Here is a 62,884-nt window from a genome sequence, read left to right on the forward strand (position 1 = left end):
TTCCCGATGTAATTGGCTATATTCAATTCACGTTTGTGTAACTTTTTCCATGACAAAATGGCCGAATCGTCAAGGTGCTTATATAGTGTAAACCCTGACTGGTCTATGGCATCGGTGCCAGTACGAGAACCTGTTCGTGTTTTTATTTTTGGAACTTCGTATGTCAAAAGACTACACAAATTTCTCGAAAAAGTAAATAGTCCAAATTTAGGACTAAATCATGGTTTATGTTATATTAGAATTCATGGGTACGGTGGATTGCGACTCATCTCCGACCCGCATGACCGTATATCCATCATTTGATAAGTTTGCCGCGGTCGATTTGGTTTACCTCCATTTGGGGTCTAATGATTTGGCGGATGTTCATTGTACCCCTCATGACTTCGTTCGTGAGATGTTTTCGTTTACTGACGCAATTTTTCATCATTGGGGACCGCAATATATTATAATATGTAAAACTGTGCGGTTTGCAGAGTATAACTCAAAAATTGTGGAAACGAATTTATTGCTCGCTGTCGAGTGTCAACATCAATCTTCTGTGAATTTCTGGAAGCATCGAGTGGGTTTATTTAATCCAGTTACAGACCCTTATAGTTCAGATGGGGTTCATTTATCGGATGCCCTCGGCTATCCCTTATTTTTAAAGTCGGTGCGGGATGCCATTTTGCCCCATATTAATTGGTATTTTGTATGATAATTTTTGGGTTGTAAAAAGCAGCCACCTTTGTGTTTCACGCATGCGCAGGGAATCACGCATGCGTAGTTAACTTTGAAGTTTCCTTTTAGAAAAACTTTCAGATTTGTTGAAATATTAGTGAATCTATAGAATTTGGGATTTGGTGTCTCCTGTTGTTTTGGTTTCGGTTTTTCCTGTCGTTGGTATAGCTGCTAGGTACGTATTCTTAGTGTTGGTATAGTTGCTAGGTATGTATTCTTAGCGTTGGGCTAGATATTAACTTTGGTAGCTGGCTGTAAGCTAAGATGTTTTTGTCCCCGCACGTGGCACCTGTATTGTGTTGGGTACGGGCACTTGGTTGTCCGTTTGTTGGGTACGGGCACTTGGTTGTCCTTTGTTACTTCTGATTAGCAATAATTTCGCGGTCGTTGGATCTTTGGGTGTCCAGTAAAGGGCTTTCTGCTCCTCAATTCTGTTTGAATTGGTCGGTTCCTTGGTGGAACGTCACTTGGGAATCAACAGTGGTTTTGATTGTGTTGTGCTTACAAGGGTGTTAAGCCTCTTAGTTTTAACTTATGTGACTATGTGAGTTTACATATTGTTGTTACTTTCATTTCAGTATGCCAAAAATAACACATAATAGGGATGTTTCAGAGGAAGATGTGGGCCTGATTCCAACAACAGCTGAAGACCGTCTTACTAACATCTTAATAGACAAATTGATTAAAAGGCGTCTAGTGTTACCCTCAGCTTCAGGTGCAGATGCTAATACAACGGTTTCAGGTCCATCTTCTAGTACGTTGAATAGCCCATTACCTTCAGTTGCTGCTATCCCGACAACTTCAGTTGTTGCTACCATCCCTATCACGACATTACAGATTCCACCAGCGTGCTAGTATGTTCAGCTACAACCTTTGTAACTGCTTCCATTACCAGCGATTCTGTGCCAACCACAGCTATAACTGCATGTCCAAGTGTATTGTCCTTTGATGCGAATTTAAATGATGGAGTTCATATCTCCATTCACGTTGCGGAAAAAATGAAACAAGATATTTGGAGTAATCGTTTTATTGATATGTCTGCTCTGCTGCCAGGTACTTCAAAAAGTCACCTGTCCATTGACCTTTTAGATACAGACGACTCTGTCATAAAGCTGTCTTCCACTCCTCAAAAAGCAAAGCAAATACCTTATTCAGTCTGGCGCAAGGTCTTTGATATTTTTATGGATGTTTATGTTCAAATATTCCCTATGGAAATTTCAAAACTCTTGGCCTGTTCATCTTTAATACAGATATGGCACAAAATTATGGCAATAATGCCTTTAATTACTATGATTCGCAATTTAGATCGCTACGTCAGTCCAAGCACTTACCTTGTAACCATATTCATCCAGAATTGTGGCTCCAGGCAGCCACTATCCATGGCACAAAAATGTCGCAAGTAAATAAAACTCAGATGAATTCTTCTGGAAACCGCATTAATCGACTTCAACCGCGTAGTCGTACTTGTTACGATTTTAATTCACCCCAAGGTTGTAGTTGGCCAAACTGTAGGTTTTTGCATGAATGCACTCGTTGTGGCTTTAATCACTCTGTCACAAAATGTTATGCACGCCGTACCCGTGCGATAGCTGATAATCAGACTGCTGCTTCAGCTATTCCGACTCCTCAACTCCCTAATAACAATCTTTCCCAAGCAGGACAAGTTCCTATTCCAGCCCAGACAGTAGCTTCACGGTATTCCTTTCGTCGTACCAGTGCACCCACAAAAACGAGTTCCAACTCCAGTCAGTCCAAGTAGGCTGAGACAATGTTTAGTAGGGTACGATCCTCATGAATCTCAGTATCTATGTGATGGGTTTTCCCACGGATTTCACATTCCATACAATGGCGATTGCAAATTTTCCATTTAAAAAAATCACAATTCTTGTTCGGACAATTTAGATATTTTGTTTAAAAAAATTAACCATGAACTTTCTCATGGTCGCGTTATGGGTCCTTTTGACACGTTTAATTACATTTTTAGGCCTTGAGTCCAGTCGTTACAAATTACATTCTTTTAGAATTAGGGTTCATTAGGGTTCATCCAACACTCACACCAAGTTTCGTCAAAATCCTTAAAAAATGATGCCTTTTAGAGCATTTACATGTTAGTAATTGAACAAGGGCAATAATAAAAAAAAATGTTAAATACTTTTCGATTTTTCAAGAATTGTGCCTTCTAGAGTGTTTACGAGTGTGGACGGACGGACCAGCAGACCGACGGGCTAACATGGGTGACGCCAATAAACGCCCCCATTTAATGTTTGTACTAGTTTTCATCTAATTATTTAGAACGTGTGTTGTATTTTTTGATTATTTCAATTTTATTCGAAAACAATATTTACATCTGGTTTCCAAACATCAGGGCGTCGTTGCGCTTCTAAAACCTCGTATCTCGATTTTGGTCAAAATCATTTTATGTTATTGTTTACATCTAATACCGTTAATACACCTTGTGTAAAAACGTCGCAACTCTAGTCCAATTAGAATTAATAATATTAGCATGTGACAAATACTCGAAATTTTAATTTTCTTAAAAAACTACAGTTAAAACCTCGTAACTCGACCACATGTTTTAAGCAGACAACAGACATTTGTTTACACTAAAGAAGTAAGTATTCCTATAAAACTTCCATACATTTTTATTCATTTGAGACCTCAAACGTATCTAACATGACTTACAATAACCTGCACAGTCACGAAATATCTTTGAACTCGTCACTGTTATCAAAAGTTAATAAAATCAGTGTTGTCGTATTTATATATACAAATAAGTGTATTCGAATGATAATATCACATTTATATCAATATACTTAACTTTAAATATTCAATAATCATAAAAATAAAGAACTCTATCGGTATTATTCTTCATTTTATTACGAGATACGATATTTTTATGGGGATTGATATTTATTTAAGATAGGACTTTTTGCCATTTGATAAAAATCAGTTATGGTACTGTATACTTTCCTCTTTGTTTCCAGATTAAGCAATCGGTCTGAAGACTCTGAATTAAAACAACCATCGCAAACTCATGACTTACATCCCATTAATTATATTCATGCCACTCCATCATCTGATGATAAAAACGTATCACAAATTCCTGTAGATCATAATCTGCAAAATTCCAGCAAAATTCCAGCATTACCTTTTAAAAATTATAATCCTTCACAAAGCGATCAATTCAAAAGCATCGAACACTCTTCCCTTCCGATTATTGAAAAACCACAAAGATCGATATCACCAGTAGTTGAAATTCTACAAAATCATGGTGTTATTCCAAATGTTGATAAAGCATTTAACGTCAGAATGTATAATTGGCGAACAAGATTGCGCGGAAGAAATTGACATTGATAATTTATTAGAAAATTTGATTGATTTAGAAAATTGTAAATTAGAGTCCAATAAGAATAATTGTTCAACTGTCCGTTGTTCAGATGAAGATGCTTTTAGACCTAATTCACCAGAAATTGACTTGGATGACGAAGTTCGTGATTCGGACCATGTTCCAGTGGAAGATGATGCTCAAAGTGACGCTCAAAGTGATAACCAAACGGAACCAGTAGGTCGGATAAAACGCAAAAATGGGTCCTCAAAATTGGAGTAGACAACACAATAAACGTTTAAGGATGGAAGGCAAACCATATAAAGGTGTCAAGAAAATTGATGGTCATTTTACTTACAGTTCAGATAAAGGTAGCAGAAAACTAAAAGAAAGAAAATGTACCAAAACGTGCGATAAAAGAAATCGTTGTCGTAACTTAACGGATGATGATCGACAGAAAATTTGTACTGGATTATGGGAAAATATGGACTGGAAAGAGAAGAAAATTTTTGTGAATAGTTTGGTAGATAGAGAGAGTGTAAAGGAAAGAACTGTTGCCAAAGATGATGCAGAATACAGACAAAATGGTTCAAATAAGTATTTCTTGAAGAAAGATAATGAGAAATTACAAGTCTGCAAATCATTGTTTCTGTCTGTTTCTGTCTAGGAGAAAAGACAGTTTATGCATGGATAGCCAATACAGATGATACCGGTATACCAACTAAATCACCGGGCAAACGTCGTTCTACAGGCGATACCATCAAATCAGGTAGTGCTAAAGCTTTTTTGCAAAATCTGCCAAAACTACCGTCACACTATTGTAGATCAAGCAGTACGAAAAATTACCTCGAACCCGTGTTTGGTACTTCGGCAGAATTATATAAGGTGTATAAGTCAGATTGTTTAGACAATGGGAAGGTTTTATGTGGACGAAAACTGTTTTTTTTGGTGTTTTGAGGTTTTAAATCTCCTGAATTTGGCTCTGTTTTCACCAAAAAAAGACAGATGTGACACATGTTGTTCTTACGAAGCTAAAAACCTCGATGAAGCAGTTTATATCCAACATATCAAAGCAAAGGAGGAAGCACGAGCTGAGAGGAATCGCGATAAACAGCGAGCAACAGATGATCCATCAATTGTTGTTTTTACAGTGCAATGCCAGTGCTCTTTACTATAAAACAAAGTTAGGATGCCACAATTTTACAATTTACGACATTGTTAGCAAAGATGTCCAGTGCTACTTTTGGTATGAGAGCCAGGGTGACCTCTGTGCAAGCTCTTTTGCTTCATGTGTGGATCATTACCTACAAAACAGAATAAACGACTCAGTTAAGGAGATAATTATTTATTCAGATGGTTGGTTTAAACAATATTTTATTTCTATATTGATTGAAATTTTTTAAAGAAAATAAGTAAGGTTTCGGAAACAAGCCGAAGCTTATGCTAATCCGGCACCTAATACAATGAAAAGACACAATACAGAAAATATGATATTCGTAAATAAATAAATGGTTATCAATATTTAATAATTTGATAATAGAAAACAATTAATTATATATGTTTGAATATATAAATAAAAACGTGCGAAAGTGCATAGGTGTCCACACCAGACAGGGGTCGTCATCCCCAAGAATTTAGTCCGCCCACGAAGCTGCAGACAAAGATAGTCGGGCTAATCAATTGGAGACAGGGTACATATACAGAATCAGTAACTAGGATAAGAATTTCAAGATCCACCACTGCTGTAAGTATATCAGCAAATAGAATAGGAATACTACTAAGTATACAGTACCAGTAGGGGTAAGTAACAAAGATCAACAACTACAGTATGCAGCACTATCCACCTCTAGGGTAAATCGGAGACATCCACAAATATTGTGGGTATATAACGTCAGCAGCTGTGGTAAGTAATGAATGATCACAAATATGGTAAGTTACAAGGACAGCATCTAGGGCAAGAAGCAAGATCAGCAATTAGATTATTTATAGAAGTATATGTATGTATACTTCAAGGTTACTAGTAGGTAAGTACTAGTAGGTATACAAGATCAACAGTGGGGTTAGTAAGCAAGATCAGCAACTAAAGTATGTGAACAACTAGGGGAGATATACAAGATCCACCACAAAGGTAGGTAAGAGATATTTACAAATGTGATATATATATATATATATGTGGTTGAGATTAGATAACAAAGATCAAGATTTTAAAATATCACTTAAAGGGCAAATACGATATGGTTAAATAGCGAATCTATTTGATAGTCTTATAAAATCATGTACTGTTTGGAATATATGTGCATTTTCAACTTCACTGAGGTGATTTGAACCATGCAATAGAGTATTTTCATCTAGATGGTGCTGTGGTAGTGTGAGTAATGTATCTCTTCTCTGGGCCTGATATTTCGGACAGAAAAGCAAAAAATGTCCCGAGTCTTCAATGGGGTCTCCACATGTACAGGGTGCGAAGTCACCAATGTGTCTTAAGAACGTGTGTAGGTTCAGGTCACCCATTCTATTTCGGAGTCTGCAGTGCACTATTTGGACCGATCTTTTGTCAAGGAAATAATACGATGGTGGAGACGCAATGGATTTTATCAGTAGTTTGAATTCTTTTATACTACATAATGAAGATATGTTTTCGGGTAATGCGTTCCAATCACGGATAGCGGGTGGTAGACCTAGCAAAAAGTGTTCGTAGCTTGTGGCCATGACGTGTATTGTAGTCATAGGAAGATCCCATATGATGTGGGACAAGTGTGCTCAGGTACTGAGGAACCATGTTATGGATCATCTTATAAAAGAGAATAAGGCGATGTTCATACCGTCTTTGTTTAAGTGAACAGAAACCTGATTCCGAATAAAGCAACGAGTGTGACGTACCACAGACTAAGCCGGTTGTTGATCTGAGGCAGTCAAGATGAAGATTTTCTAGTCGACATGAGTCTGTTTCTGTGCAGTTATCTTTTAATACATCACCATAGTCAAACAGGGATAGGATATAAGATTTGTAAATATATTCAAGAGATTTCCTGGAAAGTCTATATTTCATAGAACGAAAACAATTTACTGACTTACTGATTTTACGTATGAGGCTGACAATGTGTTCATCCCATTTACAATTCCGGCTGAATGTAATACCAAGGTGCTTGTGATGCTCAGAATCTTCTAATACGTTATTGTCGAAAGAGAGTAAAAATGAAGAAGGAGAAAGAGAAAGTCATACTGACCGTTTTTTCTGGGCAAAAGACAACATTCCAAGAGCTGGCCCAATTGCTGTTGGTTTTAAGGTCATTGTTTAGAAGGGTTTGGCATTCTGCCGGGTCATTTATGGCCATGAACAGTGACGTGTCATCTGCAAACAGAGGGATGTTAGATTTGATGTCACTGGTGATATCATTTATATATATCAAGAATAAAAGTAGTCCAAGCACCGACCCTTGTTGGACTCCATTTTGAACAGATGACGAGCTTGAGGTTGAGCCTCTTATAACCACAGATTGTGCCCTTTCAGAGAGATAATCTTTGAGAAGCAAAAGCATTTTACCTCTTATGCCTACTGACTGGAGCTTGTAAATGAGGCCTGCATGCCATACGCGGTCAAAAGCTTTGCTTATATCAAAAAATACAGCTTTAGTTTCGAGACCTTCATCAAGGCTACTGCATATATCGTTGTATATATTGATAAGCTGGTATGTGCAAGAGCCATTTTCTGTAAACACTGATTGTGAGACAGAAAGTATTTGCTGTTGTCGGAGAAAATTGTTTAGATATTTATGGATGCATTTTTCAAATACCTTTCCTAGAGTGCCGAGGAGAGAAATCGGGCGATAATTTGAGCAGATGCTAGCATGACCTTTCTTATATATTGGAATGATGTTGGCTTGCTTCCATATGGTGGGAAAGCAGCTTTGTCCTGCAAGAAGTTAAAGAGAGAACACAAAGGAATTGTAATAGATGGACTACAACATTTAAGAATCTTATTTGTTATGTTATCTTTTCTACAGGCCTTTTTTGTCTTCAGAGAATTAAGCATAGCTTTCACATCTTGGGGAGTATAAACGGGAAGTGGAATACAGAGGTCAGATTGAGGTAAGTTTGGAAATGGTTGAGTGGGATTAGGTAGCGTTGATTGGTTGATGAAAAATTGGTTTAGATATTCAGCTTTGACAGCATCTTCTTGGACAATTTGGTTGTTGATTAGGAGTGGAGGAAATGTTTTGATGAACTATTCCTAAAGACTACGTTTTCGACAAGCTTCCACCAATCTTTTTCTTGGAAATGGCCCAGACTTATCTTACCATCGAGATTGTCAAAGAAGTCCTGTTTTACTCTTCGGACCTCTGCAATGACAAAGTTCCTAAAAGAGCGGAAATATTTCCAGTGGTTTGGTGAACCTGTCTGCTTTGCTTTATTGTGAAGTCTGTTCCTATTGCGAATTATCCGCCTGGTGTAGCCATTCATCCACACAGTATCGCGCTCACGGATTACTACATCCTTGTGGGGAACAAATAAGACAACTGCTTCTAGAAGCTTCAGAGAATCGTTTCGCAAGTACATTTGGATCTTGGTGGCTTTCAAAGAGTTTCGCCCAGTCTGTTGCAGAAAGGAAGTTATTGACTGCATCTACATCGAGTTCATTATAATTCCATATGGTAGGCTTGAAACTTGTATTTTCTGGTCGAGGAAGATTTAATACAAGTTCTATCGGACAGTGATCACTAATACCAGCTTTATGTACAATGGTCTCCGAAACTAGATTAGTGTCGGTTACCAATGCAACATCTAGAAGAGTTGGTGAGTGCTCTGTACAACGTGTTGGTTCAGCTACAGTTTGTGTGAATCCGAAGTGTTGGATAATGTTTGTTATTTTATTTGATCTACCAGGAAGCTAATTTTCATTAAAGTCACCTAGAATGAACAGAGGTTTACAATCGTCTTTTGCTTTAGAAATGCTTTCCTGAACAAGTTCCCAATAGTTATCAGAAGATCTAGGTGGAACGTAGAAGGACCCTATCAATAAACGTTTTTTACGATGAATTACTTCAATCCAAACTGCTTCTAAATGAGGAAGACGAAGGTCGTGTCGTTCTTTAGAAAATATATTATTTTTCACGTAGATTGCTACACCAACTCCTACACAAGATGAGCGATTACAGAGCGCTGGAGATTTAAAGTTTTAAAGAATATCTTGGTCTTGGTGAGATTCATTAAGCCATGTCTCAGAAAAGGTGAGTATATCATGGTCTGATAATTCAGCCAGGATATTGGGTTTTTTCCCTAGTAGACTACGAACATTTAGATATAGTACACTTAATCCTGGCCCTGGATTTGGGTGGATATCACCAGAGATAAGTAATAATAGAAAAAACCAAAACGTGGTATAAAGAAAGATGAGTCTTATGGGTATCCAACTGATCAGCCAAAAACTATCAAGATCTACAACGGCGATGCCGATTGCCGACGAACAGAATGCATGGGAGAAGACGAATCATATCTGGCGTGTACGTGAAAAGTATACATATAAGGGGAAAATAATATAGTAGAAATATATATGAAACATAAAATAAGAAAAGGGTATATACATGTTGAGGAGATATGAGCTTATAATTAAGAAAGGTGCTCATATCACGATTGATGAGGCTTATTTTTAAGTTTGAAGGATTTTGGTTAATTGCAATGAATTCATTTAAACATAAACATGTAAAATATAGGCTATTTACTGGTTGAGCTCACTTAAATATTTACAATTCGTAATCATATTTCATAGAAATGATTTCAAAGATTTTTCACTGTTACCTGTATACAATATAAAATAATTACAGGTAAATAACACTTTGATATTGCATGAGAGGCACCTTAAGAAAATCGAAAAAAATAAAATAACTCTTATGTTAGAAATACAAACTAATATACTAACACTTTTACGTGTTAATATCAAATAATTACAGGTAAGCTTCACTTTAATATAATATTTATAATTCATATTTCCAATAGAAATACAAACTAATATACTAACACTTTTACCTGTATAGTAATATTCAGATGGTTGCACATATCAGAACAGAAATATTGTAATGGCGAACATGTTGTTGTTGCTATCTAATAAATACGGAATCAAAATAACTCAGAAGTATTTAGAACGTGGTCACACTCAAATGGAATGCGATTCTATACACGCTGTGATCGAGGGAACCGTTGGCCCATTTATGTGCCACAAAACTATGTTGACAAGATGTGCGAGGCTAGGGTGAAACCGTTTGCTTATAGAGTAGAACTTGTAAATTATGCCTTCTTCAACGATTATTCATCTCTTGGATATTATAGTTCAATTCGTCCAGGAATCAAGGTTGGTGATCCCGTGGTAACAAATTTGCGAGTACTCGAATATTCAGGAGCGTTGATTCGATATAAGAACGGCTACTCGAATGATTTACATGATTTGCCCCGTCGATCAAAACAGAAGAATCCAGATCTGTCAGTTGAACCACTAATTCTCCACAATTCTGCTATTCCGATCAAGAGAAAGAAATTTGATCATTTGCAAGATTTGAAACCCGTAATACCCAACGATTACCATTATTTTTATGATAATCTCCCCCACGAGTGATATTACTGAACACACCCATGTTAACAGTTAATTAGTTCTAATTTCTTATTATCGTTTATAATCGTTTGATTTCAGTGTTCAGCTCTAATTTGCCATGTTGGATAAACAATCCAATTTCAGTTTTCATTGGTTTCATATTGCGCTAAATAAAGTTATTACTGTTGATATAATTAAAACAAAACATAATATGTTTACGCTTCGAAATGCATGCCGAGCTGAAAAACTCAATCGCAGTGTGACATTCGGTGTTGGCATTCCCTGCATGTTCCAGGTGGGGTTTCATAAGAGATGATATAAAAATGTCACCATCGTATAAAACTACGATTTCAACTAATATCCATTTTATCTCGATTGTGCACATCTTCAATCAGTCACATTTTTCATTTCCTAACTTAATAAGTTCATTTTGTAGTAATGGTGGTGTTGATAAAATATCGTATCTCCCTAAACTCAGCTCTATGTTGGGTGTTGAATAATCGTAGATAAATATATCGTATCTCGATTCAACTAATATGACTTAACATCGTATCTCGTATCGTGATTTCTATTGTTTTTTCAATTCCATGGAACTAAATTCAGCAAATATGCATTTCTTTTCGTTGTTGATGTTTCAAATATGGGATCAATAAGATAAAAACTGACAGAAAAAAACAGTTTTTTTCTTCTCCTGAAAACCTTTAAATTCTGAGATACGAGGCTATTGAACCGCAACGACGAGGGAGAAATTTCAATCTCACTTGTTTTAACTATTTCTTGTTCACCTGTTTACAAAACAGTAAGGGCTTTGTGACACTTCGACCTCTTATTATCGGGGAGAGAAGCACTTGGGACGTTGACAGAGGAAAAGATGTTAAATGTTGGGATATGGAACATTTTTTGTTCAGCTGTTTAAAAAAAAAAGGTAAGGCTTTTGGGCTGTCGCTCTCTATAATCATTGGGGCGAGAGGCACTTAAGGCGTTGAAGGATGCAATTTCATATTCAAAATAAGGAAAGTGGTTGCTTTTGAAGTCAGTATTAATTGATATTCATTTACTTATCTAATCTAGCATGATCGAAGCTGTACAGCTGGGATTCAATATAATTCCCATTATCTATTGCATTTACCAGACTAAGATATGGATCAAACAACTATAACGAATCGAAGCGGGACGATATAAACCAAGATTGTGTGTATTAAGGCCCAAGTAAGAACATCTGACCAGTTTCTACAGAAAAGGTTAAATATGGGAATATGCATGTAAACCTCAACAAGTCCAAAATATTTAAGAATGGGGGCATCCTAAAGAAAAACGGTATTTTGATAATAGAGCGGTAACAGTAAATCAATACAAATATTTATATAGGTGTGATACTTATTACAACGAATGCTTTAGATCTGAGTGTGGTATATATAAACTTGTGTAAACCTATTAAATATTTTATAAAATTATAAATAATCAATGATAATAGACGGCTTAAAATTCTGTACAATTAAAGGGACAGATGCGCCATTCTTTTTACCAACCATTTTAGTCTCAGAAAGGGAATTTTTCAGGCTTAACAAATCAGTAATGGTGTTCACAGTTAACCTCCGAAATTTGAGAGATTTATACCCATGTGTGTGCAGAATAATCCGTGTTTGAATGTTAAAATGACGATATTTTGTGATATATAGAAAATACATAAACATGTATAGATATAGTGAGTAACATTCCTAGTTTGAAGTATTTTTAAAGGAATTTTAGTGCTACTGAATAATTAATTAAATATATTCGAGACTCAAATCAACCACCCAGAATGGCGCATCTGTCCCTTTAAGATTAATCTGGTAGAACAAATTGGTGTACAAAGGTTAAAAATCTGCTGTATTATCAAGGATAAATCTCCCAGAAGTGAATTCTATCTATAGGTGCGGGCACACGAGCGGTCTTAGTCCGAGATTTTTGTCGCCGATTAGAGTTTAGAGTAAAATCTCGCATGTGCCCCTGCTTCCACGACAAAATTATCGCATCTCCGACAGGATTTATAATATGAAACAAGTTTGATAATTTGTTACAAAACATAATAATAACGTAACGGCTTTGAAGATTTGAATAACATTTATTCGGGAAGGACAACACCAGGAACAATAAGCATCAATACAGGTACAACAGAGGAACATCAATACGGGTAAAATACAGGAACATCAATACGGGTAAAATACAGGAACATCAATACAGGTAAAATACAGGAACATCTATCATCCCGAGACCAAAAGGGCAGGGGCCCAGTGGGAGCGAGAAATTGGACTCCCAAACTACATGACCCTTTAACTAGAGTTATACCTAGATCTCGCCTAGGTCTCTCTTCCTTCTAGAATCAGGTCCTATTCCTTTTTATCAGGCTCAAAGATATGAACTATATTCTGATTGGTTGAAACCTAAGCGTCCATATCCTTGAGACCTGATTGGATAAAGCTAATGCAAGAAGGGCGTTGATTGGTCAAGGGACTGACCATGAGAATGTTGACATTTGCTGACACAGGAACACAATGCATGATCTTTTATAATACTTCATTAGTATAAGCTTAATTAGTTGGGTAGACTCAAAACAAAAAGGTATTATTGTCAAGGACTAAAGGTGTTAAAAGGCTACGTAGTATTATCTAATATACTACCCTTAGATGAAGATGCTACATTAGCAATGACAACATATATTTAATTTCAAGTAGCCGAGGTGTTAATTGACTCTTTAAATATTCTATTCGTTACCTGTTCTGACACACATTGCTAGTCAACCTTAATAATACATTGTGTTACAAATTGTCTCCGATATATAAACAGACCGTCATCTTTCATTTTCCTCTCTTCAGCATTATGATCAATGATCTGGCCCTGGATTATGTAAAGCATATAGAGCTCTCGGTTAGCACGGCTCTATATGCAGATGACAGTTCGATATGGACTGGTCACAATGACCTCAATAAAGTTAAATGGCGTATGCAACCAAGTTGCTAAATGGGGCTTCATTATTTCGGAAGCTAAAACCGTCGGTTTGTTCTGCAGCAGAAAGAAAGATCACGACAGTATTGACCTTAGACTGAATGGTGTGAAGATTAAGCATGAGAATTCAGTAAGGTTCCTGGGAGTACACTTTAACAGGTGTCTGACTTGGAGTACGCACATTGACTATATCTGTAACCGGTCTACAAAAATCTTAAATGTTATGCGTTATGTTTCAGGTACCACATGGGGAGCAAACAGAGAAACTCTAATGATGATGTACAGGTCACTGGTTCGTTCAGTTATTGATTATGGTTGTATTGCCTATGGTAAAGCAAGTGATACTCAACTGAAGAAACTCGACGTTCTACACATGAAAGCTATACATATTGCCACCTTGGCAGCTGTAGGTACGAAGAATGAGGCTCTACTTCAGGAGGTGGGAGAGAAACCCCTCTCTCTTCGGAGGGAGGAGCTATCTCTCATATTCTGGGGAAAACTTCAGTATTTGTCCGAAAGCTGTCCGACGTATTCCAGCATCAGAAGATTTACTCGTGTCGGAAATAACCAGAAGAATCGGAGTATTTCTTACGGGCAAGCGGTCACTGATCTATTGAGAGAGCATCAGCTCGATCAAGTAACGATCCTTGAACGACGCCTATCGGCTACTCCGTTTTGGAAGGTTACCAACCCGACAGTCAACACCCAGCTGATCCAGAGTACCAACAAGCACGAGAACCCAGTGGGAGCAAGAGCTCGCGCTCTTGATCTCATTGATTCCGTGTACGCCGACCATTTGAAGATCTACACCAAGAGTAGTACCGCAACAGGTTACGGTTTGTGCATCCCAGCAAAAGGCATCCGCATCAGTAAAAGAATCCCCCCGCACTGTTCAGTGTTCACAGCAGAACTTTTTGCCATCAGGGACGCGGTAGCATGGCTGTCCGTCAATCACACGGAGCATGCCGCGATTCCATCCGACTCGCTAAGCAGCCTCCAATCTATTTTTCTCACCTCTTCTAATTGCAGGTCAGAAGTTTTTTCCGAAATAAGAAGAATGATCCACAACTACCAAACCAACAACGACCAGAAGATTGAATTAGAATGGGCTCCATCGCACGTCTCCATTCCTGGCAATGATCAAGCAGACCGTTGTGCCAAGGAAAGTCTGAGTCTGGAGGATATCGAGCCTGTAGAATACTCCTATTCGGAGTTCTGCAGTATCGTATCTTCTAGGATCAACCAGAAATGGTCTGACATGTTACGGAACCTCGACACCGCAAGATACCAGATTGATCCGAAGATACCAAACCAAACCAAACCAAACCATCCATGTGTAGCCATCTGCAAAGTGGCAACCAGACTCCGGACCAACAACGTACTACGAGACCATCAGTTCAACGCTATTAAATGTCGCTGCGGCCACGTTGCCACAAGGTCGCATGTCCTCATTTAATGCACTGAACTGAAACCCGCTCGTAAGCCACTACTAGAGTATCTGGAAACCAACGGCATACCACTCACCATACAGAATGTTTTGGCTCCACCCACGGACCACTGGTATACGATAATGGAACTAGTCTTCCATTTTATAACCAAATCTGTCTTGAACAGATAGGCTAAGTTTTTTTTACTCAAAGTTTCTTAACACTTTTTAATTATATCCAATCAATTTAACAAGTTTCATTGCAGAAACATTAGAGAACATCTCTCCCCCCTTTTGTGAAAGCTTCCCCCCATCTCTTTCCTCCGTCTTTTTCTCACTTTCTTTTTTTTTCTTTTTTTTTCAGGTCTTCGAGTTTTCCAACAGATAACAGATAATCTAACCAAATCAAACCAAACCAACAACTACCATTCGACTACCAATCAACAAGAAATACCATGATCAGAACGAGTTTGGAAGAATGAAGGAGACCGAGTAACTCACGCCACACCATCCAGGACCGAGTTTCACCGCCATGTCATTCGACCCGACCAGATCTAACGAAGAATCAACAACCAAACCAACAACACCGAATCATCCAATTTGATCCAATCCAACTACCAACTACTACGACTACCAACAACTACCTAGTTTGCGATATCAGCATCCGCTGGAAGCGAAAGTTAACTTGTCATCTACCTACCTACCTACCTTCATTTTCCTTTCAATTGCATACTCCGCAAGTAGCCTAATTATCGACATGGTTGAAAAGGACTGGATGGAGATTTTTGTCTCCTCGTGTGCCCGTGCCAGTCGGTGAAACTCGACAAGACTCTAGTCGGCGACAAAAATCTGCGACCAAGACCGCTCGTGTGCCCGCACCTGCTACAAATCGAATATGGTAATCTTATCGAAAGAGCACAAAGAATTTGTATGCATCTCCAAATGCCATTTATTTTCAAGCAAAAAGTCGGACGCCTTTAGTCTGATCTATGTCAATCTCCCGGTGGAGTTTAAAACTTCAACTACTGCCACCTAATTTGGAACTTTTGCAGCAAAGAGTCAAGTGCCAAAAAGACACTAAGATTTGTATTTAATGATCACGATTCGGGCTACGATCAGCTCCTCATCAAAGCTAATATGGACAGCCTCCATCTTAGCAGTCAAAAGATTTTCGCAACCGAATGCTACAAAATCCAAAATAATCTACTGCCCTCCTACTTATCCAAACTTATAAATATCAACACTGACAATACCAGGCAGAAAGGAAGAGTCAAGGCTACCTACCATGGACTTCACACAATAAAGTTTCGCATGGCTAAGATATGGAATGCCCTCACTGCCCCGACAACCGATGTAAGTATTATCTTACTATCTTTTTTCCTTCAGTGCTCACTTCATCTTAATATACTGTTGTTTTTCTTTTACTCAATCTCATTTCATCTTACTTAATTTGCTATTAATTTTGTGATAGACTTGTTTTATTGTCCTAATGACATGGGACCCTTGTTATTTGTTATGCCTTTTTATCTTATATTTATTTTTTAATTTAAGTCGGTGAAAAACATTAAATAGAGATTTGTATTAAGGTATTTTTGTGGCCGAAATACGTTAAGGGGGTTATCACACAATTTACGGGAAAAAAAGTAGAGTTATCAGCTACAAATGAATTTTTCATTCAGACAAAAGAAATGTAGTTTTAATTACGTGACATCTTAATCTACATACTAACATTCCACTTTATTTTCTATTGTACTCTCCCTTACTGATCGATTGTATTTTTTTAGTCAGTATGATACGGACGCCCGAGGTGAGAGTTGTCTACGGACACTCGAGTTGTAAGTTAGTCTGCGGATAACGGACACTCTAGGTCGAAGGGTCTAGCCAGTATGGAACAAGGAACGAACATACTAACCATCTAGTAAGGCGGTGGAACAAATTATTTATGGTTTCGTTTTCATAAGGTCATATGGATAAGGTAGGTAGGAAAAAAATATTTTTTTTAGATATTTTATATTATATAAATAATACATGGAATAAATCCTATCTGGATGAGATAAATGATTTATATTTTAAGGTTTGTATTTACTTCACACTGTTTTGACTGTTCAATTTTACATGTGAAGAGTATGAATCTGTGTTTAAATATTGGCATGAAATCTATCACCGGATTTTCAAATAGATCGTCTGCTAGGACAGTCAAGGTGTTTGGCTTACCACACTCTGACGTAACTACAGTAGGCAAAAAACATCGGAGAAGCATGTAACCGATCATACATCGAGTGCGGAGTGGCACTTTCAAAAGCACATTTCATGACTATAGTTAAGTCGAGTTTCGTTTTGATTTGTTGAAGCCTGAATAATATATTTTGTCGCCATCTTGTTGACTATCAATGTAAAAATTTACCGGTTATATAAATCGAATATATGGAATTCATTCATTTTAGTTTTCTAGTTTTTATAAAATTTATTTTAGTACAGTCAAGTAACCTAATTTCGTACTAACTTATTTTTCGTGCATCCCCGGAAATTATTAATAATTTACATGTGTGACCTCGCGTGACCTCCGCATTTGCTTGTTTTGATCAACATGGGTTGTCTGCACACTGTCAGCTAGTAGAATAAATCCAATAGTTTTAAGCAAGGTAAAATGTATTAATGTATACTTTGACAAATACAAAATGGCAGATTTCAGTTATTACCAAATATTAAAATTTCTTATCGGCCGAATTTCCTTATAATCTCAACCTGTAATCGGAATTTCAAGTGTCGTCTGATAGAATATATTCTAGCGAACGACGTCATGTGACAAGCTAGCGGACTCCGTGTCAGCAGAAAAATTCTATGGAACACAATGTGGGTAATATCCTTATGTTGTTTCAATGACTTTTAGCAATTAATCACTCTTACGTTTTACTTATCTAATTTTGTCAGTCAATTTTTTTTTTCTTAAATCATTTAAAGGCATTGTCACTAGTTATAATGAAAAATTATTAAAGATAAATACTAAGAGAAGTTAAATGTATCGCTGCAGTATCTATACAACGCTTCTTTCTCGACTTATTTATAGATCAAACATTTTACACGAAAATAGGCGACGCATTTTGCCGCCGTTGTCGAGTTGGTTACTCATAAAATATGGGCCAAAGTGAGGGATTCATAAAGAAAATCGAAACAAACCAATTCTAATTATTTTATAGAACTTCTAGGAAACAAAAATGTCCAAATATAGAGTAGTCTCGATCGTATAGGACTCTTACTGGAAGCATTTATTTTTATGTAGCTAGTAGTAGCTGGTGCAGGTCTTGATTGATCGAGACATACTATATTATTTATATATTTCAACAAAATGATCGGGCGTATAGTCTTGTTCATCTGAGGCATAAAAGGGCGCACGAGTTGTGTCTGGACTGATGGTGAAGTACCAGTTATTTATAGCACAATCTCGTGAACTGATTATTGAACGAAATATGTAATCTCAGAAATAGAAAGTTTGTATTCAATAATTGGCACACGCATTTGTGCACATTATATGATGTTCTGGCAGTCAGTGTTGTAATATAACGTAGATCTATTCAAATATTGAAAAAATCAAAAAAAAAAAAAAAAAATCATCAAACACTCCATAATTTTTTTTGTGTCGCTGGGTTTGGAACACCTTCGGTCGGGAAAACGGAACCATAAGTAATTTTTTCCAAAGCCTAGGTACTAGAAGATTTGAGATGCAAATTCTGCCGAAATGGTGCTAGCAAAATCCCCATAATCTTATAAAATTTCCAAAATTATTTATGATGAAATAATACGAAATTTGTGTATTTATATAAATAATACCATGGAAATAAGAAAAAAAACCTTACGGTATATAAAGTCTAAAATATTTTATGAATCGTCAGTTTCCTGGTTATAACCGAATAGAAATCCTATCTGGATAACCGCTTTCGCAATGCCACAAAAAGCAATCTAGATAACTTTTTATTGTTAGTAACACGTCATGTCACAGTTGACGGAATTAAACTATGCAATGGTCATCGGTATTTAATATGAACATAATAACAAAATATTTTTTTTTTTCGGTTTTGTCTTCCCAAGCATATCGACGTACTTAATTAATACTTTTCTTGCGATTTTCAATTAGCCTAGAGGTAGACTTGTCTATCTGGATAACTTCTAGAATCGAGTAAGTTTATTTGCCAATGCAAAAGCCACTGTAATTTATTCGGATAGGACTGGGTAGAACCGAATTATACTATTTCAGTGCGAAAATTAATGCGGGCGTATAATGTCGTTGCCTCTGTCTATCCACAATTGTTGGGTGCATGTGGAGAGTGGATTTCCTGACGGATTTTGACAAAACTTGGTGTGAGTGTTTGTAATCACCCAAGGATGAATCCTATTGAAAATATGTAAAGAGTTATTGTCATTGTTCTTGAAAATGCGTTGTCGACACGATGACGGATTTTGACGAAACTTGTTGTGAGTGTTTGTAATCACCCTAGGATTAACCTAATTAAAAGGTTTAGCTTATAAACACTTTAAAAGGCACAATTCTCGAATGATTTTAAAGAAAATTGTTGGAATCGTTCATTATCACCCAAGAATTAAAAAGCATATAAATCGAAATAGGGGCTCAATACATCAATTGTAGAGAAATATAGAAATAGTTTTATGTGAATTGGTCGCTTTACTATTAACAATAAATTCTGTGCAGCAAATCTATTGTTCTATTTTATAATCTCCAACACATGTTCAAAATCAAAAAATCAATTCTAATTTTTTATTATGTAAGTAAATTCTCGAAAGCTTTTGCTAAAAAGTAAGGAAACATGGTGAAGCTCAAACGCAATTTAAAATGTGAGTAAGGATATTACTGAATTCAAGGTAATTAATATATCATTATAAACCTCAAATAAATGAAAATAACTTGAATTATTTTACTATTTTCAGATTGTAACATATCAGTGAAGTATTTTAAATATTTACTGGTGCTGTTGGTAGTTATTTATATTTGGACTACATTTTCTTTTCATGGAAATTCACGTTATCTGATTCCTCAGATAGAAAAAATCCAAAAAGATCATGTGTTGAACATTCCTGTAAATCAGAATGACGATGGAATTAATGGACTTTTGACGAATAAAACGCCTTTGAAAGAAAACAAATGGAAACCCTCTGTACAAGAATATTATAAAAGTCATTATGGAAATTGTCAATTTTCAGTGGTAAAAGAGAATAAAATAAGTTGTAAAAACATTCTAGAAACTGGTAGAGGTCTGATTTTACCTCAAGACGAGAAAAGATTGTGTAATTTAACCAAAATCAGTGAATTATTTCGTCAAATTAATGGGTATGATAATAAATATATTACCAATGAGGAACTAGATTTTCCATTAGCCTTTGGAATTCGACTCTGTGATTCAGAAAATCAAGTTGAACAATTATTACGAACTATTTATCGTCCACACAATTTCTATTGTTTACATGTTGATAAACAAAACTCCAGTACCAAAACATATCAACATTTAAAATCTATAGCCAAATGTTTTGATAATGTCATTATTTTATCTCAAATACGAACAGTGTATGGTTCTATTAAATTGGTTTATGCCGATTTATTGTGTATGGAAAAAGCCTTAAATTCAAAAGTCAACTGGAAATATCATTTGAACATGGCTGGATCGGAAATGCCCATTAAAACTAATCTTGAAATAGTAAAAATATGTAAGATATTAAAAGGTAGAAACGGCCTTGAAAGTCAACCAATGCCTGCCAGGAGTGCATTGCGTTATTGAAGAAGATTTGATATTTCTGGTGATATTCCGATTTATATTGGTGAAAAAAGCAAACCATTTCAATATGAACTAAAATACAGAAAAAGTTGTGCTTATGGTTTGATGTCTAGAAACTTTACGAAGTTTATATTGACCAATGAGTTATCAAAATCATTTCTGAACTATCTGAAAGACACTTACGCACCAGATGAAACTTATTTCCCCTCATTGAATTTCTTGAATAATGCACCAGGAGGATATAACGTTACATTAAAGCACTCCAATTTTGATTACATTTCCAGGATAGTTTTGTTGCAATGGGACAAAATAGTATGCAATGGGACATTTCGTCATGCTGTATGTGTATTTAATAGTAACGCTCTGAAATGGTTAACAAATAGACCAGAAGTGATTGTTAATAAAGTCTTAGGACGTTACGATGGAATTATTATTGACTGTTTAGAGGAATATTTGTTTAATAGATCACGCGATCGGAGTCTTTTTCAAACTGATATTTATAAACATTATCCACATACTAAAGACTTGTATAATTAGTGCCCCCTTTTTCAGAATTTGATTTCCTTTATATTTGGCTCCTTGTATCATTGTTTGTGAATCTATTTTTAATGCCGTGGAAGATGTGCTAAAAACTCCTTGGATTGTATAATCATTAGAAGAATAACTCCGTCGTCTGGATATGTTATTTTCATTCATTTTTATACGCCCCCCCATTTCATGTGTGCTGTCACCCATGTTCGTCCATCTGTCCGTCCACAATTGCTCGTAAACACCCCACAAGACACAATTCTTGATGGATTTTGACAAAATTTGGTGTGAGTGTTCGTAATCACCCAAGGATGAATCCTATAGAAAATCAGCAAAATCGAAAAATATTTAGTATAAGTTATTGCCCTTGTTCTTGAAAAGGCGTTCAATTTTTAGCTCGTAAACACTCTAGAAGGCACAATTCTTTACGGATTTTGACGAAACTTGGCATGACTGTTTTTTATCACCCAAGGATAAACCCTATTGAAAATCAGAAAAATATTTACTATGAGTTATTGCCCATGTTCCTGAAAACGCGTTCAATTTTTAGCTCGCAAACACTCTAGAAGGCACAATCCTTGAAGGATTTTGACGAAACTTGGTGTGATTATCCATAATCACCCAAGGATGAACCCTATTGAAAATCAGAAGAATCGAAAAATATTTACTATGAGTTATTGCCCTTGTTCTTGAAAACGCATTCAATTTTTAGCTCGTAAACCTTCTAGAAGGTCCAATTCTTGACAGATTTTGACGAAACTGAAATTGTTTATTCATGGATGAACCCTATTGAAAATTTAAAAAAATCGAAAAATGTTTCATAGGAGTTATTGACCTCGTTCTTGAAAACGCTTTCAAATTTTATCTCTCAAACACTAAAGGGCGCGGTTCACGTCGGATTTTGACAAAACTTGGTTTTATTATTCAGTACCACACAGAAGGTTGAATATTTGCCTTCTAGAATTTTCACGAGCTAAAAATTGAACACGTTTTCAAGAACAAGGGCAGTAACTCAGTAAATATTATTCAGTATTTCCCCAAATACTTAGAAAATGTTAGAATGCAATGTGGATGCATAACACGCGGTATGAGGTTGATTGTCTTTAAGTTTGTAATTCTTTATGGAATTTTTTTCTAGTTTTCCACACGTTTGACCGCGACGTAGTACATTTCCTGTCGTCGTAAGGTCGGAAATGGAAATGTAGGAATCGGCGAAGGTCTGCGTTGGGAAATGAGATAAAGTTTTGAGATGCCCTGTGATCGATAGCGACCAAATTCTATAAAAAATGATGCAGCCCCATTACAATTTGCAGCGTAGATGATTCTGCAAAGGTCCGGTTAATTTTAGACTACTGTTCTGCGATGTTCGTCAACAATGTGCCGATCATGACCAAGATTGGTCGGCGATGGTTGCAGATTTATCGGAAATATTCAGTGTTGTATTTGCGATGTTTGACGAAGATTCACAGAATGTTTTCAACCACATGTACTTAGCGATCATCCACTAACCATTGCAGAGGCATCACCTAACGTAGCTGAATATCCCCCAATGTGTTGGCGACATGTGTTGTGGTACCGACAAAAAATTGACCAAGATGAAAGGTTTCAAGTCGAAATAATCAGTTTCAGTGCAGTTGTCCGAAATAACATCTCCAAAATCAAAGTGAAACAGAATGAATGATTTATATATCATATATATCACCCGATATTTCATGGCTCGTGAACAATTTATTGAATTGGTTGATTTTGTTATCACAGAGTGAGTTTGATATGGTCTTTCCATTTGCAGTCTGAACTAAGGATAATACCTAGATGTTTGTGGTGGTTAGAATCAGTTACAGATTGGTTATTGAAAGCTAGAGAAAAAAATGTTGGTGGTATTTTACGGGAGAAAGTCATACTGATGTTTTTTTCTGGACAGAAGTCATCGTTCCATGATTAGGCCCAGTTCTCTATTAATCTTAGATCTTCATTTAAATTCTTTTGACAAGCATATTGGTTATAAATTGACAAATACATGGAAGTATCATCCGCAAATAGCCGAAGTGAGGACTTGATGTCTTTGATGATAAAAGTGGCCCCAACACACACTGTAAAAAAAGTCCGTTTTTTTTACAGAAATTTACTTGATATTTTCTGTTGATATACGTAAATTTCTGCTGATATACATACTTTTCTGTTGATTTACGGACTTTGTTCTTACATTAACAGAATGTTAGTTCCGCAATAAGGAAATATGTTATTTTACGTAAATTAATCTTGGTCGTATGTCATTTAAGAACAATTACGTTATTTGTCAGTAAATTTACGTAAATTCTGTGTTATTTTTTTCCAAACTCACCCTTTGTCAAAAACTGCAAAATTTTTTACTGAATTTTAAGCGTGTGGGGACAACGACAAAATGACTTAAATTTATCCTACATGATGAACTAGACTAGGCTTAGCTTACTTGGTCTTGGGTAGAGTGGAAATGATCACTGAATACAAATTCACAGGTGAGTGTATTTTAATTATTGCCTAAATAAATTTGTAATGTTACCATTTTATCACTTTATACATGTGTGGTATTTGTGGTCTGAAACTTAGATCAGTCTTGTCAAGAGTCATCTTTCTGTTTAGAACTCTTCAGTCTAAGAGAGTAGAAAAATTAATAATGTTTTTATGGCAATGAAGTCCTCAAATTCATTTCTCTAATTCTTCAGGTTTAGCCAACCGCAATGTAAGTTTATACCCGATTACATAAGAAAACCTCCAACGATATGAAATATCACAGGATCCATAATTTCTATTGCAATTTTATATTTGTTCATGCTGTCTGAAAACTTTTACCAAAATGTAAACAAACCCGACAAAATGGCGCCAAATTATGCATAGATCCCTCAAGTCAGTTTTCCCACCAACTTTGTACATGTGACACTATATAAAATGTTTGTACCTACTATTAATAACATATGCAATGTCTTATTGATGTCAAACTGTGCAACCTGCTGTTAAGAAATTATTTTGTACGGCCACCCATGACTGCTATACATAAGTGTGTCATTGCATCATGCTCTTAAGTTCCATCCACTTTCTTATGCCTTTACTATTTTATTATTTTTAATTTATAATTTCTTTTTCTGTTTTTGTACATCCTCGCTTTTTCAGCCTTTTATGGTTATGATTGCACCAGAGTACAAGAATACAAGGAATAGAATTTTGTCATTAATATTCTTGTCAATAAACCTTAACCGTTTACACTCAATGTTAGGACCCACCACGTAGGCGAGGCATTACAAAATTTGTAAACGAGGGCAAATTGGACTCTGGATTTCTCGAACTAAAAGATCCAGTGCCCTACTATTACTACACTACTACAGTACATTAGCACAACAAATATCTTCTCATTTTAAATTTATCTTTTCAGGTATGTCACCTTTTCCCTTTCTTTAGAGTTTCTGCCATTATTTACCAGCTAAAAGTTACGGAGCATTATGAGACTTGACCTGACTTTTGAACGAGCAACAATTAACTGTGCACATCAAAAACAATTAGGCCTTATAATAATGATTAGAGTTGCATCATAAACAGTATTGTGCTGGATGATGGAGTCTTATAACCATGTGGAACACTAAAAAAAGTGAAGTGGACCACAGGTCCTTGAAGTTCTGTCAATATTAATAAAATATGGGCAATGTGGAGAAAAGAGTGTCAACATAAATAAAAAAAGACATTAGTTAAATCCAAATTAGTTAAATCAGAACGTTATGAAGATGTCATTAGTTATGAGAATGTCATTAAAAGATGTGTTAAAGATGTCATTAGTGATGAGTATGTATTTCAAGTTCATCATTTGTTTTTATGCAAGAGATTGTTTTTATACGCCCACATTTTCAGTTGTATAATTAAAGGTGTAGTTAACATCATTTTCTCTGATTATGTTCATTGCACAAATAATACCAATAAACACATAAAGTTGAAATGTTTTGTTATTTTACAGTAAAATGAAAATGATTTCTGGCAACAGATTTATTACCAGAATATCCTTTTTAAAATTCTGTTTTTTTACAGAACTTGAAGGAAAAATTCCGGCAGCAGATTTACCAGAATATTCTTCCTATTTTTCTGTTAAATTACAGGAAATATTAGAAAAATTCCGGCAGCAGATTTACCAGAATATCCTTCCTATTTTCTGTTAATTACAGGAAATATTATTAGTCATTCTGTAATTTAACAGATTTTGTAGTAAAATATTTCTGTTATTTAAAGCAAATATTTTACAAGAAATTCTGTTATATAACTGAAGGCAAAATTTAAATTCTGGTAAATCAGCTGCCGGAATTTTTTCTGTTAATCGAAGGAAATTTTTTTTACAGTGCAGACCCTTGTGGGACACCATTTGGGATTGCTTTGCTTCTGGACGCAAGGCCATTTATTAAGACGACAGAGATAGATAACTCCTAAGCAGTTCGATAATATTTCCCTTGATACCAATTGACACAAGTTTCCAGAGGAGTCCGGGATGCCAAACTCTATCGAAAGCCTTATTAATGTCAAAAAGATGGTCTTTACTTCTACCCCTCCATCTATTTCACTACTTATTTGATTGTAAATATCAACGAGCTGGTCATCACATGAGTCCTTTTCTCTGCATCTTGATTGGGCAGTAGTCAGAATGTGATTTGACAGTAGAAGATAGCTTGTCAGGCAAGGTAATATACACCAACTTGCAGCTTTGATTTTGAATCATCGTTATTAATGACTCGGTTTTCCGAAAGCAAGGGCGGAATTTTAACATTATTACCTGCTTGTCGAAAAGTTGCCGATCTGACAAGTTTCCACCAGTTACTTTGTTGGAATGAGCCGTTACTTATCTTGTCATCCAATTGTTCGTCATATTCTCGTTTGATCCTACGAATCTCTGCAGTAACAACATTTCGAAACTGACGAAACTGCTGCCATGATCGAGGTGTCATTGATGATGTTTCTCCTCTATTCAAGCTATTGCGTTTTCGAAAGCCGAAGATATCCGTTCACCCATTCCTTATCACCTTGGCTAATGGTTACTTCCTTGTGGGGCACAAACAGTTTTAGCGCATTGATAAAGGTTTGTGATATTTGCTCTGTCAATTGGTTTGGTTCAGTGAAAGAGTCAAAGATAAAGTTCCCGTTGGTGCTGAAGAAGAAGCTGTTCAGATGTTCAAAGTTCGTTTTGGAGTAGTTCCAGATAGTACGCTTGAGTTTGGGTTGTCCTGTTAGACATAGATGACCAGTAATTGGACAATTCCTGCCGGAATCAAGGACAAGATTAGGACAAGTAACAAGGGCAAAATCAAGGAGTGAAGAGCTTGTTTCTGTGATTCTCGTAGGGCCGTCGATAATTTGTGTGAGTGAATGGTTGATTATCATATTTTTTAGTTTGTGTTCATTTCTGGTTTTCAAGGTTTGCATTTAAGTCACCAAGAAAGATGAGGGGTTTGCCTTCTTGATCCCAGTAGGAAACATACGACCCCGAAGGCCTGTAAGATGCACCAACCAAAAAACTTAATGTACAGTGAACAATTTCATTCCGTACAACTTCCAAGCCAGGAACACACAGGTCATAGCGAGGTTTACTTATAATATTAAATATAACATAGATAGCAACCCCTCCACCAAGGCTATAGCGGTTTAAAACAATTGGTGGGTGATATGAATCTTTTTCCAGTTTCTTGGAGGGAGTTGTGTCACCAAGCCGCGTTTCAGAGAAAGTGAGAACGTCACAGTCGGGTAATTCAGCTTGTAAAGGAATGAGGTTGGTTGATAGACCACGAATATTTAAATGAAGGAGACTGGTGGAGTCAGCATTTGGCCCAGGATTTGGGTGAATAACTCCACAGTTCTGCAACAATAGGGTTATAAAGTACGAACATTTTATAACAAAATCCAACCATCCGAGCATAGGTTATAGCATATCACGCCGGAGACCAATGATGACGACAATCAAATCATGAGCAGAAAAGAAATTGTAGGGAGGATAGTGATAAGACTTGGGGATAAGAATGTAAAAAGTCAATAGGGCAACAAAATATAGTGCAAGCATATAAGAGTGAAAAATTGTAGGGGCTATGTACAAAATGAATCATTATGTAGTCTAGAATAGTGAAAGTTAAGTGGGGGTTATTTTGCAAAGATGCATGTATAAATGTAATACTGTGACAAACCAACTGGTTCTTGCAATATAGCTAAATAGCATAATGTTAAAAGTAATAATACATGTATATACGTATTTTAAAATGTCTAATGTCTAAAATAAAACAGTGTTTGGTGAGTATAAGTAATCTCAAATTTTGATTTAAAATGTTTAACTGGCACAATAGAAATATATTATAAGACAGTATTTTATGTTCAGTTTGACAATTATCAAATAAACAATATAAAATACACTAGTGTTTGGTGAGTATAAGTAATGTCAAATTTTGATTTGAAATGTTTGACTGGCACAATAGAAATATATTATAAGACAGTATTTTAAGTTCAGTTTGACAATTATCAAATAAACAATATAAAATACACTAGTGTTTGGTAAGTGTAAGTAATCTCAAATTTTGATTTGGATTGTTTGACTGGCACAATAGAAATATATTATAAGACAGTATTTTATGTTCAGTTTGACAATTATCAAATAAACAATATAAAATACACTAGTGTTTGGTAAGTGTAAGTAATCTCAAATTTTGATTTGAAATGTTTGACTGGCACAATAGAAATATATTATAAGACAGTATTTTATGTTCAGTTTGACAATTATCAAATAAACAATATAAAATACACTAGTGTTTGGTAAGTGTAAGTAATCTCAAATTTTGATTTGAAATGTTTGACTGGCACAATAGAAATATATTATAAGACAGTATTTTATGTTCAGTTTGACAAGTATCAAATAAACAGTATCAAATACACTAGTGTTTGGTAAGTATAAGTATTGATTTAAATTTAAGTTTCTTTGGGTGATGATGTTATACTAAAAAACTAACATAATTGATTTCTAGGTTAGTATAATTTGTAATTAGTTCATTTTAAGTGTAAGTTTAATTTGATTTTATCCAGGAGAGAGTTGAAGTCGCAACTGTGCACCATGTACTTTCAATTTTCTTTTCTTTTAAAAGACATCTGGTTTTGTATGCTGAGCGTTTTTTTTCATTTTTCTTCATTTATGGACACTTTCTTGAATTGGAGTATTTTAGGTACTTGGAACTTTTCAGCTATAGTGGTTTCCATCTGGTTTTCGTATATTAGACATCTTATGTTTTTCTTATCCTTCATAAAGGCACGTTTTGTATAGTACTTTGTTAGCAATCTTCGTATAGGAGCGTGAGAAGAGACCACACAGATGCAGATATACGTGGAGCAAGTCGCGCAAGTAGATGAAGCCAGAATTCCATCAATACCTTTCAAGGTGTGAAAGATAGCTTGCCAGGCAAGGTAACATACGTCCACTGGTAGCTGTCAGAAATTATAAAACAGTCTTTAGTGACTAAAGTACGAATTTTCTCATATTAAAGTAAATTTTATTAGTTTGAATTCAATGATATATATATTTACTGCCAGTTATTTATGCTGAGAAATTCAACCAAATTTTTAAAAATCAATATCAGTAACACAAATACATCAAATCATCGCATCAATATACATGATCACACAATGTTTCATTAAAATCAATTGAAAACTGTAGTCTCTAATGTGTTCACAAACAAAATTTGACTTGTTTTTCCTAAATCAAAGGCAATAACTCAAAAACTGTTCATCGAAATATTATCAAATTCGAACTTGTCCACGATCTCATCAATATTAATGTTAACACTAAATTTCATTAAAATGAGTTGAAAACTGTAGTCTCTATTGTGTTCACAAGAAATGTTGACCGACAGACAGATCAACGGACCGACGGACAGGGGCGACGGCATTATACGTCCACATTTCCAAAGTCGCGGTCCAAATTACATATTGAAGATAAATTGTCAGAGACCACAGATGACCGCCGCCCCTTTCACGTGACTGCTATAGCTTTGATTTCGCATTCCCAAATATACGGGTCTTTAAATTTTCTCGTTCAAGTCGTAGAGTACGCGATATAGACCATCCATGGTTTTGTCGTTAAAGGGATGTTTTCTTTCGCGATTGTTTTGATAAAGAATACACCCGTGAAACACGCAACCAAGTATCTCTACGACGACGTTTCGATTCGAAAGGGGCAGTGATAATACCCATTAACAGCCAATGTTTGAACGCGATGTTCACCACTGTTCCTCGCGTGTTTAATTTCGACGTTTTCCGAAAATTCCTGTAAATAACGTAAGGCTAACGAACTTTGTTTACGAGCCTTTAAAAATCCGGTAGGTTGGGTCGTAGCGATGGTTAAATTTGGGAGAAAATTGGTACGATAGACCATCATAGCCAAGCTAGCTATAGTAGAACTGCTATGAAACGCGGGAAGCGCGGTTAACCCGTCAAAGAGTTTCAGAAAAACACCACGACCTCCCCTAAGGAGATTCACGTCGTCGCGACAATAATCTTCGAGTTCTTTACGAGTATCGAAGTGATCATTTCCTTTCTGTTGACTACAACACAGCCTTAACTCATCTAAACCCTTAAGCGATAGGCTTCGGGAATCTTAAAAAGAAAGAGCCGGTAGGGAACCGATATAATCCAAATTGTTTCGATCTAAAAACGAATAAGGGAATGTACCTTTACACATAGGCAACTTGAATGTATCCGAAAAATTTCTTAAAGGTATCGGAATAAATCGAAAATAGAAGTATTCTAACGATCGGGTAAAATACCAGTTTGTCTCATAAGTTTCAAATTAAGGCTTAATTACCTTATGCCGAAGAATATTCCCTTAAGGGAATCCAGGATTTTCCGATTACCCCCTGTGCACAAGCGTGATTGCTTAAAAAGCTGTTAATTACGAAAGCGCACGATAAGAAAATACGCATATCTTATATTATAACACGGACGGCATTTGATAGCGCGAACGAACAAAATTGTACACTCACTCAATGAGGATTCTAGTTAAATGTATTTTCCTCGAACATAAAGTATTTCAAGTTAAAATACAGATGTGTCGTCATCCTTTGATCTTTGCGGACCAATATCCAACTTATTGACGTCATAACACGATTGATAAATACTCACTTCTGGTGATTTTACAATAAATGGAGTTGACTTATTTCTGAATTTTACTCATGATTGACTCCGATGTTTTGTCCACAAAAATTATGTAAATTCTATTTAATTCTAATCTCCGACCGTAATATTTACAGAATCGCATTTCGCCTAATATTTTTGTTTGTTTTTGCAATATTAACTTCAACTGATATTCCAATTCTCTTAAAAAATATCGAAACAATTCAAAAAATTTGCCCAGACAATAGTTGGAATATGAGGGAACTTTCTGTTCCGAACTGTAAGTCAGTTTCACCGAAAATTAATGGACGTGTTTATTTCAAATATAAAATTTCATTTCTATGAACCTAAATACATTTTAAGACAAATAACATGCAATTGAAATTTAAAATATTGTGGATATTGAAAGATACCTATAATAACAAAATAATGATCACATATCGCAGTGGTTTTTTAACCTGTTTTTGTATGTGTCCACAAAGAGAATCAGCATGAAATTGATGTCCCCAAATATCGAAAGCGTATCTATGATTGGACACTAGGCACGTTCTATAATTCTCTGAGCGGTGGGTGTAAATTCCGAATTCCCGAATTGTCCGAATTGGGTCAGAAAAGACCAAAAAATCGAAACTAAATTTGCTCCAAAGGTGGTGCACAAATTCGGGAATCAAAACATTTTACATCAAAAAACGAATATTTTTAAAAGCTTTCATTTGGTCAAATCACAATTTCTTTCTTTATTTTTCGTGTACACCATGCTAGTTTATAATAATGCCGTCTATGAATTGATATTTTTGATTTTTAATAAATATAATCGCTATTATTCAATGGACACTTTTTGTGATCGAACGCGTCTTCCCATTATCTCCCTTGAATAGCAACCATGACATGTTAAGGTGACAATACATTGGGAGATTTGATAGCTACCAAAAGTTTGAACTCTTGGTTTTTGCTGTTTTTCACAACCAGGCAACATCTTCTCCTTCCCATTCAGAGATATGTCTAAAAAAGGAGTTGCTCAGCCTAACTGGTAAAGGTTACGTGTATACTATAATGACAACAATATACTATAATAATAGTAAAAATACTAATGTGAAAAGGGAAGTGACTGAAGTCACAAAGTTTGATGCCAATGTGAATGATGGGAAAAGGCTAACATGCAGTGAGTAAGACGGCATCATTATAAATTAGCACTGTGTACACGAAAAATAAAGAAAAAAATTGTGATTTGACCAAAAGAAAGCTTTTAAAAATATTCGTTTTTTTATGTAAAATGTTTTGCTTCCCGAATTTGTGCACCACCTTTGGCGCAATTTTAGTTTCGATTTGTTTGTCTTTTCTGACTCAATTCAGACATTTCGGACAGTTTGGGAATTCGGAATTTTACACCCACCGTTATCTGAGTTCTCCTAGACAATGTTAATTTAGGCTGTGTATAGTGTAGTCAAAATTTGAAATGTTGCATATTTGTAGTTGGAAAGTTTTTATTTTTCACAGCATGTGACTGGTTGTGACACTTCAAATGTCCCCAAAGAAAAGTGAAAATGTGGTTGAAAACTACTTATAGAATATACCCTGCTTGCATGCAAAAAATTATCGGTATCTTTTTTACCACCACTAATCATTGAATATTGAAATGAATAACGAAGCGATAAAATACAAATATTATTTACCTGGAACAAGTATATTTTTGATAAATCCTGACCGGACATCTTGAAAAAGTTTTTATATGTGTATCTAATGACACGTGAGTTGACCTGATGTGACCTGTCATATTGCACGTGCATGAGTAGATGTTATTGTTTGTGAAATCTGTATTTTAAGTAGGTTAATGGTTCTCAAGAAGTCCAATGCGTTTCAAATGAATTATCTAAGTATCGATACGTATAGGGTAATGGTCCTCAAGCAGTCCAATGCGTTCAATTATCGTTGCGGATTCTTTCCGATTTACTTAATTATAGAGATGCGATCGAATTCTTTAGTAAATTCCTCGACATATGCATACATTTTAAACGATACAAAAACTTTTCCCGACGGCTGTTTATGTATCGTATTTCGAAAATTATGATTCGTATCTATCGCGATTAAGGTCAAACACAGGTTGGCCTCGGAAGTGGTCGATCCTTTAAATTTTAATCGGGCGAACCCAATCTCTTAATAACATAAAAAGACAACCCGTGGCAAAACATTAAAGAATTAACGAATCATACTATTAAATATTCTTATATTCTTCATACCGATTGACCATTCCGAGAATCAACCATAATTAAATAAACGACACATCGGTTTCAAAAAACGGGCGCGACACAATCGTGTCAATTACGCACCTGGCACTTTACAGATATCGGTACCGCATTCTTCGATGATTCCTTTGACCTCCATTTCCGGCTTCCAGTGCTCAGTACACACCCCACTGATTCCTTTGATCTCCATTTTCTCTGGTTGAAGTGCGCGATCTACTACCTATAATAATAAATATATACCTTTAATAAATATATTAATAATAGTTATATACAATAATAAAATAATTAAAATAGCAATATAGAAATAGTTATATGTGATTTGGTGACACAGTCGCTTTACTATTAACAATAAAACGATTTTTAACACATGTTCAAATCAAAAAATCAATTTTGATATATGACATGTTATTATATAATGAATTTTTCGAAAACTTTTGGCATTTACTAAAAAGTAAGGAAACATGGTGAAGCTCAAACGCAATTTAAAATGTGAGTAAGGATATTACTGAATTCAAAGGTAATTAATATATTATTATAAACCTCAAATAAATGAAAATAACTTGAATTATTTTACTATTTTCAGATTGTAACATATCAGTGAAGTATTTTAAATATTTACTGGTGCTGTTGGCAGTTATTTATATTTGGACTACATTTTCTTTTCATGGAAATTCACGTTATCTGATTCCTCAGATAGAAAAAATCCAAAAAGATCATGTGTTGAACATTCCTGTAAATCAGAATGACGATGGAATTAATGGACTTGTGACGAATAAAACGCCTTTGAAAGAAAACAAATGGAAACCCTCTGTACAAGAATATTATAAAAGTCATTATGGAAATTGTCAATTTTCAGTGGTAAAAGAGAATAAAATAAGTTGTAAAAACATTCTAGAAACTGGTAGAGGTTTGATTTTACCTCAAGACGAGAAAAGATTGTGTAATTTAACTAAAATCAGTGAAAATTGTGAATTATTTCGTCAAATTAATGGGTATGATAATAAATATATTACCAATGAGGAACTAGATTTTCCATTAGCCTTTGGAATTCGACTCTATGATTCAGAAAATCAAGTTGAACAATTATTACGAACTATTTATCGTCCACACAATTTCTATTGTTTACATGTTGATAAACAAAACTCCAGTACCAAAACATATCAACATTTAAAATCTATAGCCAAATGTTTTGATAATGTCATTATTTTATCTCAAATACGAACAGTGTATGGTTCTATTAAATTGGTTTATGCCGATTTATTGTGTATGGAAAAAGCCTTAAATTCAAAAGTCAACTGGAAATATCATTTGAACATGGCTGGATCGGAAATGCCCATTAAAACTAATCTTGAAATAGTAAAAATATGTAAGATATTAAAAGGTAGAAACGACCTTGAAAGTCAACCAATGCCTGCCAGGAGTGCATTGCGTTATTCAAGAAGATTTGATATTTCTGGTGATATTCCGATTTATATTGGTGAAAAAAGCAAACCATTTCAATATGAACTAAAATACAGAAAAGGTTGTGCTTATGGTTTGATGTCTAGAAACTTTACGAAGTTTATATTGACCAATGAGTTATCAAAATCATTTCTGAACTATCTGAAAGACACTTACGCACCAGATGAAACTTATTTCCCCTCATTGAATTTCTTGAATAATGCACCAGGAGGATATAACGTTACATTAAAGCACTCCAATTTTGATTACATTTCCAGGATAGTTTTGTGGCAATGGGACAAAATAGTATGCAATGGGACATTTCGTCATGCTGTATGTGTATTTAATAGTAACGCTCTGCAATGGTTAACAAATAGACCAGAAGTGATTGTTAATAAAGTCTTAGGACGTTACGATGGAATTATTATTGACTGTTTAGAGGAATATTTGTTTAATAGATCACGCGATCGAAGTCTTTTTCAGACCGATATTTATAAACATTATCCACATACTAAAGACTTGTATAATTAGTGCACACTAATCACTTACTATATTATGAATATTCTTCATATTTGACTCTTGATGGCAACTTTAGTGGATCTGGTTAAAATACCACGGACATGGGTAGAAGGAGAATGCGCAAAGATCCCCTGGATGTTATGGTTATGGGAGGGTATGAACGGGAAGTTGGATTAGAAGTTCATCTCAACATGTTATTTAAATGTGGGTAATAAAATGATAGTCACATCTCCGATCTTTTTAGACGGGTTTTTCTACTTCTTCCGTGACTGCATATTCTTCTGGAGAGTAAAGGGATACTTCATGTAGGAGGTTACCGACATATTCCTTCCTTATGGCTAAAATTCAATGCTTGCATTAAAATTTGTGGACACTCATTCGCAACATTTTGTCGCCCAAATTGCACGCAAAAACCTATATGAAGCTACGCACAAGTGTATCACGACGGAACGTTTGCGACAATTTTCATCTCATAACCCTTCGCCGTAGGCAATGCCTCTGTAATGGTTAGCGATTGTTGCCAAATAGTTGAAAATATTCTGTAAACCTTCGTCAGACATCGTCGATCATCGCCGACCAATCTTGGTCATGGTCAACAGATCCATCGCAGTTTTACGGCGAACATCGTTGAACTGTCTTCTACAATCGTCCGTTGCAAATTTTAATGAGACTGCTCCCAATTTCGTCGATATCCCGAATGCATCGCAATACTTTTCCACCTTTCTCCGGTGAGTTGATCAGTTGATTTTTTGAAACGAAGCCAATGCCCTTGTCATCGAATAAATCAATTTATTTTCTCTTTAATCTATGACGGGTTTTGAATTATTGCCCTTGACTTAAAATCATAAATGCCTCAAATATGTCTTGTATACACGATAGAGGCACAGTCTTATCTTATTGAAACCTGATATGCATTTGTTTATTTTTGAGATGTCGGTCAAGTTCGAATTTGGCAATTATTGGGTGAGTCATTAATAATTGCCTTAGGCTTAAGGGTCATTCCGCTTTTTATTAAAAAGTTTTCATTATGAAAAACGTCGTAAATTATACCTAAATATTGGTTGGTAGGTAGATGACAAGTTAACGTTCGTTTCCAGCGGATGCTGATATGCAAACTAGGTAGTTGTTGGTAGTCGTAGTAGTTTGTAGTTGGATTACCTAAATATTTCTAAAGTTTGCTATTTATATCTAGGTATCTTCATGATCAAACTGAATTTGTTTTAAAGGGGTTAAAAACGGAGTAATTAATTAATTGCTAATTAAACAGTTTGATCTAGTTTTGGCTCGATATAGTTTTCTAACAGCTTCCAAAAAGCATAACAAATTTTAAAGAGTTTACGTAACTTTTTTAAACAGTTTTTGTATCAATAAATTAACGCCTGGATTTTTTTAGTTAAAACTTTCAGATACATTAAAGGACACATTTCTGTTTGGGGTGTATAGTTTTCACAATGGTTGCCATTGTCGCCACTGATCGCCGAGTCACGGACATATTCGCCAAACGCCAAGGTACGGCGATCTGTTCTTGAAAGGCGTTGTAAATACTCATGGTACCGACTACCGAGCATGGAAAAACAAAATTTTGAGTGACTCATGTTCCCAATTTCTAAGGTATTTCATCCATATTTTGCTAATCATCATAAATTATTTTTACAAATCTGCCTTTTATATACAAATAGACAAGTTACGTTACTTTGTGATAGATGTGGTAAATTATTCATTTCACGAATTATTCATAATCTTGCTGAATGCGATCAACATGCAAGAGAACATACATTTTTTTACAACAAGCTTAAAGATTTATTGTTAGATGTTTTAATTGTATATGCAGAGTTTAAACAGTATCCAGTTTACGGTTGAGTTCCTGAAATTTAATTCAGGAATGTTTGCTGACAATGTTGAAAAACTGTACATATTTCAAAAATTAGTATTAAAGGGATTGTAAAGAGGTTTCCTAAAGGTTTTACATGTATAGTGGTACACTTGTTGTGTACGGGTCGACACTCGTATCGGGTAGCTTGTGCCTGGTGTGATTGGACTACTTGGATAGATCACGTGGTATGCAAGTCCGTGCGATTTATGTTTGTGTGAGACAGACATTGACAGACGAACATCATGGCTGGTTTGGAAAGGTACGGTTCTCAATTGTGAAATCCCAAGAGCATGTCTCCCCCTCGTTACTGAAGGTATGTGTATGATACGTTGTCCTTGTAATAAATGGTTATTGACGCTGTTGTTGTTATCTTACAGTGGTGGCTGGAGTGGCTCGGATCTCGCTCTGCCGGGTCCACCCGACAATACCAGTAGTACTAGTAAAGATAGGACACACATACGCCTTTATGGAGACTCCAGGGTAAAGAATTTTGAGAGATTTTTAACAGACAAGGAAGTAGACCTTAGCTGTTTTTCTCAAAGTGGAGCTAAAATCGAAGATATTCTGCAACTAGTACAGAAAAACCTTCCAGATGGAAATGTTGTTGACGACCTTTGCAGGTTTGAGTGAGTACTGTTAGGCTATAGCATCTCAGTGGGAAATATATGTTAATGAGTGTTGGTTAAAAGTGAGTGCTGGTAGGTTATAGCATCTCCGTGGGAGAGATCCAAGTTGGATCCCCCAGCCATAAAATTAGTTGTTTAATTTATATTTGATTTATTTCAAGGATGCATAAGGGTGATAAGGGCGCTTCGGGGGGGGACAAGAACCTTCAGGTTCAAAATCTGGGTCCGTACTACAAAATGATGGTACAAGTAAAGGGCCTGTGAGGCCAATTGTTCTTCCAGACACACTTACAGGGGAAGAAGAAGAGTTTATTGATTGGTTGGAGAGTTTTGAGGCTTGTGCAGCTGTCAACAAGTGGACAGATGAGGAAAAGTGTCAGTTTGTGGCCATCAAGCTTAAAGGTTCAGCTCGTAAGGTATTTAACGATATAGAACCTGGGGCAAAAAGGGAATGGATCCTCCTGGAGGATGAGTTAAAAAGGCGTCTTGATGGCACTCGCCGTCCTGATTTGTAAAAATCCGAATTTTTGACGCGGGTCAAAAAATCTGATGAAGGCTATTTTGATTTTAGCAATGCATTAAGAATTTTGGCTAGGAAAGCATATCCCCTTGTCAGTGTAGGTATACGAGACGAATTGGCCAGGGACCAATTTTTACGGGGATTGGGTGGGGTTGATATTTCTTTGAAGGTTAGACACATGAATCCGGCAACTTTAGATGATGCTGTTAGAATGAGTATCGAATGGGAAGCCGTAGAAAGAGATGTACGTAACCAAAGTGCTAACAAACCAACACCAGTGGTGAGCGACTTGACCGGTGCAGTTGGCGGGCAAACCACATCTAAAACAGATGAGCTTATAAGTCTGATGACTAAACTCCTGTCAGGTATGAGTTCTATATCTTCAGCTGGGGCCACGTCTGGACGAGAGCGGACTATGCGAGGTGTGGCCCAAACTATGTTGGCATTGTGGTGAAGCTGGCCATCAACGGTGAAAGTACACGAAATTTGGTGATCGGTCAGATCGTCGTCAGTGTTGGAGCTGTGGGTCTTATGGACATATCCAGGCTAATTGTACAAAGCAAAAAGTGCAGGGCAACCGTCGGTCGTAGATGTAAATAGCCCTTTGAAGGATAGGGGTGGGGAGGCTTTGAAAGTTTAGATTGTGTAGGATGTTCGTTACTGTGTTCTGAATTAGTAGAACGGATTACAACGGATATGCTGGTGGACACCGGATCTGTCTATACGCTTATCAATAAGAGGTTGTGGGATGAAATTTGTGCGACAGGCCGTAGCACACCTCTGGGTAATCGTCTGGTCACTTTTTCCGAATCTGTCATTTCTGCTAATGGCGAAACTATTCATATTTTGGGGGAGGTGAGGTTAACGTTCCAACTGGGCTATGCGGATATAGTCCATCGTGTACTGGTAGCCCCTGACTTAGCGCAATCCTGCATTTTGGGTCTTGATTTCTTGGGGAAAAGTAAAGCAGTAATTGACACCCATTCACGGAAACTTATGATTGATGGAAAAACGATTCCATTACGATCTACAAAGAAAAGTATTGTATGTCGAGTTTCTTTAGCAGAAACAGTTACAATTCCAGGGGGGCATGAGATGATCTTGCCTGGTAAATTACTTGTTAAGGGTAGAACGGTTTCGTACCCTAAACAGGTTGGAATGGTGGAGGGTTCCAAGATATTTTCATCAAAATCTAACGTTGCTATTGCCAGAGTTTTAGTCATTTCAGATTCTGGAGGGTTACGAATATTGCTCCTGGGCCGGTTGTAATTTACAAGGATACGACAGTTGGTTTGTTCCAGAATGTGGTTAGTCCAGACATGGTGACAAAGGTGACAGTTAGCTCGACCCTGAGTGTTGAGGGAAGGAAGAAAATTTCTTGGGGTTGGATGTAGATGTTGCTTTATTGAACCAGAAACATCGGTCAGACCTGTCAAATTTGCTGAACTCTTACTCTGATATTATTGCAAAGGGGCCGAATGATATAGGCAGAACATCTGAAATTTACCATCCTATCTATACAGGCGATGGTGTTCCAATAAGACAGGGGTGTAGACGATTACCTTTGTCCAAGCAGCCATTAGTAAAGGAACATATCGATAGCATGCTGAAGGGAGGGTTGATAAGCCCATCGCATAGCCCTTGGTCTAGTCCGATAATTCTGGTACCAAAGAAAGATGGATCTAGTCGGTTTTGCGTTGATTATCGTAAGCTGAATGCCATAACCAAGAAAGATGCATATCCGCTGCCCAGGATAGATCAAACTTTGGATGCTTTGAGTGGTGCCACAATTTTTAGCAGCTTAGATCTTCTTCAAGTCGAAGTCGCGCCGGAGGATAGAGAAAAGACTGCATTTGTTACGAACTCTACGGGCTCTATCAATTAAATGTAATGCCTTTTGGGTTATGTGGGGCGCCAAGCACCTTTCAGAGGTTGATGGAAGCTGTGCTTGGAGGTTTGCAGTGGGAAATTTGCTTGATTTGCTTGAGTCCAGAATGTAATCAATCTTATCTTATATTAAAGCAGAGACTGATCGAAGCTCCGATATTGGCTTAAATGGGATAAATTGGAGTTATGTGGTCAGGTGTTGAAAATCAATACGGAGGGGAGTGCACAGTACTCCTAAACGGTCTGTTTCAGAAGTGTTGAATTTGGCTCATAATGCGGTCTATGGGGGACATCCGGTGGTTCTTAAAACCGAACAAAGGATTAAGGATAGGTTCTATTGGTATGGATTACGGAAGGATGTAGAGATACACTGTAGAGATTGTATGAAATGTGCAAGTCGGAGGGGTCCAAGTAAGAAGAGAATTGCTCCCTTACAACCTCATTCGGTCGGTGCTCCATTTGAAAAGATAGCTCTAGATATATTATTTCCCGTTTCTGTATCTGATCTTGGAAACAAATATGTACTTGTCATTTCAGACTATTTTACCAAATGGGTGGAGGCCTTCCCATTAGTAGATCATAAGGCCGAGACTGTTGCTCGTATATTGGTAGATGAGTTTATTTGTAGGTATGGTATTCCTTTTCAAATTCATAATTTGACTTTAATTCTAAGTTATTTAGGGATGTTTGTGAAATCCTTGGCATTAAGAAAACCAGGACTACTCCTTATCACCCAGAGTCTGATGGACTGGTTGAAAGATTCAATAGGACCCTAGCTGACATGAGTAAATATATAAACGAAAACCATACAGATTGGGATGTTCACCTACCCAGAGTTATGATGGCTTACAGGACAAGTGTTCACAAAAAGACGAAGTTTACACCTGTTTATTTGATGTTTGGGAGAGAAATAAGTTGCCATTGGATATAGTTTATGGTAGTCCACCAGGAAAGGAGCACTCGTTGGGACGTTATGTTCAAGAATTGCAAGATGGGTTTGTAAAAGTATACGAACTGGTTCGACAAAATTTGAGTGTAGGTCAGGAACGTATGGCTGATTATTATGATAGGAGAATCTTTAGAGAGTTTTAAGGAGGGTGAGCTGGTATGGTGTTCTAATAAAAATGTTAAGCGTGGTTTGACCAAAAAGTTTCTGAGGCCATGGTCTGGTCCGTGGGTCGTAAAGAAAAGGATTTCAGATTTGGTGTATCGTATTAAGTTGGAAGGGGGGGAAATAAGAAGGGTTGTTCATTTTAACAATCTAAAGCCATGTCGGGTGTGTCATGAAGTTGTTGAGAAGAATGTTACAAGTCCTCCTTCAAATGCTTCTGGGTTTACATGTGAGCAGGCTAGCAGCATAAAACCCAGTGGTACTGATGGATTGGACAAACGTAAAGTAGTGAGGAGTTGGGAACAGAAACAAGGAAATGGGTGATGATGTAGAACTGGTGGATGAGGCCGACTACCACGAACTTAATCTTGGTTCTGGGGTAGATTTCGATTCGGCTAGGACAACTGATGACCCGGCCGTAGATCCCAATTTAGCTGCTGATGGTGTTGGTGAACCTATGTTGGAAGATACTACAGTCATAGATCGAGGTGGAAGACCAGTAAGGCTGAGAAGAGCGGTTTGGTCGCGTGATTATGTGCTCGACGATAGTGTTTAAATGTTATATTTTTGATGTCCATAGAATTTCGAAGTCACGACCCGGGGCGTGTCTTTTTAAGAGGGGGAGCTATGTTGTGTACGGGTCGACACTCGTATCGGGTAGCTTGTGCCTGGTGTGATTGGACTACTTGGATAGATCACGTGGTATGCAAGTCCGTGCGATTTATGTTTGTGTGAGACAGGCATTGACAGACGAACATCATGGCTAGTTTGGAAAGGTTCGGTTCTCAATTGTGAAATCCCAAGAGCATGTCTCCCCCTCGTTACTGAAGGTATGTGTATGATATGTTGTCCTTGTAATAAATGGTAATTAACGCTGTTGTTGTTATCTTACACACTGATATCATCAATTTGTTTTGTGTCAGTGGCGGATTTTTGACTTCTTGGGTCGTGGGCAAACGAACGGTAAAGGGCCTAATTTCTCATTTTAGGGAGGTGGCATGGTGTGATTACAATTTTATGGCAAGAAGTTTGCAACCTTTCTTTTCAGGAACAGATCATTCAGTTCATCAGCATCAATGTCTGCACGATATCGGCATTCATCACCATTAGGCTCAAACAATTTAGTCGATTCTCACACATCACGCTCCCAGTAGGATGGGCCTGCGGAAATTTATTAACTGTTTGATAATTTTTAATGTTACAAAATTTGTCATGGGCCGAATTTCCCATGGGCCGAAAAAGTCAGTTGCCTAGTTTGCCTATAGATTAATCCGCCTCTGATTTGTGCGATTCTAACTTGCCCACCGACCTTCTGTGATCCCTGTAATTCCACTAAAACTCTTTATAATCCCTTTTAATTTCATTAGCTCTATATTTTAACGCATTTATGTTGATCTGTTCTAATTGAACTTGACTGTCCAGCGACGGAAAATCAAGAGGCACCTAATTTTCATCTGATTTTAATGATTTTTAATGTGGTCATGTATTACAATAACATCTTGGTCGAAATTCGAAATCAAAGTTCGAAATTGATGATTTTTCTATAAACGGATTTTGAATTATTGCCCTTGACTTACTAAAAAATGCTTCTACATGTTGCTGAATTCACTCCAATAAATGATACATGCATTAAATTTGCCATCCTTTAAAATAGAGAAAAATGGCAGACTTTTATTTACAGTTAAATTTTGTGTTGGATTATTTCCCTTGAACTTGAAACATTTCAATTTTAGTCTTCCTTTAACTTTTTATTTTCGTACGTAAAACGCTTCTGTCAATACACTCAATTATAAATTCAAACTTTGTTTAAAAACAAAACATTCCTATTAATGACAGTGTTGATATCACTCCAATAAATGATAATGGCAATTTCATTGAGTATACATACGAATTTTGTCCTCAATAATTCTCAATTAAGAGAATAATAGCACAATTGTTTTATTGATAATTTTTCTGATGGATTATCTCCCTTCAACTTTAAAGATTTCACTGCAACCAGTTTCAAGTTTTCCTTTAAAGCTATCTTGATTTAATTAGGCTCAAATTAATTATTAACAAAATATTAAAACCATTAAACCGTCATATTTATTACTAGCAGTCGCCACCCTCGAAGAAATATGGCGGCCACATACCCACTAAAGACGCAGTTAAGACACGCCCATCAATCAGTTTGGAAGAATGAAGACCATCGAGTAACTCACGCCAAACCACTCCGACCAGATCACGAATTATCAAAAACCAAACCAACGACACAAAATCATCGCATTCGAACCAATCCAACTACCGATATTAGCATTCGCTGGCAGCGAAGATTAACTTGCCATCTCCCAACCAACTAACAATCAGTTGATATCCAGACCTTGGACTATTAACATCGAATATCACCACTCACGGTGATAACAATGAACTTTGAATCTAGCCAACGTTGACTTTATCTATACAAACAATAGAGGTAAAAACATTCCTATTAATGACAGTGTTGATATCACTCCAATAAATGATAATGGCAATTTCATTGAGTATACATACGAATTTTGTCCTCAATAATTCTCAATTAAGAGAATAATAGCACAATTGTTTTATTGATAATTTTTCTGATGGATTATCTCCCTTCAACTTTAAAGATTTCACTGCAACCAGTTTCAAGTTTTCCTTTAAAGCTATCTTGATTTAATTAGGCTCAAATTAATTATTAACAAAATATTAAAACCATTAAACCGTCATATTTATTACTAGCAGTCGCCACCCTCGAAGAAATATGGCGGCCACATACCCACTAAAGACGCAGTTAAGACACGCCCATCAATCAGTTTGGAAGAATGAAGACCATCGAGTAACTCACGCCAAACCACTCCGACCAGATCACGAATTATCAAAAACCAAACCAACGACACAAAATCATCGCATTCGAACCAATCCAACTACCGATATTAGCATTCGCTGGCAGCGAAGATTAACTTGCCATCTCCCAACCAACTAACAATCAGTTGATATCCAGACCTTGGACTATTAACATCGAATATCACCACTCACGGTGATAACAATGAACTTTGAATCTAGCCAACGTTGACTTTATCTATACAAACAATAGAGGTAAAAACAAAATTTCACGATTGTTAAAAAATGAGGAGTATTCCTGAAATACATCATAATAGAACAATAGATTATGAAGCAATTAGACATATTTTCATAAATCATACTCTCCTCCCATTGACAGCTGTAAGATTTCTCGCCTAGAAAAACAATATTTGTATTTATTGAAAAGTTATAGAAGTTCAAAACCATTTTTAATACTCGTGTGACCGCCTTTTTTACTCACATATGAGGGGGTAAGGGGCGTTCTCTCACACTTTTGTAACATAATTGTTTGGTTCAGCTGCCAACTGCTTAAAGAGTTTCTGAAGGAGCTTAGAATCAGGACAGCTTAAATCAGGTGTAACACTCACGACCCGAGATTCAATTTGTCGTTCGTTCATCAACATTTTCCATTCTAATGAAAGAGAGCTTGCCAGGCAAGGTAATATTCGCCCACTGACAGCTTTGATTTTGAATAAACATATTTAGCAGTACAGTAACAATCACCAGTATGAAATATTTAACCTTCAGACATTCACTTCTTTTGAACTCTTTAGGGCGATACTGAATAATACTGAGTATGAGTTATTGCCCTTGTTCTTGAAAAAGTGTTCATTTTTTTTTAGTGCGGAACTGTATAATAAAGCCAGATTTTGTAAAAATTCATGCCTTTTAGTGTTTAATTGGAAAGCATTTTCCAGAACTAGGTCAATAACTCCTGTGACATTTTTAGATTTTTCTGATTTAGGTTTGTTCCATGGATGATAAGAAACAGTTTCGCCAAGTCTCGTCATAATCCATCAAGAATTGAGCCTTCTAGAATCTTTACGAGCTAAAAGAACAGGGGCAATAACTGATACTAAATATTTTTCGATTTTTCTGATTTTCGACTCCCCAAGTTTCTTCAAAATTCGTCAACAAGTGTTTCTTCTGGGGTTTATGAGCTAAAAATTGAACGGGTTCTCAAGGACAAGGGCAGTAACTCCTTGTAAATATTTATTGATTTTTCTGAGTTAGGGTTCTTACTTGGTTGATTACGAACACTTACAACAAGTTTCGTCAAAATCCGTCAAGAATTGTGTCATCTAGAGTGTTTACGAGCTAAAAATTGAACGCGTTTTCAAAAACAAGGCAATAACTCATACTAAATATTTTTCGATTTTTCTGATTTTCATTAGGCTTTATCCTTGGGTGATTACGAACACTCATTTCAAGTTTCGTCAAAATCTGTCAAGAATTGTGCCTTGCTATAGAGTGTTTACGAGCTAAAAATTGAACATGATGTAATTCAACAAAAATAACCTTTGTTAATGTTTGAATTTCAGATTTGTGTTGTTACTCGTTTAAATATTTCAGATGTCATTAGGGAATGGTTGAATTAGTATTGTAATGAAGATTTTATAGATTACATGACGAGTGTTGAACTAATTAACAAATTAACTTTGATCACGAAAATTTATTTAAAGGGAGACGGTAGCCTACTCTATTATGTATCAATTCGCCAACTAATATAGGTGAATGTGAGCCACTATTTAAATTTCAGGAATAAATTTGAGAATGAATGTTGGAATTTAAACATTAAGTTTGAAGTTTCGTCTCGTAGATACCTTTTGTTTTTGTTTTTTTATCTCCATGCTAAGAATTTCAGTAATTGATAATTTGTTTTTTTATATTAAAACATTGGATCGAATCTTGTTTCAGAAACATCGTTTATATTGACAAACAATATGATTCTCACACTGATCTGGCCATTAAAAATTCAGCACCATTACACACTGACAGACACGAATATAGACAAGACTCTAAAAGGGTAGAGGATACTGTTTGTATTCACTTGTTCCTTCGTTCTGTGGAATTTTTTAATGTCATGAACACTATTTGGAATGTTTGAAAGTAACTGTATTTAGTGATATATATAATGTCTGGAAAAGAACAGGTTATTGAACTTGGTGATTTTGGTAATGACATAGACGACGAAGATGCAGCAGAATTTAGTAATGAGTTAGAAAAGTTGAAGACAAAGCTTGATCAAGATGACTCAGAATCAGCTTCACCTGATACGCCGTCCACTCCAGTCAAAATTAGTGTCACTGAAAGCAGTCCAACTAATTCACTCGTGTGCGATAAGTCTGGGAAAAGGTATGTTGCTTCTTATTTTTCAAAGTTTTATTTACGGAAAGGGTTTGGGGTGTTTCATTGCGATCATGCAGCTGATGAAATCTGAGAGAAATTGATTTTGGAACTCAATTGCCTTCAATTTGTCGGTCTTTTTTTAGCTTAAATTTGCAAACACATGTATTCAGTTGATTGCATCTGGTTGCAGTTTTAGATGGGGCTATTTATACTATTTGATCAAATATGTAACACATATCACATTAAGATTTCATATGCTGAAATAAATTATATATAATCTGAGCACTCGAGGTAATAAATCGATAACTGACATTACTGGAATGAATATCGGATATGGTTCAGTTTCTGGTTACCTACGAATATGTGATACCATCAAAGAGAAATGCAAACGATTAATGACACAGTTGGTCGAGCTGTGCTCATTATATGCCACAAGTATTGTTCACCAAATTTGATATACGACAAAATGCAAACTTCACTATGACCTATAATGTAAAGAAACTATCAGATAGAGGTACTTTTTTGTGGGTTTCCGGAAATACGATGAATTTTCAGAATTGAGAATATTGTATTTTTATGTTTTCTGATATTTGCGTCTCTGTTGTAATCTAACAAGTTTTCTACCAAATGTCCTTCCTAATGACGTTATTATTATCCAATCAAAGTGTGTTTTGTAGAACCTGTGCCTTGATAAAATAAGGAATAGTGGGAAAGCGAAACTCAAGGAGGATGTCATATCGCTTTACTTTGGCTTTCGCTATCCCACAATTTGTTATTTATCAAGAAGCATGACACACTTTGATTTGTTAACAATATTACCTTTCGGAAGGGTGTTTGGTTGAAAAGTCGTTAAATTACAATGGATACTAAAGTCTTCAGAAAAAAATCTTGACTAGATGTTTTTGTTAGCTTTTGGAAAACAAATCTTTCCATTTCTATTTTTGTTGTTTTTCAGCACGACTCAGAAGTCTGAAAAAGCGAAGGATTTAGAGAAAACTAATACAGATGATATTATAAAACAACTAGTTAGTAATCAGGGTAATGGATCAGCGAAACAACTTAAACCACCAGAGTCCAAACCAGGAGCTGTTTGTTTCAACTATCCTAATACAGATCTGACTCATTTGGATGTGAAAGAGGCAGTTGAAAAATATCTACAGTCTCAGCCTGATATTATGATAGAGAAGATTGAATTTCAACCACGTTGCAAACTTATGTTACCACCTGATAAAGTTGAGACCAATATTTGTCGTTGGGTCATCACGGTAGATTCTGACTGGGGGCGTAAACGTTTAAATAATAGAGAATTTTCTATACGTGATATCAGCATTGTGCTGAAGAACTATGACGAAATTGTTGCTCTGGAATTTAGGCAATTTGGACGGATGGCTCAAATCATGAATCTTATAAATAGAAAATGATGTAAGAACTTTTAACTCTTGCTACCCACCCGTATTGTTATGATTAAAAATTCTTGACCATCATTAATATTTGTTTACAGTTTTTATTTGATCGGGATAAAACATGGTAGGCCTATGTATATTAATAAGATCTCGTTGAAATTATGAGGAAGGGTTTGGGAGTTATTGTCATTGGCACTTTGGATTGTAGCTGAGATAAAACGTACACATTTACGATTTCCTTGTCACGTTCAAAATTATGCAGTGAAACCATATTTCGATAAATGGTTCAACTTTTCGGTGCAGATGCTTTACAGGTTACAATTATATTTTGATCGAGATGGTACTTTTTATGTAGATGCATATCGACGAAAAGTGGAAAGAGTTCAGTATTGAGCATTTTATAAGTAACTACGTTTCACTTGTGACAAATACCATCGGATTTTTCAACCCGGTTTCCCCCTGTCAGTGATGCAGGTAAGAGGAACTGACATGGAAAAAGCGTCTAGTCGTCGGATACAAAAAAACCGCAGAGGCCCTGTGCACATTAAAGATCCCTCGACACTTGGAAATCGAAAAAGAGCAGGCTAATGCTGTCTTGGCAAAATGTTCCTCATTGCACACTGCATGGCGTTGCCCGTCTTAATTAGCCCGCATTGTGCAGAAAAGTAGGACGTAAAACTCCATTCATTTCATTCCATTTTCACTTTTGACAAATGAAACTTCGATACGATAAAGTTCATGATATTTCTATGTTGTTTCATATTTTTATTGAGGGATTAATGCTCTCAACAAACACGATGTTGCTTATAATAATATGATGAAATTAAGCCAGCATAAAATGTTTTATAGTGTATCCGTGTTAAGTTAAAAAAAGACTCGCCTTTTCTTGAGATTCCACCATATTTGAAATGAATTTTTGTAAAAAAAAGTCATTATCCAAAACGTTGTAAATCAACCACCGAAAATGGCGAACTATGGTCTTCAGTGATGAATGAGAATTTAGCATAGTTTAATTTGTCAATGTTATTGAAATATAACTAATATTTACAGGATTATGAATTCAAAAAAAATTTGGTAGTGGTCTTGTTAACTATTGATACAGACATAAAACCTGACAATATTTCAAGTTATTAATCCATGTTTGATGTGACAGATGTATTTGAGATTTACTTTTGTAAACAACTCTCAAATTGTGTCGGTGTATTGATCAGAATGTACACACAGCTGTAATTAGCGAATACAGGTAATCAGATTCCCCGATAGAAAGCCTGTAAACAATAAGCCTCAATGTTTACAGTATATCTGTCCATGGATATGATTATCTGGATTTGCTGGCATACGATTCAATCTAACCGTTGCGTTCCGTAATCTACAACTGTCTATTCAAGAAATTCAGCTTTATCTCAATTTCAAGCAAGTTTTCAACATGATACTTAAGAAATAGTCAAATGGTGTACGAAGAATTCAATGATAATTAATGAAAACAAAACAAAATGTATGCTTATAACCACTATTCAAAGAAGATCTGGTATAAAAATACCGATGAACTAAATATTTCTATTAATAATTCCGCAATTGAAAATGTCTCAAAATGTTTACTTATGGGTGTTGTATTTAACAATAACATAACATAAAAGTTGGGCGAAACGTGAGAAATTTCTTACCCTAATAATGTTATTAAGGTGACAATTGTAGTCAAGTTATAAGACGAAGTTCGTAATTGCTTGACATTTTGAAGATGGATGTATTTCTATCCTTCACTTCTATAATGGCACAATGAATAGAAGTCATTCAAAATAACGCCTCCCATTTAAAACAAATAAATTTTTATAAATAATATTTTATCTACATAAAAAATACTTATAACTACTTTAGCACAAATATTGAATGATAATCCCATTATCATCCTATAGCTTCTACCTCACCTGTAATAGAAAAAAACATCTTGTTATATATTTCAATAGTCTTATTCAAGTTTGGCGATAAGTGTTAAAGTCGAGGATGTAATTAAGTTTACAGTTCTAATAGCCGCGCGACAATCTTGATTCGTTTTTCTAAAAACGTTTCGTCTCACTGGGGAACACTATTGACATGACGTACCAAGACTTGTAACATTACAACAGAGCGGATAGAGCAAAAGGCAAATTACGAGAACGCCACGTTTTTTCAAACTCAAATCAGAGCAACCTCGTAAGAAACCTATCAATCCAATGACAGATTATGAATAACTCAAGCAGCCAACACAGGATTTGAAGTAACGTATTGGATTCTACACGAGATCACTACAAATATTGATATACTTACGTGCCAAGACTCGATAGCGACATTCACGAAGTTTTTGTGATAAATTTGGTATAGTTGCTTCTGAATCTTTAATATCCCGCCATTTCTGGAGACTATAAAAACATCTGTCTTGACGTGTTGGTCGAGAACCTTCTATATCACGTAAAGTTTGGTCAGTTAAACCCAAGCCTTTAGCTAGAACTTTCCAATTACCAGACACCTTCTCATCACGTGATATTTTTATAAAAGCTTTCCGAAGGTAGGAATCTGAAAGAGACACTATCAAGGTAAACATTTATTTGCACGCCATAGATAATATTAAATAGCGTCTAAGTCAGAGGGAACACTAGTACTTATTCCATCCTAAGGACAAAACTTATGTGGCCAAAATCATGATAAGGAGGAATATATTCTCTTCGGGCTTATTCCAGTGTAGTTTAACCCTATAAACACAGATTGACGGTTGAGTATGTCACCATTTCTTACGACATCTACTATATTAATTGTATTAAAATATTACTGACTTACCTTTAGCACTGAAAGCTTTTTCTCTTTTGAATTCCATATTTCGTTCTCTTAGAATCTCTACTAAATCACCTCGGCCACAAACTGATAATGCATGACACAACATTTCTACCTAATAAAAAGTAATTGAATCGGGTATAGTCGTTCTCGAGTTTTACACAAACTTGTCAGGTAGCCTACATGGACGTTTGTCGGACGTTAAAACATATTTTGAAGGAGCCATATGTTTGGCTCTTTCGATTCATTTCATGTTGAGGTTGATATCCTGCCAAATAAACTAAATATATCAGCGTGTTGAAATGCACACTTGGTATATTTTAGTGACAATTCGGAAGATTCAGAGAACAAAATGATCAATTGCAGATCCGAACCAAGGGTTACAAAACTGGATTCTGACATTTTGGAACAAATTGGTAAAGTCTACCATTTCCAGGGTCTGCTACATGAAATTGCATTTGTGTTTCAAAAGGATGGACATTTGAAAATCTCTATTTATAAAATACGGGGATATACCTTGTCCATGGCCCTTGGAACTCTTTTAGCCCAAGATACCAACATGTCATATATAGTCTGTTGTCTTTCAGAATTTACATTTTGTCTTAATATAGCCTGAATCCTCATTCTTCTCACATTTAAATACTGAGCTAGTTTTCTCCATTCATCACCAACTTCTCGGGAGATGAATCTAAAAACATCTTCATTTACTGGACCTAAAATAAAACCAACCATCGATTAAAACTTTTTCCATTGGCCATTATTTTAATTTTTCAAAAACATCACTAGCCGTTTGAAAGGCATTTTGTGTTGAACAAATTTAGACAATGACATCATATTGTTTCTTACTCACTATCAACACAACATCAGTGGAGCTGGTATTTAATAAAGTTTTCAACCTGGACTCAGAACTTGATAGATAACTACATGATGATAACGAATTATTTCAGAAAATACACATCAAGTACGCAGTCACTAGATCATTTGTAGATCAATCAGAATATAACTCAACTAATCATACCTTCTGGTTTAATGGAGACAGGAGCTTTTACCAGCGGCCTCGGTGGCTCTGGTTCAGGCTGAAAAAAAGTCCAAAGTTTTTCTTACCAAAGATGGGCTAATAGTAAGATAGGTCTAGGCTAGTGTTGCTAAGGGCAGAAGGTTTCTTTGGTTCCAAAACAAAATCCAACAGGTAAATATTGCATAAAATATCTACAGAAATTCACAATATTTCTAAATAATTCAAACAATCAAATGCTCTTTTTTTAAAAGAAAAAAAAATATCTACAACATGGCAGAAAATTTGGGATATTAATTATAATCTCTTTTTTTAGTTAGCATAACTTATTATGCAGTTTGGTAAATAAGATTGGAAACAATAAAGTAAAAGAAGAATTTTCATATATCAAGAATAATTTAGCAATACATAGACACATAACATGACTGGACATCTGCATTTCAAGACGATTTGTTCTTAAGGCGATTTGTTCTTAAGGCGTTGCAGCTTATTCAAGAGAGATCAAAACCCACCTTTGGTATGTTCATCAATAATTCTCCCAATAATATTTCTCCTTCAACCATTTCAACATGAGTGTTCTTTGGATTATTTCGACCTTTACCTGTGTCTCGTTCCTCTTGTTCCTGAATAACCTTAGGTACCAGTCCATCTGTGAAAACCTGACAAAATCCTCTGTAGCTATCAAAACCGCGCTGAGCAAATTTATCCAGTTCTTCTACACGAAACGTGATTTGACTGTTAATATGAGAGTTAAAGGCTATTTTTGTTCTGTGTTCCGTGACTGGTGCTAGGTTACCTCTAAATCTCAGTTCTAGAACTTGACCTTCTCTTACAATAATATCTTTACTGAGAGGTGGTCCTTCATCATAACCTTCTTCATCTAATCGTTTTAATACTTTCTCTATCTTATTCGTGTTAGCACATGACACTAATATTTCATTCAAATCTTCAGTATTCTGACGTAGAAATAATTGTATTGTTCTCTGCAACAGTGCTTTTTCCAGCCTACTCACCATCTTTTCTGCTTGATATTCTGCGAGGTCCATCTTTGTTCGTAATACCACAAATCTGCAAGAACAAGATTCAGCAACATCAAAGTCCAGCTCATTACGACACATTTTGCCCAGACAGCTGCACAAAACTTAGATTTGTAACTTACTATAGTATTTTACTTGCTATGTCTCTATCTGAAGAGGTCCGACTATATGGCTTTTCTATTTCAGTCCCTTGACCTGTATCACTGTCAGAGACGAACCGCTTGTGAGGGCTGGTGCATATCAATAGTTCTTAATCTTGATCTTTTTCAGAATTAATAAGATCATGTTGCGCTAAAGATCACGACATCCCAATCCATGTATGTAACCCGAGCATGATATATAAATGACTAAGAACTAAATTGTACCTTGTGATAGGTTCTGTTATATCCAATGATATAATATCTTTATTTTTCGCCTGTGTAATCACCACATCTGGAACAGTCAGCCATCCACTTGTATTATCTTTTATTACCAAATGTAATTCTTCTTCTAATTTAGCATCGTCTATGAATGGTTTGTGAAAGGATTATTGATAAATGAATGCATAGTATCAATAGTACAGTTTGTCTGATAATTGGTACCGTAATTGTAATTAAAATATCAAAACTCAAAGTACTAACAATCCTTAACTCAAAACGAAACTAAAAAATCCAAACAAGTTGGAAACACATTAGTAGCAGCTATAATAAAATATTCATTGGGAAGTCTGTGGATTATTCCCTTGCATTGATCTCGGAAATGTAACACTATACATGTATATTATTTAAAAAGATGCCATTTCAGATAGATCTAAAGTCGTTATTGTTTAAAACAGTTTTCATCATCTATTTCTTCCTTCCTTCGTAATAATGCAGATCATGTGGTCTTGGTTCTCTAGGCGCAAAAACCAATTGGTAAAGTCTGGTAGCCAAAGACAAGAAGTGAGAAACGAAAACGTATGTACATATGTACACTCACCTGTATGCTTAAAGTATTCAGAGGCAGGTCGAGCTGTTTGAGGTCTAGCATCCTGTTTCGCCACTTTTTCTCTATTGACAGCTGTAGAAGGTCGTTTAATACGAGCTGGATTAGGTGGACAAGGTAGGGTTATAGTTATTGGTTTAGATAGCCTTGTATTTTGTTTCCATGTCATTGTGATTATTGATGTAGAAGCTAGCAATGCACCACATATTTCATTATCTCGTTGTCTTAATTCAGAAACAGTGTTCGAATCTACTGGTTGAATCTAAAGTACAGAGGTAAGATACTTTGCGTTACATTATAATTATGCTATTTTAGTACATACAGATAGATATGCATGACTTATCTTTCCCAAAAGTCCATTATCGAATATACATTTATCTTGCCTACTTTCTTTAATGACAGATTTGCATTGAAATGAGTTGAAGTCTTATACGTTCTACTATACAATGCCTTTTTTTACTGATAAGACACAAATGCATATTTGGTAAAATAAAATGAGCTATAGCACAGCTTCCTCTGGGTGAAATGTGTTTACAAGGTAAAGAAAGACTTATACATACCTCAGTGGAAACCCCCAAATTATACCTAAAAGCACCTGGTTTAGTCGTTAAAGTAAAACGACTGTCAACAGTAGATGATTGTTTTCCACCCTTTTTAGTGAAGGTAAACTGCTCTTTCTTTAATCTATAGACAACAACAAACTTGCCCAATTTAGTCACACGGGCTTCAACAAATCGAAGATCCTGGAATCGAAAAATTAAGTAAGAATAATAGTTTGTCCAGAATCCTCGATTAAAGCCTGATTTAATTCATATACTTGCCAATACCACTTATACATTTATGTTGCCGCGACTATTACAGATATTTATGCGATGAATTGTGATTCCATTCCTAGAAAGTTACCTTTATATCGTCAAACATAACATCATTTGTCTGTAATTCTACCCAGTTAGCAGCAGTATCATCATAACATTTCATTACAGGTTCTCTTCCGGTCGTAGATCGTGGTGCACAATGTGGCATTACGATGGATAAGGGTTCTTCAAACTGGAATGAAAATAAACGTATCAGATAATTCCTTCAAATTTATATATTCACTTTTTCAAATATGCCTATTTTCAACTTTAATACATCCACGAATGTTTACGGATCAAGATTGGTTGGTTGTTTTGTTACAAACTTCAAACGAGCTTATTCAATGTATAAATCAGATATGGCAGTGCTACTCTTTATTCCATGTATTCCCTTACCTCGAGATTTTTATCTGTCATCTGTTTAACTACAATTATATTAGATATTAGTTCTTCATTTTCGTGTATTTGGTATCCTCCTGTTATTTGATCTATTCTGTTTACTTCTATATCATCTCTGTCTAAAGATCCTTTAATAGATCTTATAATACAACCAATACCAGGGTTAAAATCTTCACTTTCGATACTATAGCTGTGAAAATACAATTAGTACAATTTTGTAGAGAAACGAATATTTACCATGACATTAACCTCTTCAGACGATGATGAGAATACAAAGATTAGGGATTGAATAACCACTTCTAAAATAGATGTTCGTGAATTACATTTTTTACATACGTCTAAAGTAATATTGTATACATGCATATGGTTTTCTATGTAGCAATTATTGATGAATACAACCCCCTAATGATCACTTACATGTAACGTGGCCAATTATTAGGATTTTTCCGTTCGGCTTCCCTTTTTCTCTTTTCTTCCTCTTCTCGGCTTTTTTCGACATCAAATGATGTTCCTCTCTTCCTAGCTTCAGCTTCAATTCGTTTTGTCTCTTCTTCTTTCTTCTGACGTTCCTCTTCAGCTTTTACTCTCGCCTTTTCATCTGCTCTTCTTTTTGCCTCCATTTCTGCCTTCCGTCTCTCCTCGGCAGCACGTCTAGCATCTTCAGCAGCTTTAATGACATCGTCTGCTAGTTCGCGTGCTCGTTTAGCTGCAAGTTCAGCCTCAACAGCTTCTGTTTCGGAATCTGCAATAATTTTGTCTGTTTCAGCTATAATGGTTACTGCTTTGGCAGACGAGGCTCGAGCTTCTGCTGCTTTAGCTAAAAGTGCTTTATCAGTAGCAATGCGTTCTTCTTCTAACCTTTCTTTTTCTGAATATTAAAGAAAAAACAAAAGGATGAGAGAGTTGAGAGATTGAGTAAAAAAACATTTAAATAGGTCCATAAGAACGTTATGTCCATATAACGAGATGACGAGTTTTGCTTCCCTGTTCCATCTTCAGATAGAAATCTTGAAATAAAACTTACTTTAATTCAGGTTTGCAAAGGCAAAAGCATAAAAACTTCAATGTCATCGATAGACAATGTGTGCATCTTATCTTATCAAAATAATGCTTTAAATTAACAAAATTATCTTTAACTGTTGTAAATATTATTATATTGCGACAAATGGGATACTGACACTAATATTACTTTACCTGTATGAATCGAGTCCTAATTACCTTGAATATTTATTTTAAAAAAATAACTTGGACCAGTATAGATCGATCGACGACAGAAATAGAACATTCTGACATAAGAAAATGTTATTGTGTCAGTAGATGTCTTTAAATACTTGAGAATCAATATTCAAAATGCAGTCAAGTCTATAAACCTAATCACCTGACGTGCAACAGCTGAAATGATTTCAAATTTCAAATCAAAAAATGTAATGGAGATTACAATCCATTGGAAGTTGATTGTTTGGCAAGCGACATTAATCAACTAAAGTTAGCTAAAACTTAATAAATGTTTACAAAGAATCAATAAAATATTATTTAATAATTAGAGATTAATGAATATTGAACTGTTATAAAGAACAGATCTATCAAGCTTAAATTAGTCGAGATTTGACATGTTGACTTCAACTACAATACATTCATTCAATCATATACAGTATTTATGTTTTATTTTAACCCTCACAACAACACTACAATATACTATTCTTATAATCTAAAAAGCGACTTGGTTTATTTAATCGGTAGAGTGGGGTATATTTTGTGTGATTTTTGTATTGACAATGATCTTAACAAACATGAAATATGTATAGACCAATGGATTGGTGATCGTTATCTAGAAACCTTGAATATGGCTGTCATATTATAATCGTTCCTTTTTATATGGTGTTAAAGCTTCTTAGAAACAGTGATATTTAAAAAGATATCAGAAGATAGAAAAACCTTTAATCTGATTGTTACTAAGCAATTCATTAATATTGAAGGAATTGAAGGATAGATACAGTTGAGAGATTTAATGGCGTAAATTATTTAATTTTTATACGAAAAAAAAACAAAAATACCGAAAATATAACAATTGTGTGTACTTTTTAAAAAAATCTCTTGAAAAAGCCGTATGTAGGAGAATTTTCCGCGTTTGAAAGTTAAAAAACGAGTCGTCTTTTCTTGAGACACTGCCATTTATAAAAAAAAAAGACATCTATAGAAATAGGAAACGAAATATATAGAGATATTTTTTTAAGGAACTATGCAATTTTCGTAAACTTCTAGTACTTCTGAAGACTATTTACATACATTCGAGACTCAAATCAACCCCCCCCCCCCCCACCCCACCTTATTATAAAATCTTGTGTTCATGACCTGTATTTTATGATCTTGAAATACATAATTAATTTCAACTGTTAATGAATATATGCTCACCTTGATGATCTTTCTCTGTATGATCAACCCAGGTTACCAAGTCTTCATCTCTGAACTTACGATTAATTAAATTACACACATCGTCCGTTACATGGCGAATATCTTTTAAGTCTTTATTTATAACTTGAGACAAACTCTCACAACTTGCAAACAATTCACTTAATGCTACAAAACTTTCATGAAAATCTGTCAAATTCAAGGCAAAGTCTTTTAATTGTTCTGTAGATAATTTCTCTTTGTATTGGCCTAGTATATGGCCTGATTTCTGGAATATATTCTGAAGACTGATTTGCAGAGAGACAACGTTCTGATTTCCATATTTCACTTCTTGACAAAATGATTTCGACATTGACAGGGAATTAGGTTCCATATTCACAACTTCTTCCCTGCTTGTCATTTTCGCACTGACCGGTCTTTTCCAATCTGACCCGTTTTCGTCTGGGTAAAGAGCTAAGGTTCGAGAATTATCAAAAGTATAAAAATCCTTCGATGGTGTGCCACGAAATTCTTTTGCAATGCTTTCTATGTATGATGGTTGTTCATTTGTTGGTTGGCTATCAAAGTCTGTTGCTTTGCTATCAACTTCTTTTTGTTGGCTATCAAAGTCTATTGGTTTGCTGTCAACTTCTGTTGGTTGGCTATCAAAGTCTGTTGATTGGTTATCCAAGTATGTTGGTATAAATGAAGTAGTAAAAGAGTCTAGGGAATCAGAATTATCAGTATTATGGTTAGTAACAGTTGATCCTGAAGTTGATGATCTACTACGTTGACTTCCTAATGTACTACCACCATCTGATGAATAATTTTCCCAATCACTATCATACTCATCAACATGATCATCTGTATATATATCTAATGATTCAGATCGTAATGTTGACGCATCAAACACATCTTGTTGATCTTCACCGTCAATATCCTGATGGGATGTATCAGAGACCAAACTTCCGTTTTCCTCAAATGAAAAAGACTTTTCAGAGAAAATCAACTCTAATTCATCACTTTCAGAATCATCTATTATTCCAACTGAATCTTGAAACGATACACTTTTCTGTGATTTCCTTATCGTTGATCTGTAATTTGAACTGTACTCTTTAGCTTTGGGTTGAGTACTTATATTATCTTCTCTTGCTTCGTCGTTCACCTTTACTTCAAAAGATTCACTAAGCTCATCCAAATTTCTGTGTGAACTCTTTCTCTGATCTACTTCTTCACTTTCTGTATCTAAACACTTACTTTCATTCTCATCAGCGTCCTCTTGATTTGAATCATCAGAGATTTCTCCGGCGCTATCCTCCGAGATTTGAGATAATCTATTCTCACCTAACCAAGGTAAATCCTCCTCAATTCCTGTTTGAATGTAATCACAGCCACTGTCATGTGTGTATCTATTCTTAGTGCCCGGACTAGCAAAATCTGGTGAATCACTAATATTATATTCGTCTAGGCCAAGATCACCCTCCTTCAAAAAACTTTCGTAAGTGTCGCTTACATTTGAGCTAATCTCGTTTGATCTCGTGTGATAATTAAATGCATTTTCGTTGGTAACCAAAGGGGGGTTTTGTTGAGTAGATATAGAAGGGGACACGTGATCAAACGTTAAATGGTTTATATCATGGTCTATTGACTGTCTATTGTTGAGACATATATCTGATTGTTCAGTATCATTATACAGATAATCCCATTGGTTATGGTTAATATGCAAATCACCACCCGACATTCTCGTATTTATCTTCTGATCTTCAGATTAAATATCTTAATATAGTTCTGTATACTAATTATATTTGTTGTAATCTGAAAAAAGAATTAAAGCCGTAAAAGTTGTAAGCTATGAAGTCCATTTAAAAGGAATGTCGAGGTAAAAACCTGAGTTATTACATTTGGAAGACTCCGTTTCCAGCCAATAAATTTGTTTAGTCTATTACCCCGTAATATTCAGTACCATTACTTATTCATGTTGAATTTCGCATGCAATTAGTAGACGTTTCGGGTATCTATAACCTGAAAATAAATACATGTTGTGATTTATATATATTTTTGAGGATGAAGACTAGGAACTGTTTCGATATGACTTTGTGACCAAGCATGTGTGAATATATCGAAGTCACAAACTCTTTTTTAGCGCATTTTTTGTAATTACAATAAAAGTTGATATAACGAAGTTCCTAATTTTAAATCAATTCTGGGTTTAACGATTGATAAAAAAGAGCAGAACTATTTTTGGACTTTGTTCTTTAAAACACAGGTTGTGAAACCTTTTATGTGATTGTCGAAGTGATTTTTTACGTTAATCTAAAAACATATCAACATTTTGACCTGGTTGTTTCACTGATAAGATACCTGAATATTAAATAAGGATATCATCATGGAGACTGTATCAGTAACAATATTCACTGTGTTTGCTACAGCTATTGTATATATACTTTTTAGAGCCATTATTGGACTTAAACATTATTTTCAGTGGTTGTCATTATTGAAGAAATTTCCTCATGACAAGCTACATTGGTTTTGGGGTCATTGGTTAATGTTTCCTGATGAACCGGATGAACGAGGTTTAAAATGGAGGAGAGAATTAACCAGTAAATATCCCAAGTGCTACTATATGCAGTATGGACCAATTTTGCCTTCGGTCTGTTTAAATGCTCCAGAAACTGTCAAGATACTTCTGAAAACGGCCGAACCTAAAGGTAGATTGTACGAGTTTTTGCGACCATGGCTTGGTGATGGACTACTATTAAGTAATGGTCAAAAATGGGCCCGTAATCGAAGACTTCTGACTCCAGCTTTTCATTTTGATAAACTGAAATCATATTTAGACATTAAAAACAACGCTGCCAACGCGTTTTGTGAGAATTTGAATGACTTTGCAGCTACTGGAGAATACATTGATATTTGTCAACCAGTGACGATGTTTACATTAGATGTTATTTTGAAGTGTGTGTTTTCTTATGAAACCAAATGTCAGTCTACTGGAGAAAACCACCCTTATGTTAAAGCCGTGTCCGAATTAAGTAAAATTTTAATTAGAAGATTTATGAAACCCTGGTTGCACAACGATTGGATATTTTCCCTAACTAAAGATGGTAAAGATTTCAAGAAATACTGCGACTATGTTCATGAAATAGCTAGTGATATAATTTCCAAAAGACGACTCAATTTAGAACAGCAAATGTCACACCAGAAGAAGTACCATGATTTCCTTGACATTCTTCTACGAGCTAGAGATGAAAACAATGTTGGTTTAACTGATCGTGAAATACGAGATGAAGTGGATACATTTTTATTCGAGGGTCATGACACGACGGCGAGTGGTATTTATTGGACATTATTCTCCATAGCTCAGAATCAAGAAATTCAGAAAACATTACAGAAAGAAGTTGATAGTTTATTAGCAATGAAGAATACTGATGACCTCAGTCCAACAGATTTAACTAAACTACCATACCTTTCCATGTGTATCAAGGAGTCTTTACGGCTCCACAATGTTGTTAGCTTTATAATTCGACAAACACAACAAGACTATATTATAGATGAGAAACTGCTGCCCAAAGACACCACGGCGTCTATTCTGATTTACAATGTTCATCATAATCCGGTCTATTGGACCGATTCGTTGATTTTCAATCCAGATAGATTTCTACCAGAAAAGATGGAAAAGATGAACCCGTTTGCACATGTTCCATTTTCAGCAGGACCACGTAACTGTATCGGGCAGAACTTTGCATTGCACGAAATGAAAGTTGCTCTTGTAAAGGTGTTAAATAGGTTTAGTATTGAACTCGATCTAGATCATTCGGTAGAGAAAATTGAAAGTGTGATAATGAGAGCTAAATATGGTATTAAAATAAAGGTTATCAAACGGTAATCATGATTCAAATTTCTTTTGCGACTATTAAATAAAAACATTTTCCCAGTTGATAGTTCTTTCATTATACGCCCAAATCACTCCCATTTCCTCGTTAGCAGTCGATCTTGATAAATATTGGAATGTGTATACATAATCATATATTTAAGACCAAGTTCAAATTTGAGCGCTTTCGTTTCAGTTACTTTCTTGATCTCGTATATTGCAAATGTTGTAGCTCCGTAAGTTTTCAAGTGATTTCGTTATCCGATCGTGCGAACTTATTTTAATCATATCTGAACAATATAGGTGACACTGATGCCAAACTTGTTCTGGATGAGTTTCTTGGTGGCCTTTTAAACCCGTTGAAATGGTTAGATATACTAACTTGACAAAAACATATGGGCCATATTTGATTGCAGACAGCTACCCTTTATAAAACCTGGTACATCTTTTTCTATACCAAGAGAATACCAAGTGAGAACATTTGAAGTTTGGTAATGATAGCTCTCATGACCTCGAATATCAAAAATATTTTATTCTGCCCTGTATGAAAGACTTCAAAAATACTTACCGAACAATAAGTTCTGTTTGAGACTTCATGAAATACCTTAATTGCTGGTATCACAGAGAGTATGATAAGAGGCTGATTATTATTTAAGACTGTTAACCAGTTTAGAATATCAATAATAAGAAAGTTAGTCTGCTGGTATAAAGAATATTGATTTATCATTAAAGTATCGATAGCCAACACAATAATTAAATCTCAACTAAACATTCATAATGAAAGTAACTAACAACAAACCATAAAACATTGTTGCAAGAGACGATAGTCTAATAAAAATCTAGAAATTCCGTCTATATACAATATTGCTAAGTTTGCTGAGATTTAAAGAACGTTATAACCTTCAATCAGTGTTGATCATTTTGATATTGTACAGCCTACGGTTGAAAGTGGAAACCGTTTATAACGCTGTAGCAGAAGCTACAGTCTATCCAGAAAAGTACTTGGTTTTCAGGAGAGTTTCAATTTATCATTAGTTTTTATTTGCGAACAGTTGGTCAAATAATGTCAGACTGACCCAACCTGCTATTGATAAAAATGTTTTTGGGCACTAGTAAGGTTCATCCGACCAAGTTTCACCTAATTGGTGGGTGGTGCGTTTCGGCATGCGATACATATAAGCGATCTTATAACCATTTTGTTAGATAATATAGTCGTTTAAAACATTGGTGCTTCAACCTTGATTATTCCAGACTAATCTAAAACATTGTTAACTTTCAAGTTTATTTGAAAAATTTTCTTTTAGAAAAACAGATCCATCTGTCCTATTCAATTATATTTCTAATTTGCGTCTGTCATGCCTTATTTTGGTAGTACCACCTTGCTTCCAGTCTTCGCTAGCATAAAAGATAACAAATTTGGTGTATTACTTAAAGATTTAAAGATTTTTCCATTCACCGGCCTTTCGTGGAATCTTATATTTGTCCTCCATTTTTTTCTGTTATTGTGGGACTTTGCTTTCAGCAAAGTCCCAGTTTGTTATCGAAATGTCAATTCTTTTTTTTTTTTTTTTTTTTTTTTTTTTTTTTTTTTCGAAATTTACACACCTTCCTGAGCTTAGACTACAATACTTGCAGCAACCATTCAACTTCTCTAGACCTTCTATAGTGGCGACGTGTTCCTTAAGTATATATTGGAACATTTTTGCAAAACCGGAAGTGCCACAGTTCAACATGTGCAAAAAATCGAAAATCGGTTCTAGAAGGCGTATTTTTGCATCGATTTTCTTCGGGTTTTCATTTGTACAATCATTTCTACAAATCTGACCTGATAGCACTTAAAAAATTTCAAATTTCGAAAATTCGTAGCATACATTTTTTGGCCGATTTTCGAAATTTTTGGACCATTTTGCAGTTTTTTTCGGATTTATCTGAAATTTTGATAAAAGATGCATGTCACTAATGTAAACCATTTGACGTATTCAAAATTTTTGCGTCACTTCCGGTTAAAGTGGAAAATCGATTTTCACTTCCGGTTGAATAACTTCCGGTGTGATTGAAATATTTCAACGAAATTATGTATATCGTTATTAATCTTAATTCTATGGCCGATTTTAAAATAAAATTTAGTCCGAAAAAAATACTTCGGCCGCCATCTTGATTTGATACTTTTTCATAAAACTCAAAATGGGGCTTCGGGGGAGAATGGGATTGGTCAAATTTTTATGTTG

General features: G+C 35.5%; 10 protein-coding genes across 10 annotated transcripts; 8 read left to right on the forward strand and 2 right to left on the reverse strand.

The window, feature by feature from the left end:
* Positions 1 to 57: 57 nt before the first annotated feature.
* LOTGIDRAFT_161910 (hypothetical protein) lies at positions 58 to 1,572 on the forward strand (the record flags this gene model as incomplete). Its single annotated transcript, XM_009057792.1, has 2 exons — positions 58 to 248; positions 1,296 to 1,572. The coding sequence occupies 2 exons, from the start codon at positions 58 to 60 to the stop codon at positions 1,570 to 1,572; spliced, it is 468 nt and encodes a 155-aa protein (XP_009056040.1).
* Positions 1,573 to 3,985: 2,413 nt separating this feature from the next.
* Positions 3,986 to 4,709, forward strand: LOTGIDRAFT_161911 (hypothetical protein; the record flags this gene model as incomplete). Its single annotated transcript, XM_009057793.1, has 2 exons — positions 3,986 to 4,283; positions 4,408 to 4,709. The coding sequence occupies 2 exons, from the start codon at positions 3,986 to 3,988 to the stop codon at positions 4,707 to 4,709; spliced, it is 600 nt and encodes a 199-aa protein (XP_009056041.1).
* A 15,147-nt stretch (positions 4,710 to 19,856) lies between these two features.
* LOTGIDRAFT_161912 (hypothetical protein) lies at positions 19,857 to 20,822 on the forward strand (the record flags this gene model as incomplete). Its single annotated transcript, XM_009057794.1, has 2 exons — positions 19,857 to 19,884; positions 19,978 to 20,822. 2 exons carry the CDS (start codon positions 19,857 to 19,859, stop codon positions 20,820 to 20,822), a joined length of 873 nt encoding a protein of 290 aa, XP_009056042.1.
* An 8,710-nt stretch (positions 20,823 to 29,532) lies between these two features.
* On the reverse strand, positions 29,533 to 32,927 carry LOTGIDRAFT_161913 (hypothetical protein; the record flags this gene model as incomplete). The annotated part of the gene is made up of 2 exons (XM_009057795.1): positions 29,533 to 29,978; positions 32,822 to 32,927. 2 exons carry the CDS (start codon positions 32,925 to 32,927, stop codon positions 29,533 to 29,535), a joined length of 552 nt encoding a protein of 183 aa, XP_009056043.1.
* Positions 32,928 to 33,694: 767 nt separating this feature from the next.
* On the forward strand, positions 33,695 to 34,708 carry LOTGIDRAFT_119622 (hypothetical protein; the record flags this gene model as incomplete). The annotated part of the gene is made up of 1 exon (XM_009057796.1): positions 33,695 to 34,708. A coding segment is annotated over one exon (1,014 nt), but the record flags the coding sequence as incomplete, so codon positions are not given.
* Positions 34,709 to 36,147: 1,439 nt separating this feature from the next.
* Positions 36,148 to 38,984, forward strand: LOTGIDRAFT_161915 (hypothetical protein; the record flags this gene model as incomplete). Its single annotated transcript, XM_009057797.1, has 4 exons — positions 36,148 to 36,205; positions 37,478 to 37,611; positions 37,885 to 38,080; positions 38,482 to 38,984. 4 exons carry the CDS (start codon positions 36,148 to 36,150, stop codon positions 38,982 to 38,984), a joined length of 891 nt encoding a protein of 296 aa, XP_009056045.1.
* A 2,045-nt stretch (positions 38,985 to 41,029) lies between these two features.
* LOTGIDRAFT_161916 (hypothetical protein) lies at positions 41,030 to 41,899 on the forward strand (the record flags this gene model as incomplete). Its single annotated transcript, XM_009057798.1, has 2 exons — positions 41,030 to 41,212; positions 41,762 to 41,899. The coding sequence occupies 2 exons, from the start codon at positions 41,030 to 41,032 to the stop codon at positions 41,897 to 41,899; spliced, it is 321 nt and encodes a 106-aa protein (XP_009056046.1).
* Positions 41,900 to 45,706: 3,807 nt separating this feature from the next.
* LOTGIDRAFT_161917 (hypothetical protein) lies at positions 45,707 to 47,342 on the forward strand (the record flags this gene model as incomplete). Its single annotated transcript, XM_009057799.1, has 2 exons — positions 45,707 to 45,927; positions 46,877 to 47,342. The coding sequence occupies 2 exons, from the start codon at positions 45,707 to 45,709 to the stop codon at positions 47,340 to 47,342; spliced, it is 687 nt and encodes a 228-aa protein (XP_009056047.1).
* A 1,811-nt stretch (positions 47,343 to 49,153) lies between these two features.
* Positions 49,154 to 58,526, reverse strand: LOTGIDRAFT_232757 (hypothetical protein; the record flags this gene model as incomplete). Its single annotated transcript, XM_009057800.1, has 13 exons — positions 49,154 to 49,249; positions 49,629 to 49,874; positions 50,136 to 50,244; positions 50,646 to 50,842; positions 51,148 to 51,205; positions 51,657 to 52,212; positions 52,547 to 52,685; positions 53,139 to 53,406; positions 53,705 to 53,887; positions 54,048 to 54,191; positions 54,395 to 54,587; positions 54,815 to 55,265; positions 56,810 to 58,526. 13 exons carry the CDS (start codon positions 58,524 to 58,526, stop codon positions 49,227 to 49,229), a joined length of 4,284 nt encoding a protein of 1,427 aa, XP_009056048.1. The 3' UTR covers positions 49,154 to 49,226.
* Positions 58,527 to 59,330: 804 nt separating this feature from the next.
* LOTGIDRAFT_178560 (hypothetical protein) lies at positions 59,331 to 60,671 on the forward strand (the record flags this gene model as incomplete). The annotated part of the gene is made up of 1 exon (XM_009057801.1): positions 59,331 to 60,671. The coding sequence occupies one exon, from the start codon at positions 59,331 to 59,333 to the stop codon at positions 60,669 to 60,671; it is 1,341 nt and encodes a 446-aa protein (XP_009056049.1).
* Positions 60,672 to 62,884: the final 2,213 nt, after the last annotated feature.

The sequence above is a fragment of the Lottia gigantea genome, assembly GCF_000327385.1.
Source record: "Lottia gigantea unplaced genomic scaffold LOTGIsca_31, whole genome shotgun sequence".
Classification (NCBI taxonomy): domain Eukaryota; kingdom Metazoa; phylum Mollusca; class Gastropoda; family Lottiidae; genus Lottia; species Lottia gigantea.